We start from the raw sequence: 72,089 nt of genomic DNA, 5'->3' as shown, positions 1-72,089 counted from the left end.
AGTTTTAGACCTCCCAACAATAGGTGGCAGCCCGAGGTACTTTTCATATTGTTGAATTTCAGAGGGGGACCACAAGGCCTTTATAGCAGTCCGCATGCTAACATCAACATTACCACTGAAAACAATAGTAGTTTTTTCCTTATTAATTTTCTGCCCCGAGACAGCTTCAAATCTGCCCAACAACTCCTGAATTCGTCTATTTTCAATTATATCAGCCTTGCAAAATACGAGACTATCATCCGCAAAGAGAAGATGATTAATAGTAGGGGCTCCCTGACAAATTTTCAAACCCCCTACAGATCTGTCCAGCCGAGCCATATTCAACAGAGAAATGAAACCCTCAGTGCACAGAAGAAAGAGGTAAGGGGATAGGGGATCCCCTTGTCGCAATCCGCGAGACGAAACAATCGGCCCTTTCGGTTCCCCGTTAAGTAAAACCGAGTAGGAAACCGACCAAACACAGCACATAATGAGGTGCACAAAGCGAGGATGAAACTCCATAATATCCATAAGAGATTGCAAAAAAGTCCATTCCACCCGATCGTAAGCCTTGCTCATATCTAGTTTAAGAGACATATACCCTGTTTTCCCATATCTTTTCTGCCTAAGATAGTGAATTAACTCATATGCAATTAAAATATTATCCGAGATAAGGCGGCCGGGGACAAAAGCACTTTGTCTTTCACTGATGATACTAGGTAATATGGATTTCAGGCGGTTAGCAAGAACCTTGGCGATTAGTTTGTAAAGCACATTGCACAAACTAATAGGGCGATAATCACCCATCTGAGAAGGGGACTTCTTTTTTGGTATAAGGGAGATATGAGTGCAATTAATAGAGGAAGGAAAAGAACTTGCATTCAAAGCATGAAGAACTGCCGAGGTGACTGAGGGCCCCACTACATGCCAGTATTTTTGGAAAAAAATAGGTGACATGCCGTCGGGTCCAGGGGTTGATATGGGGTCCATCTGAAAGAGAGCACACTTGACCTCTTCAGCCTGAAAATCTCGAAGTAAATCAGAGTTCAAAGCGGAAGTCACTTTTCCTAACAAAGGCTGAAGAAAGTCCACCGAGCCCACATTTAAACACAGATCAGAGCTGGTATAGAGGGACTGAAAATAGGCAAGGACTACCCTATCCCGTCGACTGCCATCCTGCCACTGCCCCCTATCATATTGAATACGAAAGATACCATTCTTGTGGCGTCGCTGGGATGCTTTCATATGAAAATACCGGGTATTGTTATCCCCTTCCTTAAGCCATACGGCTCTCGAACGCTGACGCCACATAATTTCCTGCCTTTCTAACCAACGTTGGACATCATTACGTGCCAAGTTGATAGCATCTGCATCCACTTCGCCCCTGTCAGAGTCAATCAATCCTTGCAAATTCCGTTGAGCTTGTGCAAGCTGCCTATTGACGTTACCAAAAGAATGCCTGTTCCAGAGTCTGAGCTGAGTCCCACTCGCATGAATCAACCCAGCAACAGCCAACAAATCAGAGCGACGAGGAGCCCCACCCCAAACATGCTGAATAAGCTCCTCACAAGCCGGTTCACCCACCACATGGCTTCAAACCGAAAGGGTTTGTTGGATGTAGGCGAAGGCAACTCACCCTCCGTCGTGACCCAAATGGGTAAATGATCAGAGTAAGAGACGACACCATGTGTAACCTGAGCACGAGGACAACAATCCCACCACGAAGAATTAACCAAAACATGGTCAAGGCATTCACTAATACGGGACGGAAAAGCCCTCCGATTACACCAAGTGAATTTAGGTCCCGAGAAGCCTAAATCCCTCAAGCTGCACTCCTCCAGAACGTCCCGAAATTCTAGCAATTGCCTCGCAGGACGAGGCTTACCCCCCTTCTTCTCATGCTGGTATAATATTTCGTTAAAATCACCCATGATCAACCAAGCCTCCCCGGGAGGACAACACAACGAGCGGAGCAACGCCCAAGAGCGAAACCGTAGGTGAGTTTCAGGACAACCGTAAAAAGTAGTGAAAAACCATCGACCCAAACGAAAAGAGACATCAGTAATTACTGCATGAAAATGATGAGGAGAGAACGAGAGGATAGACAAATCAACCTCCCGTCCCCACAAAAGAGCCAAACTACCCTTTCTACCACTAGATCCAACAGCTAAACAATTAGGAAAATTTAAGAGGAACTTACAAGAATCAAACACCCGAGAAGAGAGTCTGGTTTCCTGCAAGAATAGAACATCAGGAGCTTCCATCCACACTAAATGGCGGAGGGTACCAATGCCCCATGGGTTCCCAAGCCCACAGGCATTCCAACTCAACAGCTTCCTGGCTGCCGGCGAGGCTACGCCGCAGCCCTCGCCGATACAGAAGAGGTACTAGCCTCCAGCGTCTCATCCGTGACAGATGAGACATGCGGCCGTTTGATCTTGCGCTGGGAAGACACAGAACCAGTCGAGATCCCCTTTCATTTCTTCACACGCCTATCTGGGTCCTTAGACGACGAAGGAATTGGAGAAACACTCGGGTCAGGGGAATGGATGGACGACAAGGGTTTCCACTTTCTACTAGAGAGTCCATTGGGCTTCAATGAAGGAGAGGTCGCAGAAACCATCCCAAGTGGGCTGGGCGGCCCAGCAGGCCCAAAGACGGGAGGAGCAGGCAGAACGAGACCCGTCTCACCAGTTACGTCCTCGACCCCACAAGGTAACTGCTGCAATAACGGTCTCGTCAGCTGCATAACCATTGGGACCGAGACGCTAAGGGAATCCAGAGGAGGCAGCACCCCGGGATCAGGGACCACAGCCGTGCCAACAGCACCAGAAGGCTGAGTCGTATAATCATTGTCACCGTTTGCAGCAGGTTTGGCTTGCGTCTGAGACGGTGGGAATTTGGAACCATAACCACTAGCATGAAGCCATGCACCATAAGGTAAGTCCGAACTGACAGACATCGCCGCCGCCGCCGAGACAAAGGAACACTCCTTGTCACTATGACCAAGACAACCACATTGATAACAGAAATTTGGGAGGCGCTCATAGGAAAAGGGGACCTAGACAACGTCACCCCCTCCAATTGCGAACTTCGAGCCCCGTAACAGAGGCTGCGACACTCTCAGAGAAACACGGACTTGCAGATATTCGCCCCAGGCCATGTCTTCATCATCCACATCAACTTCTTCGACCACACCAATCTTCGCCCCCAGAAGATGACCCACCACACCAGTACATGCCAGCAGAGGCAGATCATGAAGCCGAACCCAAAACTGAGCATCAATGAAAGAAATATCGTGGGCTTGTTGCCAACCATTAACCTCCTTCAACATAACCAAATGTTTGTCAAAAGACCAGGGACCTTCTCGGATAACTTTTGCCTTATCGAAACGATCTTCAAACTCCGCTAGCATGAGCGACGAGTTTAAGTCCCGAAAATTAACACCCCGGATAAGCCTCCAGGCTTTCCGCATAGTATTCTTGAACACCAACTTATTATAGTGACGCGTAGTAAGTAACTGCAAAAGCAGACATTTCTCACCACAAATGGTAGTAGATCGGAGATTCTCAGGCGAGACCACAACCTCCTCCGTTTCCTTTTCAGTCAAGGAGGGGCATTGGTACAAATCATGGAGAGACGACTCCATGAAGCGAAGCAAAAGAGTCAACGTAAGAGACGGGAAACTGCACTAAGGCAAACGGAAAACCTCTACGTAGGAAAACCTAGAGAGGAGACTACAACTGTGCACTATCATTATTGATAAAGATTTTTTAATATATAATCCCTTACATGACTTCGATGGAAAAAAACCCTTTAGCTCGATTCATTTTCGTCCATGTAATTTGGCACCCTTCAGCTTCCTTATTAATGTTGCATCTGCCGGTTGGATATAAGAAATATTTTATTATTATAAATTTTTTAAATTTTTACACAAAATATAATAAATAATTCAATTTTTACAAATTTCAAAATAATAAGGGTTAGTTTGGTTACACAAAACTAAACTATCTCATTCATCTCATATAATCATTACAACTTTATCAAATTTTTATAAAAAATATAATAAACAATTCAACATTTTTAAATTCCAAAACAAAACTAATATTAAAAAATTATATTATAACAACATTTTATTCAATTTTTAATAAAAAAATCTCATCTCATCTCATCTGAACTGTATAACCAAACCAGGATAGTATTAAAAAAATAATATTCTAACAATATTTTATTCAGATTTCAACTTTAATCTCAACTTACTATCCAAATGACACCTAAAATCAAGTTTATTGTTTCATCTGCTAAATAGATGGATAATGTGACGCCCTCAAATTCCGTTTGGGATCAGACGGACATTTGAAGCGTCGAGACATGCAACACAAGGTTACCTGCCCCCATTCATGACATATAAGATGCAATATTCCTAATATGCATCTAACAATATGCAATATTCGCAGCGGATAAATTTTTTTCTTTAGCAATACTATGCACCAAATTGAAAATATCTCAAATGCTTAAAACATATTTCATACATAAAAACCCATTGAACAACTAAGATCACAACACTAGTCCAAAATGGTTATGATCCAAAAAGTACTAGAGATGCAAGTCAATCGTACAAGTAGTAATTTACGTTAATTACTATATTAACATTGATGTCGCACCGTCGCTTAGTCAACTGTGTCTAGTTAATCAGCTCCTGATTGTCCTTCAGGTCCTGTAACAAGATCTACCATTCGGGGGAAATAGTAGTTGGGACTACCAAAGTGAGATTTGATTACAAATCTCAGTAAGTTAACAAAAAAACTTCCACATAAGCTAATGATGCATTGATGACAGTAAAAGCATAAATGCATAATCAAATTCATAAGTAATTAAAGCATAACTTAGCGTACAACATAGCATAATTGACATAACTTAAATTGAAACATGAACTGAACTTGACTTGACATGAACTTGATCTGAAACTTGACTTAGTATGAACTTACTCTGCAACTTGAATTAACATGAAAAATACATACTTCACAGTTGTTGTGGCCCCATGTATTCTACGTGTCACAATTGCTGTGTCTCACATAGTGTATGCATCACAATTGCTGTGACCCCATACATAAGTAATCAAGATGAAACGTGACTGGAATATGAAAGGACTAAAGCCCTGACGTAACATAACGTGACTTGAACATAACTTGAAATACATGATCAACTTGAGATAGAAATATTTCGTAACATGGCATAACATATAATAGACAACATATTGAACATGACATACTTGCAACAGTGAATATTACATGACTTGACATACATGTAATAGATGGCATACTTAGCATGATGTACTTGTAATGTAGAGCAATACATGACAGAATATATTATGTAACAGATAAAAACTGATAACAGAATAAATTCTATATAACAAATAATTACGTGATGAATTGGCATGGCATGACATATATTATAACACACATACATACACTGTAGTTCCTTTACTTAGCACACATACACAGTAGATTGTTAGTAAGTTAAAAGATAACTTACCTCGATCTCCGTGTTTCTTATAAAACCTTAAGCGCGATCACGAGGAATTGTAATTAGTGATTCTAAAAGTTAGCACTAAATCACTAATAAATTGAAATATGAAAAATACTAACTTAAAGAGTAAAATTTCTATTTTACTCTCTGCATGTAGGAAAATGACCGTTTTACCCATAACTTAAGGATTTTGCATACTAACTCCAAAAGTCACCAAAATTTACATGCCTCATGTAAATTTTATCCTCAATTCATATATCAATTTAGAAAAATTTAAAACTAATCACAACTATGGAAGATACACTATGGCCGAAACATCCATAGGCCATTTCTCTTGATTTTTGTTGCAATTTCTTTCAATTTCAAAACTCATGTTTAAACCAAAGTTTTGCAACAAATATCTTCCAATCCTAAGTTCAAAACCATACTTAAAACATCCATTTAGAAAAAGCTAATAATCAACACCAAACTTTTTTTTTGTAAAAAAATCCAAGCACTTGAATCACAAGTTTTGACCTTAAATCAAAATATCTCCAAGAATTTCAAAAATTAAATCTTACTTCTAACATATTCACAATATCATCCTAATATCAACCATACTTTAAATCATCAAACTAAAGTCACCAAAATCACAAAATAGCATTTGAAGTTTTTGGTTTTACACTTAGTCTAAAAATAGAAACGTTTTCCTCAACTAGTTTTGATAAATCTCTTGATCAATGGCTTAAGAAGGTGAGATCTTCGAAATAAAGCATCACATGGTTTAGTGATGTGTCTTAAATAGGATCCAACCATCAAACTTAAAATCACATAGCTAGAAAAAAAAATAAACATGGATCTAATCCAAAAACATCATATCTTAGGCCTAACCGAAATCCTCTTGCATAGAAAAATCATATATTTGAAACTAATACTAAATATCTCCAAAATAACATTCTAACATGAAAATAAGAGACTTAGGATCATCATATAAAAATATCAAAGCCTTTAGAGTAAGATCAAACCTCGAAATATTCAAACTTTCTCCAAATAAAAACTGTTTTGCCACTTCCAGTTTTTAAGTTTCTAGATCTAAGAAAATCTATCATCAAAAGCTTTAGTCATGTAACAAAACCTCAATGAAAACTCTTAAACACATGCTAAGAACACTCCATAAAATTTTCGGACCAAGATATATCCATTAGATTGGTCAAAAACTCCAAAACATAACATACTCTCCAGATTCAAGCCCAGAATGACCTTTCCATGGTTAAAAATACTTTTGACTGACCAACTGACCATGGAATGATAGAAAAATACATCTACGGAAACTAGATTCAAAGAGGAACAACTTTTATGAAGGAGTCATCGTGCAAAACTACTTACAAATGGTTGAAAATATCCACGCAAAAAGACCCATAAATCTGTCTAAGAGCTCTTTTGCGTTTCTCTCTAAGAACGGGTGAAGAAATTATTAAAGTGAAGTAAAAGTGTCTTGCACGACTTAAGACTTCTGTAGGGGGATTATTTGGACCTTGATCATTGAGTGGAGGTATACGTGTGACATGAAGTGAAGGATAGTGGGGGGCAAGGACAAAAGCTTTGGGGCATGGTGCTTGATGGGGTGGGTTCCTCCATACTATTGAGTGCAGCTTGTGGCAATGAATGATCTGCCAAGTGGGGGAAGAAACTTCTCCAAGAAGCCTTACCAAGGTGGCCAAATTCGTGGGCCTTATTGGGCCTCAATTTGGTTAATCAGATGAAAAAGATTTTGCTTAGGTGTTATGATCTCACACCTTGATTTCCTTCACAATTCCATCTAATAGTTTATTTTTGTGCCAAGTATCTAATACTATTAATTATGTGTGGTTAAGATCTTGCCAAGTGTCCAAATAAAATTTTGCTAACCTAATTTGGACATTACATACTGTGATTTTGAAAACACTGCGCTTAGTACGTTTACCGAAGTTACTATTCACTCCAAAAATAAATGTAATAAACTTAGTACTGAAAAATCCTAAATATTCAATTAAGCCTAGAGGTGTAGACTATAATGTATTCTGACACTTCTAACTATCTCAAATAATTAAAAATCGCATTTCTGTCACCAAAGTGAGTGATAACACTAACTATGTTGACAGACTAAAACCTATGCAATTAGTCGATTCGTGAAAACTTATGAGGTCTTCACGAGGTTCCTAAAGCTAATAGAAATTTCATAATTAAATTTCTAGCCGACTGTTACAGATACAATCCTTAAGATTTATATAAAAAGCTCAAACATTTTCATTTTATTTTATTTTATTTTTCAGGTTTTGATGGTCGTTGTTAAGGCCTGTTTTGTAAGGACAGGTTCATGAGCACTCGAGAATGAGTTATTCCCGACTCACGGTGATGAGTCGAGACTCAATCGATTTGGGTTTGGGTTCCCAATGGTGGTCTAGAGTGACATTACAGTGCCTGTACGGATGTCGGCTGCAGCGAATAGGAAGATAAGCAAAGCAATCATAAATGGAGAATAAGATACGTAGATTTACATAGTTTAGCATTAGGCCTACATCAATGAGTCATTTAGGGTACAGATCTATTGTAAATAAGAATATTTTAAAGTCTCTCATGTCATTTCTTAGCATGGAATTTCATAGAATTCAAAGATTAAATATACTTAGTAATATTATTTTTTGGCGGACGTGGTTGTTTGGTAGATTTCTTAAAATGCGCTCTTATAATAATAAATTGAGAAATGGAATTAAGACGAAAATTGTTTTGGTCTTTTTTATGAATATTGGATAAATGAAGTAGAGATAAAGTCTTATTTATTTATTTATTTTGTGTGTGTGTGTGAAAAACTCAATCCTACTTTCAAAACCTGTCTAAATAATAAATTTTAATTAAAAAAAATTAAGTTGAGGCCTTTTAAAATTTTTAAGTTAACATATGTTTTATAGAAAAAAAGTAAAATAGATTGAGACGAAGAATTTTGTATATTTGGGAAGAAATTAGGATGAAGTATCTACTATAGATAAATAATAATAATAATAATAATAATAATAAATAAATAAATAAATAAATAAATAAAAACTCTGCCATAGATGAATATAATCTGTATCTAAACATGGGCTAAAGCAAGCCTTTGTTTTTTAAAAAAACTCCAGAAATACAAAGCCCAACACAAGCTTAGTGTTTAATTTTCTAATCATTTTTGTATGTCACTTGCTAATTCCCCAACACGATCATCGAGCAACACATACACAGAGGAAAAATGTCAGATAATGACCATGCGGAGTCGAGCACTCATGAATTGGATCTTTAGGCAAAACCACCATGGAATCCATGAGCCATGAGGTACTGACAAACAGAATGGAAAAGTACTACACATGTAAGTATATGTTCCGACCACATGAGGATATGAAATTTGACAGGCCAAGAAATTTTTAAATTCGGAAACAAAAAGTTGCTGCTAGCGGTGCGTGGGGAGACCGCTTCCTGCACCCGGGATCCTGCCCCCACACACGGGAGAAGGGCCCGGTACAGGCGATGGGGGCTGATTTGGACCCCTTATCTGTCCACTCTTGGTTTGGTCTAAATGGGCATAGATTCTACTAGGTCTGAAAACTGTTTCTCTGGCAATTTTGGGTCCAAATTTAAAATTTAAAAAAAAAAAGTCTGAAATAAACAAAAACTATATTTTATAATTTACATATAACATAAAACTAAACAAATGTTGTTATAGCATAAAATATAAAAATCTAGGTGTTCTAAGCTATTACAATAATATAAATTAATCTAAAAATATTACAAATTGTCAAATAATGTTACATTACAAATGAATAATTCTACTTATCATACTCACTCACCATACACCAACACCTATTTTAATTTTTTTTTATTTTCTTATAACAAATATATGGTGTATAGACAATAAGTAGAACAACTTAATTAGTTTAACAAGAATAAAATAAAATAAAATAATTTTAAAATATATAAAATGTGTAGTGTGGGATGATGAATAGTATCCCTCATTACAAATTGTTTATAGCAAACTAGCAAGATGACTTTGAGTCTTGAGATTGGAATTCAAGGTGGTGGGCAAGTGAGACTATGAAAAAGTTTATAAGAAAACAAATTCGAGTTAAAAACAATATAATGATATATACGTTTGTAAAAAAGTTAGAACTACAAGTAGAACCAAGTGGGACTATCAATAATTGCATATTAGATCATTGATAATTTGGAATTTGGGTTGAAACTTGGGTAAGTGAGGGTGTGAGACAATAAAACCTGAAAAATAAAATAAGGGGAAAAAAATCATAAATCCAAACATTGTATGGATACATGAAAAAGTTCAAAAATTAAAATTACACACCCAGATGAGATCATTAAGATTGGACATGCAATAATGAGACTTAAAACCTGGAAAAAAATATATAAGAAAACCAATTAGAATTATAAATAATAAACATTATTACGAATAAATAAGAGAATCGTTATATAAACTGTTACCCAGATGACTAACACAAGAGGGGGGTGAATTGACTTGTATTAAAAAAATAACAATTATAAATCAAATATACAATATAAAATATAACCAAAACATGAAATAACAATAAATATAAAGAATAAGGGTAAGAGAGAAGCAAACTCGGTATGTTAACGAGATTCGGCCCCATTGCCTATGTCCTCGCCTCAAGCTACCCCTTGAAGATTCTCAAATTCACTATTCAACCTACTTCAGGTAGAGATAGAAGCTTATTACACCTTTGAACAATACTGCTACAAAGGATCCGTGTAGAACAACCTCTACACTTGCAATCACCTTACACGTGGTAATTCAACTATTTCCTGTATAGAACACTTTCTACACACACAAGGGTTATATACACCATTTTACTGATACAAGAGCTGATAGTGGGTAAGTTGTCAGAAAATACTCCTCAATGAGTGAAATAAGAACAGTACAACGCAAATTATATCTTTCAAAATGAATAAGGATTAAGGCTCAATATTTAGAGAAGAAAGAATGAAAGCTTTGAAGGAATGTTGTATGCTCTTGGTGTTGTAAATGTGAAGCTCTCAAATGATCTATTTATAGGCATATGAGACTTCATATTCAAATTTAAAAAGATTCACATGTCAAAAATAACATCATTCACTTTTTTCAAAAAATTCAAATAAAATGTTCTTCTTTTTCAATTGTCAAAAACAACATCATTCATTTTTCAACAACTTCAAACCTAATCTTTTACTTTTGGCATATGACAAAAGGAGCACACTTTACTTTTCAAATTTTTTAAACAAAATCATCTACCTTTTATATAAGTCAAAAAAAGTATCAATCACTTTTGAAAATATTCAAATAAAACATGTACATGTGAAAGATGACAATCAATCATCTTTAATATTTTCAAAGTTCAAACCTTTAATCATGTAATGCACATGTGAAAGATGACAATCAATCATCTTTCAAAATTTTCAAATTTAATTTTCAAAATATTCATGCACATATGGAAAATGTATTTTAATGATTTATGATAAAATATTAATTTTGAACCTTAATCCTAATTTCGAATTTTTAAGATATTGACAACATTACTCTATGACTTTAATGTGAACTTGTTCCCTTCTTACTCATGCTTGTTTCCTTGATGTGCTTGACTCTATTGTGTAGACAACTTGAGTTTGAGACTCATTTATTCTTTGATTCATTTATTATCATCAAAATCCATGTATAGATATATAATTACACAAAGTTTGAAACCTTAGGTTCAACACAAACTAATAGTAATAATTGACTGAACTACGAAGTGATATTGCGGCTGATGTAGACATAGGGGCATTTGACAAAGTTGTCCCTATAATAATTAAATTTGAATATAAATAAGAACACAATATATTATAAGCAAAAACAATATTATAGCAATATTAAAGGTAAGAGCGATTGTCGGATACAAGCTGATCACCACTCGCCTCCTCCTCGGTCTCCACATAGTCTGTTGCCTAGATGACTAACACAAGAGAGGGGGTGAATTGAGTTGTATTAAAAAAATAACAATTATAAATCAAATATATAATATAAAATATAAATAAAATATGAAATAATAATAAATATAAAGAGTAAGGGTAAGAGAGAAGCAAACTCAGTATGTTAACGAGGTTCGGCTCCACTGCCTACGTCCTCGCCTCAAGCTACCCCTTGAGAATTCTCAAATTCACTATTCAACCTCCTTCAGGTGGAGATAGAAACCTATTACACCTTTGAACAACACCGCTACAAAGGATCCGTGTAGAACACCCTCTACACTTGCAGTCACCTTACAAGTGGTGATTCAACTATTCCCCGTATAGAATACTTTCTACACGCACAAGGGTTATACACACCCTTTTTCTGATACAAAAGCTGATAGTGGGTAGGTTATCAGAAAACACTCCTCAATAAGTGAAATAAGAACAATACAGTGCAAACTATATCTCTCAAAATGAATAAGGATTAAGGCTCAATGCTTAGAGAAGAGAGAATGAAAGCTTTGAATGAATGTTGTATGCTCTAGATGTTGTAAATGTGAAGCTCTCAAATGATCTATTTATAGGCATATGAGACTTCATATTCAAATTTAAAAAAATTCACATGTCAAAGACAACATCATTCACTTTTTCAAAAAATTCAAATAAAAGGTTCTTCTTTTACAATTGTCAAATACAACATCATTCACTTTTTCAAAAAAAAAACTTAATCTTTTACTTTTGGCATATGACAAAATGAGCACACTTTCCTTTTCAAAAAAATTCAAACCTAATCTTTTACTTTTTGTATATGACAAAATGGGCACACTTTACTTTTCAAAATTTTCAAACAAAATCATCTACTTTTTGTATAAGTCTAAAAAAGCATCAATCACTTTTAAAAATATTCAAATAAAACATGCACATGTGAAAGATGACAATCAATCATCTTTAATATTTTCAAAGTTTAACCCTTTAATCAAGGTATGCACATGCAAAAGATGACAATCAATCATTTTTCAAAATTTTCAAATTTAATTTTCAAAAATATTCATGCACATGTGGAAAATGTATTTTAATGCTTTATGATAAAATATTAATTTTGAACATTAATCCTAATTTCGAATTTTAAGAGATTTACAACATTACTCTATGACTTTAATGTGAACTTGTTTCCTTCTTGCTCATGCTTGGTTCTTTGATGTGCTTGATTCCATTGTGTGAACGACTTGAGTTTGAAACTCCTTTATTCTTTGAATTCATTTGTTATCATCAAAATCCATGTGTAGATTTATAATCACATGAAACTTGAAACCTTGGGTTCAACAATCTCCCCCTTTTTGATGATGACAAATATTTGATAGAACTTGAAACCTATATTAATACTTAAGCTCCCCCTGAAAATATGCGTTAGTTTTTCAAGAAAAAGTATAAATATAATTCCAAGCATATATAACAAGTTTAGTAATTTAAACAATATTAATGTTCTAGTCTAAAACTTCTCCCCCTTTTGGCATCATTAAAAAGGATCAGCAGCAAGTAAATAGACTGAAAAAATAATGTGTTTAATAGTCAATGTAGATAGTTGAAAAAGGAGTCTTCCGTGACCCGACAAATGCTGCAAAGTCTCGAGGCCTAACTCTATGAATTTAGTGCGGCTGAAGATTTAAACAATCACCTGATGTTGTTGATAAACGTGATTGAAGGCTCTGAGTTTCTATAAAAAAAATGATCATTTTCATCTATCGGATACCAAAAAAAATACATCGCTTATTGACCTGAATTCTGTTTTTCCACAACGATAGAATGGCTGAGCAATTCTCTTCCACTAATGTTCCAGACTTGAATGAGGAACCCTTGACGCATCAATCATCAATCTTCAATCCTGAGGCCGTCAATACCATGATAGGAGCAAAGAACCGTTTTTCTAGTAAGGCTGATTCTGATATTATTGCAGAATCAAGAATGCTCAGTAGTCAATATGCTGCCTTTGTTATGATCATGTCTCGGAGGTTAATGGCGAGGGTGAGTGAGATTGATCATCTTAACATGCAAATATCTGAGTTACGACAGAAGCTTGCTAATAAGGATAATGAGAATAAAAGGCTAAAACAAGAAAACCAAGAGTTGAAAAAATTTGCAGATTGGTATGCTCATGATCTGCAACTACGAATAGAGGAGTTGGAACGAGAAAGGGTTCAGATACAAGGTCAACATCGGCAGATAACAGCAGAGGTTCATCGTTTACTAGAAAAATAGGGACAATCTACTGTTAATCTCGCTGGCTTAGTAAGAAAACTTTTGACAATGTGTGTCCAGCATATCTTGTATTTCTTTTGACTAAATAAGATTTAAAGAGACAATAGTTTGTCTTATTCTTTATGCTATCTCTATAAAATCAATCCTGAAGTTCATCCAATCCGCATCAAGTTTTCATCTCATCTCTATAACTCATCTGCATTCCTTCAACATTTTCGTTTTAAGCCTTCTATTTTTTTTTTCTCAATGGCTCATTCTTCTAACATTTCTCTAGATCCATCCATGAGGCATTCTGCATCTCAACCTTCTGTCCTTTCTACAGCTGCCATTAGTGCCATGTTGCAGCAAGAAAATAATAATCTGACTAATAAGTCAGATTCTGATGCTATTTATGACTTGGTGAGTCTTGGGACTCGCTACTCTTCCTTTATTGTTGATTTTTCTCAGCGGCTACAAGTCAAAAATCACGAAGTTGAAAAGCTCAAAGAACAAATTGTTGTACTTCAACGAATTGTTCAAGAGTTTCACACAAGGGAAGGAATCATTCGGCAGAAGAATAAACAGTTGAAATCTTTATTAGATTCTTCATTCCGCTTGCCGGTTCCCATGGATAAGAATGACATGATATTGTATGAAGAGAATGAGCGTCTCAAACATGAGGCTAAGAATCTCAAGTTTACGTAAAAGTATTTAAAAAATCTATCTCTATTTTTATTGACTCTGGTCTATCTTTTAAGAGATATTCATAGCATGCATCATACCTATTTCTCTTCTGATCATACATAATCTATCTTCTGGTAAAGGTTTTGTGAAAATATCTGCTAACTGATCGTGTGTGTTTGTGAACTCTAATATTATATCGCCTTTCTGCTTATGATCTCGAAGAAAATGATACCTTATTTCAATATGCTTAGTTCTAGAATATTGTATTGGGTTCTTTGAAAGATTTATAGCACTTGTATTATCACATTTGATTGGAATGTAATTATACATGAGTTGAAAATCTTCAAGTTATTGCTTCATGTAGAGAACTTAAGCACAACAACTACCCGCAGCAACATATTCTGCCTCAGCAGCAGATAGTGCAACAGAATTTTGTTTTTTACTAAACCAGGAAACTAGTGCATGACCTAAGAAATGGCATGCTCCACTAGTGCTTTTTCGATCTATTTTACAGCCAGCATAATCTGCATCTGTGTAGCTGATTAGATCGAAAGATGTGTGCTTAGGGTACCATAACCCTAGGTTAATTGTACCACTAAGATATCTAAGAATGCGTTTAACTGCAATTAAATGTGATTCTTTTGGAGATGATTGAAAGCGTGCACATAAGCATACACTAAACATAATATCTGGTCTACTGGCTGTTAAATATAATAAGCTACCAATCATACCTCGATATATCTTCGAGTCAACTGGCTTACCGGATTCATCTTTATCAAGTTTAGTTATGAGCTCATTGGTGTTCCAATTTCCTTAGCATTTTCCATGCCAAACTTTTTCAGTAATTCCTTAATATATTTTGATTGATTGATGAATGTCCCACTTTTTGCTTGCTTAATTTGCAATCCGAGAAAGAATGTAAGTTCTCCCATCATGCTCATCTCAAATTCTTCCTGCATAGTCTTAGCAAAACTTGACACATTTTTTTATTAGTAGCACCGAATATTATATCATCAACATAAATCTGAATCAAAAGAATATCATCATTTTCATATTTAATGAAAAGAGTTGTGTCGATTTTTCCTCTTGAAAAACTTTTTCAATCAAGAAACCATTGAGTCTCTCGTACCAAGCTCTAGGAGCTTGTTTAAGTCCATATAGTGCTTTTGTGAGTTTGAAAACATGATTTGGGGAAATATGATTTTCAAAATCTGGAGGTTGCTCAACATATACCTCTTCATTTATAAAACCATTTAAAAAAGCATTTTTAACATCCATTTGAAAAAGTTTGAAATTTTTATAACAAGCATATGCAAGTAGCATTCGAATAGCTTCTAATCTTGCGACAGGTTCATATGTCTCATCATAATCGATTCCTTCTTCTTGATTAAAACCTTGGGCTACAAGTCGACCTTATTTCTGGTAATGACTCCGGACTCATCTTTCTTGTTTCTAAAAATCCATTTTGTTCCAATAATAGTATGATTTTTGGGTCTAGGAACAAGTGTCCAAACATCATTTCTTTCAAATTGATTCAACTCTTCTTGCATAGCTAGAATCCAAGATTCATCAAGAAGTGCGTCATCAATATTTTTGGGTTCAATTTGAGATAGAAAAGCAGTATGATTGCAAATATTTCTAAGAGATGATCGAGTACTTACACCTTGTGAAGGTTCTCTTAAAATTTGTTCCACTGGATGATCTTTCACAAATTTTCACTGTTTGGTTGCATCTTGTATTAAATTTTGATGATCTTTCCTGATGGCTCCATGTTGAACTTCCTCTATTGTTCTCTCTTTGTTGAGATTGAGACTTTCCATATTATTTATACCTCCTGTTTCTTTATCAATAGATTTCTTAGAGAGTGAAGAATTAGATTCATCAAATACTACATGCATAGATTCCTGTACAGTCAAAGTCTTTTTATTGAATACTCTATAAGCTTTACTATTAGTAGAATACCCGAGAAAGATACCTTCATCAGATTTTGCATCAAATTTGCCTAAATTATCCATGTCAATTAAAATAAAATATTTGCATCCAAATACATGAAAGTAACCAATGTTGGGCTTTTTCTCATTCCAAAGCTCATAGGGGGTTTTATCTAACTTAGACCTTAGCATAACTCTATTTATAACATAACATGCAGTACTTACCGCTTCGGCCCAAAAATAACTAGGCAAGTTGTTCTCATTGAGCATTGTTCTTGCCATCTCTTGAAGAGATCTATTTTTCCTCTCTACTACCCCATTTTGTTGAGGAGTTCGAGGAGCAGAATAATTATGCACAAAATCATTTTCATCACAAAATGTTTCAATATTTTTATTAACAAACTCTTTTCCCCTATCACTTCGGATACTTGAAATAGTATAACCCTTTCCATTTTGAATTCTCTTGCATAACTTGGTAAAGGCATTATGTGCCTCATCTTTATGAGCAAGAAAGATGACCCAAGTATATCTAGAGAAATCATCAACAATAACAAATGCATAATATTTTCCTCCTAGACTTGCAACTCTATTTGGTCCAAAAAGATCCATGTGTATCAGTTGCAATGGTCTAGTAGTAGAAATATGTTTCTTAGTTTTAAAAGAAGTTTTTGTTTGTTTACCAAATTGACATGCATCACAAATTTTGTCTTTAAAAAAATATGTTTTTGGTAAACCTCTCACAAGATCATTTTTTGAAAGTTTGGAAATAAGTTCCATGTTGGCATGACCTAGTCTTCTATGCCATAACCAACTAGTTTCATTTTGAGCTGAAAAACAAATTGCATCTTGTGGGGTAATTTCTTCAAAATTGATTGTATAAACATTATTACTTCTAAAAGCAATAAAACAAATATTACAATCATGATCATTCAAAATAATGCATTTATCCATTTTGAAAGTAACTGTAAATCTTTTATCACATAATTGACTTATGCTCAAAAGATTATATTTTAGACCTTCAACAAGTAGAACATCTTCAATTATAAGAGAATATTCATTACCAATTTTACCTATTCTCACGATCTTCCCTTTCGAGTTGTCTCCAAATGTCACGTGTCCTTCTTCTTTAGATCTAAGATCAAAGAACTTAGTCTTGTCTCCCGTCATGTGTCTTGAACATTCACTATCTAAAAACCATTTATTTTTGCTTGTGGAAGACTTCATGCATACCTATAAAAACAATTAAAATGATTTTTCTTGGTACCCAAGTTCTTTGGGTCCTTTGTTTATTAGTATTAGAAGAAACAAGATTTTTAGGTATCCATATGGCCCTAATAGTCATTGTATGATTTCTTCTAATAGGACAAGTATGATAATTATGACCATTTCTATTACAAAAATTGCAAATAGCATGTGACATATATGAAAAAGTTGAATGATTATAATAATATCCTTTTCTGACAAAATTATTTTTATTAAAAGAATTTTGAATATTAGTCTTTGATGTAAAATGATTATCAAAGAAATTTTTATAAGGTTTGTATTTTTGTTTTGGCATATATCTCAAACCTGCCTTGTCAAAAACACATCTTTGACTACCAAGAAGTTTTTCAAAATTTCTTTTTCCATTCGTAAAGTTTTCAACAATATTTTCTAAATTGGTTTTCTTCTTATTCAATTCAAGATTTTTATCTTTCAAAATGATACTTTCTTTTCTTAAAATTTCAATTTCGTTTGTTAAAGAAGAATTTTTCTTTTTCAAAGCAGTATACTTGATACCCAATTTTTCAAATTCCTCATATACCTCTTCTAAAACATTTTGCAATTTTTCATATAAAGGATCTTCAATATTGTTGAAGCTTGTGAGAGAAATGCGCATACCAACCGTATGAGGAAAGTCACAAAGGAAAAACAGAGACTAGTGGAAATGAAAATATTCTTCTTCCTTCCATAAAATGTTTACACATGTGAATTCCTTTTTATAGACACAATTCTGTCAATAGGAAATGTAGCATCAAATGAAGTAATGACAACTGTACAAGAAACGGTTACAACAAATATTCTAGAATTCTCAAACTTATTTGTGCGTGCTGGAGGAATTGTTTTCGACTTGTTGTGCAGGCTCTATAGCCTTAATACCCGCCCGTGAGTCAAGCGGCACAGCTGTGATGTTGAGGCTTGACCGTAGTGCTTGAAATCTGGCTGTAGAGAGTGGTTTAGTGAAAATATCTGCGAGTTGATCCTTGGTGGAGATAAAGGATACTTGGAGGGTTTTGGCAGCAACCCTTTCCCTTACAAAATGATAGTCTAGCTCCACGTGTTTGGTTCTAGAGTGCATCACAGGATTTGCTGCAAGATATGTGGCACCTAAGTTGTCACACCATAGGAGAGGTGGATTTTTGAGAAAAATCCCAAGTTCCTGGAGCAAGGACTGCAGCCATAGAATCTCACAGGTTGTGTTAGCAACAGACTTGTATTCGGTTTCAGTAGAGGACCGAGCTAGAGTTGGCTGCTTTTTGGACCCCCATGACACAAGATGGTTTCCAAAATAAACACAAAATCCACTAGTGGATCGGCGGTCATCAGGGCAACCAGCCCAGTCAGCATCACAGAAGGCAGAGATGTTGGGAGTGGAGGAAGATTGAAAATAAAGACCATGCGACTTAGTGTGATTGAGGTAACGTAAAATACGTTTTACTGCTTGCCAGTGGGGTTGGTGTGGACAGTGCATGTATTGGCACACTCGATTGACAGCAAATGAAATATCAGGGCGTGTAAAGGCAAGGTACTGTAGGCTGCCTACAATACTCCTATACAAAGAAGGGTCCTTAAAAGTGTTGCCATCCAAGGCATTAAGTTTGACAGAGGACGACATCGGGGTACAGATGGACTTGGAATTGTGCATGTTTGTCTTGACAAGGAGATCCTGAGTGTATTTGGACTGAGACAGAGTGAGACCAGAAGAAACTCGACTCACTTCTATACCCAAAAAATAGTGTAATTCGCCCAAGTGTTTGACAGGAAAGTGTGAACCAAGAGACGTAATGAACTCAAAAATCAAGGCATTACTAGAACCAGTTACTATGATATCGTCAACATAAATCAACAAATATAAGCAATCAGTGGAATTTTTGAAAATAAACAGAGAAGAGTCAGACTGAGAAGCACGAAAACCAAATGAAAGCAATTTATCACTTAATTTGGCAAACCAAGCCCTAGGAGCCTGTTTTAAACCATAAAGAGATTTTCGAAGCTTACAAACATGATAAGGATGATCTGGATGAACGAAGCCAGGCGGTTGTTGCATGAACACAGCTTCTTCGAGGTCCCCATGGAGAAAAGCGTTTTGAACGTCCAACTGATGAAATGCCCAGTGAGAGGTGACGGCAAGAGAGAGGAGAAGACGTATGGTGACTAGTTTGATAACGGGACTGAACGTTTCGGAATAGTCTAAACCGAGTTGTTGATGGAAACCCTTGGCCACAAGACGAGCCTTACGGCGCTCAAGTGAACCATCAGACCTTCGCTTGGTTTTGAGAACCCACTTCGAGCCTAGAACATTGTAGTGGGGGGAGAAGGGGACGAGGTCCCAGGTACCGTTTTGCAATAGAGCCTGAAATTCCTGATACATGGCAGATCGCCAGTCAGGGTATTTTGAGGCTTCGGTAAAGGAGCTAGGTTCTTCTGGGATGGAAGGAGGCTGTGTGGAGGAAGAAACCGAAGACATAGTGAGGGAAAGAGTGGGTTGTGGCGGCCATGGGATGGTACCGTCAGAGCGGGTTCGAGGACATTGAATATTGGATTTGGATCTTGTGACCATGGGATGAGTAGGTTGAGGAAGAAGAGGTTCGGATGAGGCCAGAGAAGGAATAGACGGAGGGAATGACTCAGGTGATAGGTTGAGTTGAGAAGTAGCGGCGGGAGGAGAAGCTGAAGACGATGCCCTAGATTGAGAAGAAGGGGAAGAAGGGATCGGGATTGTGGGAGCGCTGAGCTGAGCCATTGGGCTTATGGGTTCAGAAATGGGTGTGGAAGGAATGGACTGTAGGTGGGCCGAAAGTGATGGGGGCCTCGGTGATGACTGTGAAGACAGTGGGTCAGGAGAAGGTGTTGAGTTAGGGGGCTTAGCAAATGGAAATTGCTCCTTAAAGAATTGAACGTCCCGAGAGATATATCTACGACCGGATTCCACATGAAGGCAAATGTAGCCTTTGTGATCTGGGCTGTAGCCCAGAAAAACACAAGGCTTTGAGCGATAATCTAGTTTATGTCTATTATAAGGCCGTAGATTGGGCTAGCATAAAGAGCCAAAAACCCGAAGGAATGAATAGTCTGGAATCCGGCCCATGAGAAGTTCAAAAGGAGAGCGGTTGGCAAGAATGGGTGTAGGCATACGATTAATGAGAAAGGTGGCGGTGAGAAAGGCTTCGGCCCAATACAATTGAGGCATGGACGCATGGGATAACAAAGAGAGACCCGTCTCAACGATGTGTCGATGACGACGTTCTACTGTGCCGTTTTGAGGATGGGAATAGGGGCAAGTGACCCGATGTGTAATGCCTAAGTTTTGGAAAATGGTCTTGAGAGGACGAAATTCACCACCCCAATCGGTTTGGATGGAAAGGATTTTGCTAGAAAAAATATTTTTTATGTAATTAACAAAAGCAATCACAATAGAAGACACATTGGATTTAGATTGTAGGGTAAACAGCCAGATATATTTTGTATGATCATCAACAATCGAAAGATAATATTGACAACCAGTGGAAGATAAAACAGGGGACGGGCCCCATACATCAAGAAAAAGTAAATGAAAAGGCCGTGATGATTGGGTTGGAGATGATGGATGCGGAAGAGCGTGGGCCTTGGCCTGGACACATGCCGAGCAGTCAGGAACTCGATTATTGGAATTGGGAAGATTGAAACGGGAGATAGTTAAGGCAGTGATCCGTGGAGAAGTATGACCGAAACGAAGGTGCCATAGGTGAGATGTGTTGCATGAGGTGACGAGGGCTTGAGGAGGTGATGAGGAAGTAGGAGAAATGGATGCAGTGGAGGATGGCAGGACGTACAAGTTGTTCTCAACGGGACCCCGAAGTAGCACTGCCTGAGTACGAGCATCCTTCACAACAAAAAAATCAGAATGAAATTCGAAGTAAGTATGGTTGTCTTGACAAAATTGTCGGACCGAAAGCAAATTTTTACACAAAGAGGAAACATGAAGGAGATGAGTTAAGAGATAGTTGCCAGTGGGAGAGCTGAGTTGGGCCGAGCCAATATTTTGTATGGGCAAGGAGGAGCCATCGTCGATGCTGATCTGATCAGAGCCCTAATAAGTAGACGATCCAAGGTTCATATTCATGTACTCAGGCATGAAATGGTTTGTGGCCGCTGTGTCCGGGAACCACGAGTTCGTGGAGGGAGCAGGTGGGAACACTGTAACGTTGGCGGCCAAGGAAGGGGGTGCTGGTGCCTGAAATGAGTGATCAAAGCGATGATAACAATTTATCGCTAAATGACCAGGTTTATTGCACATCTGACAGGTGGGACGAGGAGAGAAATTCTGGTTTGGTGGAGCTGAGTTACGAGAGCCATGCTGACTCCCACGATGGGAGCCACCACCACGACGTCCCCCTCGATTAGATGAGAAGCCACCACGGAAAGAAGAGTGGCAGGTATTTGGTGAGCGAAAACCTGTAAAGTTGGCAGAGAGGGAGGTTCCGAAGAGAAGAGTGTGGGTTTGGTGAGAGAGACGGGATTCATGATTGAGAAGATAACTGTAGAGTTGTGGGAGAGGTATAGATTCGGGTCTGGTAGTGAGGGAGGTGACTAGTGATTCGTAATCACTTCCTAAACCAGCAAGAAGGTAGATGGTGAGTTCAAGATCTGAAATGGGATGACCTGCTGCGCCAAGAGAGGAGGCAAGATTTTTGGCCTTGTTAAAGTACTCAGGCATGGATTCAGACCCTTTCTTTAATGTGGCCAGTTGATATTTAGTATGCATAATGTAAGCAGAAGATTGGGAAGAAAAAAGATTTTGAAGAGTGGTCCATACTTCACAGGAGGTAGAAGAGTCAAGAACTTGGGTAAGGAGGGATTCAGAGATGGAGGAAGTGAGAGCCAAAATAACGAGTTGGTCCTAAATGAGCCATTGGGCGTGAGCCGGATTGGGTTTCTTGTTGATAGTAGCTGGAGGAGGAGAAATACTGCCATCGACATAGCCGTAAATTTGGTGACCTTTGAGAAATGGGACTATCTGAAGTTTCCAGAGTAGGTAGTTTTTGAGGGTAAGTTTAAGTGTAACAGAGTGGGAGACAGCGGTGGTGATGGATGGGGAAATGGTGGGGAGGGAGGAGGAATCGGTATTTGTCATGGTTGAGCAGACGTGGGTCTTTAGGCTCTTGATAACATGTTGAAGCTTGTGAGAGAAATGCGCATACCAACCGTATGAGGAAAGTCACAAAGGAAAAATAGAGACTAGTGGAAATGAAAATATTCTTCTTCCTTCCATAAAATGTTTACACAGTGTGAATTCCTTTTTATAGACACAATTCTGTCAATAGGAAATGTAGCATCAAATGAAGTAATGACAACTGTACAAGAAACGGTTACAACATATATTCTAGAATTCTCATACTTATTTGTGCGTGCTAGAGGAATTGTTTTCGTCTTGTTGTGCAGGCTCTATAGCCTTAATAAATATTATCAAGATTTGTTACCTCAATGTCATCTTTAGCCATAAGACAAAGATTTGCTGATTCTCCATTGCTTGCTTCACTATCTGAACTACTTGAATCATCATCCCATGTAGCTTTCATTGCTTTCTTGCCCTTGTTTCGATCTTTCTTTAGCAGAGGACAATCTGGCTTGATATGACCAGGTTTATTGCATTTATAACAAATTAAAGTGTCATTTTTACCTGAATCTTTCTTGGAAAACTTTTTGAAGGATTTCCTCGGAGGAGTTCTATTTTTCTTCAAGAACCTCTGAATTCTTCTTGTTATCATCGCAACTTCTTCATCTTTATCGTCATTTTCCTCATCTTCATCACTTTCACTTTCATGAGGAACAGCTTTAAGTGCTAAGCTCTTCTTTGGCTTTCCTTCTTCTTCTCCTCTTTTCAATGTGTACTCATGGGTGATAAGTGACCCGATGAGTTCATTGACTTCGAGCTTCTTGAGGTCTCTAGCTTCAAGAATCGCTGTAACTTTTGATTCCCAACGTTTTGGTAAAGAGTTGAGAATTTTTCTTACTATCTCCACCTTGGAATAAACTTTGCCAAGAGCTGTCAAGTTATTTATGATGTTAGTAAAATGAGTGTGCATGCTAGAAATAGATTCATCATCATTCATCTTAAACATTTCATATTCATGAGTAAGAATATAAATTTTTGATTCCTTGACTTGCGAAGTTCCTTCATAAGTTACTTCCAAGTTATCCCAAATTTCCTTTGCAGTTAAATTTAAAGTATAAAGTCTATCGTCTTCACGATCAAACTCTTCTTCTTCCTTTTTGACCTTTACTCCATCAACCACTTTTGTTGGAATATAAGGTCCATTTACAATACATTTCCAGATTTCTCTACCTTGAGCTGGAAGAAATATTCTCATTCTAACTTTCCAGAATGAGTAATTATCTCCACAAAAGAGTGGAGGCCGACTGCTAGATTGACCTTCACCAAATGAAGCTACAATGTTAGCCATAAGATCTTAACTCAAAAGATAGTTAATCTTATAATAGAGCTCTTAGCTCTAATACCAATTGTTGCCCAGATGACTAACACAAGAGGGGGGGTGAATTGAGTTGTATTAAAAAAATAACAATTATAAATCAAATATATAATATAAAATATAAATAAAATATGAAATAACAATAAATATAAAGAGTAAGGGTAAGAGAGAAGCAAACTCAGTATGTTAACGAGATTCGGTCCCACTGCCTACGTCCTCGCCTCAAGCTACCCCTTGAGGATTCCCAAATTCACTATTCAACCTCCTTCAGGTAGAGATAGAAACCTATTATACCTTTGAACAACACCGCTACAAAGGATCCGTGTAGAACATCCTCTATACTTGCAATCACCTTACAAGTGGTGATTCAACTATTCCTTGTATAGAATACTTTCTACACGCACAAGGGTTATACACACCCTTTTTCTGATACAAAAACTGATAGTGGGTAGGTTATCAGGAAACACTCCTCAATGAGTGAAATAAGAATAATACAGCGCAAACTATATCTCTCAAAATGAATAAGGATTAAGGCTCAATGCTTAGAGAAGAGAGAATGGAAGCTTTGAATGAATGTTGTATGCTCTGAATGTTGTAAATGTGAACCTGTCAAATGATCTATTTATAGGCATATGAGACTTCATATTCAAATTTAAAAAGATTCACATGTCAAAGACAACATCATTCACTTTTTCAAAAAATTCAAATAAAAGGTTCTTCTTTTTCAATTGTCAAAGAAAACATCATTCACTTTTTCAAAAAAAAAAACCTAATCTTTTACTTTTGGCATATTACAAAATGAGCACACTTTCCTTTTCAAAAAATTCAAACCTAATCTTTTACTTTTTGTATATGACAAAATGAGCACACTTTACTTTTCAAAATTTTCAAACAAAATCATCTACTTTTTGTATAAGTCTAAAAAAGCATCAATCACTTTTGAAAATATTTAAATAAAACATGCACATGTGAAAGATGGCAATCAATCATCTTTAATATTTTCAAAGTTCAACCCTTTAATCAAGGCATGCACATGCAAAAGATGACAATCAATCATCTTTCAAAATTTTTAAATTTAATTTTCAAAAATATTCATGCACATGTGGAAAATGTATTTTAATGCTTTATGATAAAATATTAATTTTGATCATTAATCCTAATTTCGAATTTTAAGAGATTTACAACATTACTCTATGACTTTAGTGTGAACTTGTTTCCTTCTTGCTCATACTTGGTTCTTTGATGTGCTTGATTCCATTATGTGAACAATTTAGCTTGAAACTCCTTTATTCTTTGAATTCATTTGTTATCATCAAAATCCATGTGTAGATTTATAATCACATGAAACTTGAAACTTAATATTCCCCAGATCTATCGGGCCAGAATGATAGCTTAGCCCAATAGTCCAATCAATCGAGAGCACAATCCATCTCAAATACTGAAAGAATAACCGCCTAAAACTTTGGGTAGGAGTAGCCGTCGTTTTATTTGGAAAAGGCTAAGCTCCTAGTATCCCGGGACTCGAATTTCAAATAATAGATGAGATGGTTATCCATTAGTAACAGAAACATTGTGAGCTCTATTTATTCCATCCAGGTATGATTATGGAACCCATATGATTCATTGGTTAGAGATAGATTCTTCGTCGTTATTACTAAGTTAGGCAGGTGTTCCTCTCGAACCCACAAGCCACATACCTCTTTGGTTACAGGTGATCGTGTGTGAAAAATTGTGAAACACGTCTATAACAAGACCTTATAAAAGAAGTATGATTCATAACTAAAGGAAACAGTCCTGATTTCAAACATTATGATAAAAGCTGCTTCCAAAAGCAAGCTCTATCAGATATCAAGACAAATAACCGGTTGCCTACCTTGTTCAAGAAAACTAATTTAGCATAAACAAGTTGATTATTTTCCACCAGTCATCCCCTATGCATTTATATTGTGAGGATACCAGCACAATGACTGCAAAATGAGGAGGACTAGTGTGTTATAACAGTCCAGTACCCACTTTGGCCAGCTTCAATACCGTAACTTCTCTCAAACATTCCTCAAATCAGTTGGATTTTGCAGATTCTGTAGATATTAAGCACTCACGTTTCTCTTTGAGTGCCTCAATATCTCTGTCGAGTTCCTGACGAGTTTGATCCACTAGATTCCTGGAATAACGACCAAAGTGAGCATGTGCGACCCTCTTCAAACGATCAAAGGCAAATTCAACTCTAAATCCTGCAAACTACACTATTTTCAAGTTTGTCCACCGGTTCAATAGAGAATCATTGGTCACATCCACAACATTTGTGATGCTCATGCTGTATATACACTCACAAAGTATGTGAAAGAAGCACATTTTCAGTTTTGGACTTAAGGTGGACTCAACACTAATAATATCCCCATGCTTAGAAAGCAAGCTCCTCATTATAGATGTAGACTTCCGAGAAACCATATAATCTCCAACATATACAACCTCTTCCTCAAGATCCCACTGGGGGGAGAACTAGAAGCTAATATCCTGAATGGCGAAGGTGGGTTTGTTGAAGTTCTGGCCCAAAATTTTGTATGTGTCCAAACTATCGAAACTTCGCAATCCACTTTGACATTCTTCAAGAAACTTCATGCCATGATCAAGAAATTTCATGAATTGTGAGTAAGCCTCGTCAGAAAATTGTAAAACTTTCTCCTGATCAATAGCTTTGCTCCCTTCTTTTCGAATAAAAAAGATGCTGATTAAACCATTGCAAAGCTCATTTTCTTCATCTTCACTTAGTGAATTTAGAATTTCACCCAAAGTTAAAGCAGCCGCCTCGAGTTGGTCTTCCTTTTTTGGCACCATATGTTTTGCAATATCTTTGGTAATCAACCGACCTAACTGTCCAAGAGGACTCCTCAGTTCCGTAGGTCCATACTTTTCCTCTAACGTTGATATTACCTATAAAATCAACCAATATTGAGTGAAGATCAATATTAACAAACTATAAAATGTTCATAATTTGCTGAATATCCTAATGTGCTTTTAGCACATGCAGGTGTCTGCTTCTAGCTTAGGAATATCCTAATGTACATCGTAAAATATATACTCAAAATATAAGTTCATGAAGATGATCATCAGGCAGATCAGGAGTGTTTTTCCCCTTTCTCTATTTTAACATATGTTTCATAGAAAAATGAAAAATTATTTACACAAGATCGAGACTTCCTTTATTTTTTAATCTGGCCTAGTCGAAATGAGTAAAGCAATAATACAACTTTGGATCAACAGAGAACGATTAAATTCATAAATTTTTCATGGATCGGTCGATCCTTGTAACTTATAAGAGCTCTAATCTTCAAATTCTCAAATAGATCAAGACGACTTCTTCATATCAACTTGCCTTAGACATGACACATTTTACTTCAGCAACAAAATAACAATCTTCGCACTGGTAAGTGGGCAATCGTGGATCTCTTGTTTCCTGACAAGCATCACAAGAGAATTCATCGTCCGTCTCATCTTCATGTTTAGCAAGAGCGTTGGTGAGAATGAGAGAATCTATATGACAATTATGTTTAATGCTATATGGTAATGGATCACACGTAAGATGAAGATTAAAATCACGACAATCGAAACGGCTGAAGACGTGCGATTTGCAAATGGAGTTGCAAGCACTGCAGTACTTAAGATCAGTATCACCTATATTCATCCTGAATTGTAGAGGGTGGGTGTGGCCCTCGTATTCCATGGCAGGCTTTAGCACAACATTGCATTCCCTGTGTAACTGGAATGATCTACACTTTATTGAGTAGTCCCATATGGCTTAGAGACAAACTCATCCTAGGCTTATAAGGAGTTATCCTACTCCTCTTATTAGGCCTTTTAGGAGGAGAAATGGGTGTTTCTACATGGTATCAGAGCCAGGTTAACCTATGATCAATGATGGGCTCCTGCGACCTACCCACGATGATGGTAACGGAAATACCGGCCCACACGTGAGGGGGCGTATTGAGTAGTCCCATATGGCTTAGAGACAAACTCATCCTGGGCTTATAAGGAGTTACCATACTCCTCTTATTAGGCCTTTTAGGGGGAGAAATTGGTGTTTCTACACACTTGAGGCACTTATAAATGTAAGAGAAAGCACGAATAACCTTTCCATAGGAATTACAATATAAAGTACCATTAATAGGCTGGATCAGGTAGAGAGGGTGGCGAGGATGGCGGGGATGGTTGATGATCTCCTGCGGCAACTCATCGAGGCACGATTCGTGAAAGTAAATATCCTCACAACTGCTAGTTCTGCTACAGCCATAGCTAGTACCATTGCAGTGTTTCCCACATATGCAAAAATTAACTTGGTGACCTTTTTCGATGCTACAGATCACTAACAGTGGATGTCCGTGAATGAAATGACAAATCTCATGTTCTCGATTACTTGCATATTCAGTAGGGGGAAAGAAAGTGCGATCAATATCCATCACGTATTTGCACTTGCTACATCCATACAGAAAGTTCCCTCGAGTTAAGGATTTTCTACAAGCTCTGCAGGGAGTATTCCAAGCCCTCCCATATCATCCCATGTGCGTACGCGTAAAGGGTTAGAGGACAGGGATGAGAGAAATGTCGTATCTCCATTGGCAAGGTCCGTTGAAAACACGACCTATGGAGAAAGAAAGGACATGGGAGGCAACTGTAGGTCAGATCCAAGCAGTATTCTCTGTCGCGCCTCTGGCCTGTCCAAAAACCACACAAAATGATAGAGAGACAATATTGAAGTGGTTTGGCAACTTGCCTACGTCCACTGAATCGGAAACTCAATATTTTCAATATGTTTGTATACAATTACAAACACTTATAAACAATCTATTTATTTCTTAAAATAGCCCTCTGTTCTGGGTTTCCCCAGAACTTAAATTTCGCTCAACCCTCTGCCTTGATCTCTTATCATAGTGAGGATGAATTTAATTTTCAGCAAATGATCTCCTTTTTAAGAGAAGTCATGAGGGACAAAACACCCACACTTCTTGACCAAGAGGAGGATTCTTTCGGTGCAGAAATATTGGTCAATATTTGCTGCTAGAAACTTTTGGTGGGTGGGTGGCTAGCTGCAAGTTCAAATAGCATTTCACACTTAGGGGGTTTCCAACATTCTCTACATAGGAGGCATACAACTCGATCATTAGGCATGTTCTCGAGAAGCAGCAATGGATGCTGGTGGCCAAAATGAGTCCTAAATTGCTCCTCCATTTGTTCTGTTGCTGGCTTTATAAAAGCACATTTAGCATCGAAAGGGAAGTTGCACTCGTCGCAACGGAAGAAGCAGCGCGAGGGATGAACGGCACAAGCATGACATCGCTGTTTGTGGCCCACCTGCAGGGTAAGTCTAAGAGGATTTTGGTGAAAGAGGGTGTGCAACTCTTGCTGTAGCTTTGAACACGATTCGTGCAGATGGAACAAACTGCATTCACGGCAACTGTACGTAGGGCCAATGCAGATACTTGAGCATGCGTCGCACTCAGCAGTATCATCTCTCTTTTTCTGATCCAGCCATAACGCATGCTCGTGATTGAAAACTTTAATCGCCATCTCTGTTTGTAACTGATTTACGGGGCTTGGGTTCATTCTGGGTGGGAAGCTAGTGATCGGTCATGTGAATCTTTGAATCTATATTCCAGAAAGAGATCAAAACTTTTGCTTGAGCAATACCTTTAATTATGGACTTTTTGATCGGAAAGAAAGATGAAAATTTCAGTACTGGTACTGGTTTGGACGTTACTTGATATTTACATGACTTCTGCATAAATCGATCCATATATCTCAGTACTTCTTCCTAATCAGAACTTTTATAGGCCAGCCGGATAAATCTCCTGACTTCTTCATCATCTCCACTCATTTGGCCATTTCTTGTTTCATTTTTTTCTTGGTTGTTTTCCAATCACCCCCTCTCCGGCATCTTGAGTCTTGACCTTATCACCACTTGCGAGACATTTCTTAATTATTCGCCACTCACCCCCTCCCTCTCGACCTTAATTTTTCTTTAATTTTGCAGCACAGTACTGTTAAATTATGAGAAATTTATTGGTTATTCGCCAACCACCCCCTTTCCCTCTAGACCTAATCTTTTTGGAGCATAGTGTTAATTAGTCACTTCTTAAAAGGCGAATATTTAACCTTATCATTTTGGAGTACACTACTGTTACATGATCAGTACTTCTTAAAGAATTATAACACAGCTCCTTTCACGAATTAACAGTACTTAACAATGGATATATGTTACCTTTCCTTATTTCAAATTATAAAATAAATCTATTAAATCATATAAAATTATATCAATTTATATAATTTTTTTTTATAATTTTTTTTTATGGCTATAACACTCGTCGAAAAATGGGTATTTCTTTTTAGTTGTGGTTTATTGCGGATAACTTTAATTAATTGGTGGGGAATACCTGCTTCTTGTAAGGACGTTGGACTTGGGAGAATCTATGACACTTAAATAACCATGTGAGCCGGCCCTACCATATCAATTTTGTTGTAAAAAAAAAAAAAAAAGGAATTGATGTTTCATAATGTTTGTTTCATTTCTTTCCATACCACAGGGGAACCCTTGAGAGTGAATGATTTATTACAAATAAGAAAAAAAAAATACTGGCCAGTTTGATGCAATGCTTCCCTAGTCGACGTTCGGCTTATCTACTGCCATCACGTTATGGACCCATTAACCACTCGCTGTTTATGTTACGCAATATATTCTAGTTCAAGTATCACATGATATTTTTCTCCATACAGTACGTACGTGGGGATTGCTAATCTGACGGCAAAAGGGGACAGTCTCTAGTTTCACGTCATATCAATGTGGAAGGGAGCTGAGTTTTACCCATTCACAAACTCATATTTATTGGTTTTTTTCTTATCCTATTTACTGAATCGTTGACCCACGGGACCAAATTGTTCTCCACACGTCTGTGTATAATATGTATGTCCCGCTACCGACGCTACAAAAGATGTGCGACTGCTGTTGCTACTGTATTTAATGACACAGTTTAGTGGAAAATAAAATAAGCTTGTAATAACAATACAATTTAGTGGACATAGAAAGAAACTTTTTTAATTATAATTTTGCTAAAAAAACAAACTGGAAACAAGACAGGAATACAACTAACTCAAGTTGTTGCGTTGTTTGATGGTTTCCTATCATTTACCTGCTTTTCCAACTAACTCAAAAGTTAAAAAACGTTAACTCCTCCAGGGAAGAGAGACAAAGCACCTGAACCATTTTCTCAAAACGTATTTGTTGTGTTTTGGGGGGGGGGGGGGGGGGGGGGGGGGGGGGAGTTGTGGAATCATCCCCTAGCTAGTTCCTACTAGATGGAGTCAGTAGCATACGTCCCTCACCTGTATGCTTGTCAAAAGTGCACTCTTGTGGCACACAATATAATAATATATTGCTTTACTTTTCATTCCATGAAAGTTGACAATTACAGACGGATTACAATGTATGCAAATGAGCAAACTTGACATGGAGATTCATCACAGCTGAGAATGCATCAAATGTTAAGTACTATTAAGGCACCTCATTCTATTGCAGCACTAAGCACTACGCTTCACTCTGCTGTAGACCATCACAGCAGTGCATGCACTTAACGCAATCAAGGTGGCAGAGGAATATTGTGTAAAATGGTTGTACTCTGTATAGGGGCATATGTCATTGTATAGGTGGTACAGGAATCAAATCCGTTACATGTAATCTGCTATAAATAGCCTACTGTTATTACAATTGTGAATCAATGAAAAAGGTAGAATTCGAAGGCATGCTTGAGTCCAATTCAAACCTTTTCTCAAACACATTGTCTCCTTCCTTAGTGTTCTGAATATTCAATATGGAATCTAGAGCCGACGACTAGCGTCTCCTTTTCTATGGCTACATCAGAACTCTTCCCCCACCTTCTATTATCTCCTCCTCCCCATAGTTTGTCAATATTAAACTTACCAATGACAACTTCTTACTTTGGAAAGTATAGATAGTTCCATTCTTGAAAACCCATCAGCTGTATGGATATGTTGATGGCACCATTCCCTCCCCTACAACCTTCATTGATGGTAACCCAAATCCCGAGCACAATAAATGGGTCTTACAACACTAGATGCTCATTTCCATTCTTAACTCTTCCCTCTCCGACTCAGTCCTTGCCCAGGTCCTCGACTATACCACATCTCATGAAATCTGGACCAACGTTCAAAACCCCTTTATCTGCCAAATCAACTGCCCATGTCTTCCATACCAATATCAACTTGCAACCCTTAAGAAAGGTCCTGAATCAATCACAGAATACTATAACAAAGCCAAATCTATTTTCTCCTCTTTGAGTGATGCGGGCCATACTCTAATAGACTATGAATTCTCTATTTATGTACTTGCCGACCTTGGGACAGAGTATGAGTCCCTGGTTACCTCCATCTCCACTTGCCCAGATCCCCTCTCACCTTACCAAATCTACAATTTCTTGCTTAACCACGAGTACTGCCTCGCCCATCAAACTTAGGCTTTACCTCTTTTAATCTTTTATATTTGCCTTTTCTTTTATCTCAATGGCTAAGAATCCTCAACCAAAATCACCCAAATATAACTCTCCTTCAGAAGATCCTAATAGCCATTTCTTTATACATCATAGTGACAATGCTCACATGGTGATAGTCACTCCACCTTTAATAGGTTCAAATTATCTTACATGGAACAGGTCTTTCACATTGGCTATTTCAATAAAAAATAAGCTAGGATTTCTAGATGGCTCTGTTCCCATACTAGACATTTCTGATCCTCTCTATGTTCCCTGGTTAAGATGCAACAATTTACTCATTGAGATTTTCAATTCCATTTCAAAGGAGATTGATTCAAATGTGATGTTCGTGAGTTCAGCCAAGGATGTGTGGGAGAAACTCAAAGATCGTTTTTCACAACCTGATAATGTATGGATTTATAATCTCCAACAGCAACTAAATTCCATTGTGCAAGGAAACTTGTCTGTAAGTGAATATTTTACTCAACTCAATGCTATATGGGAAGAACTAAATAGCTACAGACCTTTGCCTCATTGTTTGTGTGGAAAATGTAATCGTAATGCTTTGAATGACATTGGCAAAACACAACAGTTAGATAATATTTTTAAGTTTTTAATGGGGTTGACTGACAAATATGATAATATAAGGGAACAGATCATACTCACAAGCCTCATGCCTTTCCTTGACAAGACCTTCTCTTTAGTTTTGCAAAAGGAAAGGCAAAGGAAAATACGCACTGTATCACTGTCTTCACCTGAGTCACCAGCTCTTGCTGTTTTACAAAACAATAAGAGTAAAGAAAAATCTGATATGACATGTTATCATTGTGGCAAGGTTGGACATACTAAGGAGAAATGTTTCAGATTGGTTGGTTTTCCACCAAATTTTAAATTCACTAAATCAAAATCTGGGTATTCTAGTGGTTTTTTTTTTTGGTGCTAGTCACTCTACACATTAGGTATAATCCCTAAACCAAGAGCAAGACTTGGGGAGTCCATCAAAATTGCCTCTTAATTAAGCTCAGATTCAACTACTGGCTGCTTTGATTAATGCTCAGATATCTCAATTGAACATACATGAACCAAAGACCTACCAATCCTCTAGCCAAACCTCATCCATTCAACCTAACCCCACACAGTCAGCTGCTATTGTGACCGAACTTCCATCAAGTTCTAACATGGCAAGTAAGAGTATCTATCTCTCTACTGCATTTTTTGCTCCTGATTCACTGATGCATCATAATCCCACCTCCACACAAGAAACACAAAAGACACCTTGGATTCTGGACACTAGTGTTACAGATCACATGGTCCGTTCCACCTCCTTTTTTCTTCTGTAATATGTTCCACTCAAGCCTTTGTGCAGCTTCCTAATAAAACACAAGCTCGAGTCACTCATATTGGAACTTTCTAACTTTCAGAATCATTAACTCTCACTAATGTTCTATGTGTGCCATCATTTAGCTTTAATTTGATTTATGTGACTAAACTCACCAATAACCCTCTTTTGTGTCTCTTTTTCTTGAATAAACACTATGTTATACAGGGCCTATATTCATGGACGGCGATTGGTCTAGCTAAGGTCCACAATGGACTCTACTACCTTCTTTCCAGCTCCCTTCATAACACTACAGTCAAAAGATACATTTTTTCCAGTCACCATCTCAAGCCTCCAATCAAAAGCCAAGCTTTCAATGCAAATGGACAGCACGAGTTTGATCTATGGAATTTTAGATTAGGACATTTATCCAATCAGAGAATGAGTTTAATTCACTCTCAAGTTTCCAAAGTAAAATGTAGAGAGCAAACTCAGTGTACTATTTGTCATTTGGCTAAACAAAAGAGAAATTCATTTTAGTTGAGTACTTCCATTTCTCATTCCCACTTTCAACTAATTCATTGTGACATTTTGGGGCCCTATTCTCAAGTATCCAATTAAGGGCACCAATACTTTTTGACAATTGTGGATGACTATAGTCGAGTGACTTGGACTTTTCTTATGAAGTTTAAAACTAAAGTCAAAGCTCTAATACAGTCTTTTCTCCACATGGTAAAAGTTCAATTTGATGCTAAAATTAAAAAAATTCGATCAGACAATGGCCTTGAGTTCAATATGACTGATTTCTATAATCTTCATGAAATCTTACATCAAAAGTCTTGTATATATACTCCACAACAGAATGGAGTTGTTGGAAGAAAAAGTCAACACCTCCTTTCTGTTGCAAGTGCCATTCTTTTCCAGGCCTCACTTCCTTTAAAATTTTTGGGTGATGCAATCATCACTGTTGCATACTTAACTAACAGGATTCCTTTGCCTATCTTAGATGGAAAATCACCTTACGAGAAAATTTTCTCTTCCACACCATCCTATGATCACTTAAGAGTATTTGGCTGTCTATGTTTTGTCTACACTGACAAACACAACCGATCCAAATTGGACCCTCATGCTAGAAAATGTGTTTTCATAGGATATCCAGCAGGTATCAAGGATACAAGGTTTATGACATCGAGAATCAATCATGTTCTGTCTCTAGAGATGTGATTTTTTAGTAATCCACATTCCCCTTTCAAAATTCTGATCTTAACACATCTTCCTCTCATGATCAATCCTTTCATGATCAACACATACCTCCAGTTTTACCTGTCACAGAACATTTCCTTTCTTTCCCATCTGATCCTTTCACAAACCAACTTGATTCTCCTTCAACACCTCAATCTGATTGCTCCTCTCACATTCCCACTTCAGACTCACCAATTAGTTCCTCTCTCCCTCACACTAACCTTGAACCAATTCCCACTCCAATTGCTCCTCTCTTAACTCCTTCACAAAACACCACTCAGTCCACCACCTCACATACGAGATCTGATCGTGTTAGGAAACCTCCTTCATATTTACATGACTATCATTGTCAAGCAGTCACTAGCAAACCCACTCAAATATCACTCTCCACTTCCACTGATCATCCACTGATCATCCACTTCACAAACATTTATCCTACTCTCATCTTTCTTCATCACAAAGAATTTTTTCCCTTTCACTCTCCCTTTTGCATGAACCAAAAACCTTCAAAGAGGCTATGATGTCTCAGCATTGGCAAGCAGCAGTACAGTCTGAGTTGAATGTTTTAGAGGAAATGGAACTTGGACAGTCACTAATTTACCCTTGGAAAGACCTCAGTTGGCTGCAAGTATGTTTTCAAGGTCAAGCTCAATTCAGATGGGTATGTGGAGAGATATAAGGCCAGGTTAATGGCCAAGGGTTACACTCAAGTTGAGGGATTTGATTATCAAGAAACATTTAGTCTTGTAGCTAAGCTCACCATTGTCAGAATTTTCCTAGCCTTAGTTGACATCCATAATTGGCATTGAAGTCAAATGGATGTGCATAATGCATTCCTCAATGGGGATCTTGATGAGGAAAATATATATGGACCTACCTCCAGGTTATCAAATCAAGGGGGAGACTCATGGTGGAAATGGGAAGTTAGTTTGTAGGCTGCACAAGTCATTGTATGGTATCAAGTAGGCCCCTCGGCAATGGAATGCAAGATTCTCTTCCTTTGTGCCTTCTATTGGGTTTCAACAATCTATATCAGATTACTCTTTGTTTACAAGGTCAGATAAAAATGGTTTTGTTGCTCTATTGGTGTATGTAGATGACATACTCATTGGAAGCTCGAGTCTATCAACAATTAATGCTGTAAAGGCATATTTGCATTCATAGTTTAGAATTAAAGATTTGGGGCAAGTGGAATATTTCTTAGGGTTGAAAATTGCAAGATCAAGGTTTGGGATACATATATGTTAGAGGAAGTACACTCTTGAAATACTTGAGGATTCAGGTCTCTTGGGATGCAAACCTATCCACACCCCCATTGAGACTAATCACAAGCTCAGTCACACTTCTACAGATTTGTTGAAGGATGCTACAATCTATAGAAGATTAATTGGATGCCTAATCTACTTAACTATGTCAAGACCAGACATTACCTATGTTGTCCATATACTCAATCAATTTATGGACAAACCAACAAAGATACATTTGAAAGCTGCTCATAGCGTTTTGAAGTATTTGAAAGGATCTATAGGGCAACGTATATTATTCTCAGCTTTGTCAACTTTGCATTTAAAGGCTTTTAGTGACTCAGATTGGGCAGCTTGTCTAGAGACAAGAAGATCAATCACAGGGTATTGCATATTTCTTGGGGACTCTAGGATTAATTGAAGGTCTAAAAAACAAGCTACAATTTTTAGAAGTTCTGCTGAAGCAGAATACAGGGCCTTAGCCCACATGAGTTGTGAAATCACTTGGATCATTTCCCTTTTGAAAGATTTCCAGATTGATCACACTAAGGCTGCAACATTATACTGTGATAGTCAATCTGCTCTACACCTCACAACGAACCCAGTTTTTCATGAGAGGACCAAATGCATAGAGCTTAATTGTCATTTCATTCGGGAGAAGGTTTTAGCAAGAATGATCATACCAGTTCACCTTCCTTCCAAATTTCAATTAGCTGACTTTTCACCAAGGTCTTGCCTACTGCTACACTGCATTTCTTACTGTCCAAGATGGGCATTCTTAACATCTATGCTCATCTTGTGGGGGAGTATAAAACTTCATCAAAAGGATTAGAGGGATGCATTGGTTCTACCTACAGTCCCACTTAGAGAATTACCTAGCATCAAAAAGTTTTGTCTCTTAGTGTCAGAGGACTCTGTTGCCACTACCATAGCAAAAGCTTGTTAGCAGCAATTTATGGTCACTATCTTCTTTATCTTCTTTTGTTTTTTTGTTCCTTTGATTCTTTTGATTTTTGTGTATATATATATATATATGTGGTTATTATTTTAACTAGAGACACATATAAAGAAATCAATACAGAAGGAACAAGAACATTTTTCTCTTCATGCTTGTTGTTTCTCTCTAATTCAATATTTTCATGTTCAAGTCCTCAGATTTCAACAATTTGAACTTACCTTTAAATATAAATTCATTTCTTCTCATTACAATGGCTATCTCTTCCATTTCTAACTAACTCAACTTTTCCATGAGCTTCTCCCACAAAGCTAACAAATCAGCTTCTTCAGTTTTCAATTTTTGCACCACCCTCAGAGATTCTAACCAAACATCACTTGCTGCAAGGCATTGCCACAACATATGCATAGTTGTTTTCTCTCCCATTTTACAGATGGGGCAGCAAGGATTGTCTGCAATTTTCTTAAAAAAAGGATTCCTCCTTGAGGCTAAGAGCTCATTGCCTGCTCTCCATAAAAATAGTATTACTTTCCCTGAGACACTCAAATTTCACATGCTTTTCCATCTTTTATCAGTGTCTTGCCCCCTTGAAAATTCACCTTGGCCGGCCTTTTTTCTGCCAAGATCCACATGGTATGCACTTTTAACAGAAAAGGGTAATGATACCCTTACTATCCCATTACTACTTGTTTACTACTCTTTGTGTATTTGAATTTTTGTTTCTTTTAAATATTTTTTTAACATCCTTAATCATTAAGAAAAAATTTAAAAAATATACAACTTCACTAATAATCACTTCCTTAACCATTAAGTAAAACAAAAATTTTAATTTTTTTTTTTTAAAAGAAGAGTAATAAAGGGGCTGTAGAAGGGTGGTAAGGCTATCATTATTCTACTGCAAATTTGGTCTGCTTCTTTTTTGTTAAAAATTCTTCTAATCAAATGCTCATTCCATTCCCCTTTGCACTACATCAGTTCACTCACCTTTGCTTCTCTATCCAAAATTGATACTAGGGATTGTATGCTAAATGTTGAGGGAGTAGATAGCCATTTTTGTCCCCATATCTTGATACTTTTTCCATTACCAACCCTCCATCTCAATCCCTTGCTCAATAAGCTCATTGCATTCCACACACTCCTCTATATAAGGGATGGCCTATGGCCCAATTTTGCCTCTAGCAAATAATTAACTTTGAAATACTTCTCTTTATAGATCTTAGCTACCATATACTTGAGTTCTACAAGAGTCTCCACCCCGACTTAGCCAACAAAGCCATATTAAAGCATTCTAAGTCCCTAAACCCAACTCCTAACCTTTTTGTTGGTTTCCTCATCAAAATTTTGCAAGCATTATATTGAGCTATTTGCACAAGTTTTTTGGGAGTTGGAACATACTCATAGTGTAGGTTGGGATTGCTGGAGAATAGCCTTGATAAGAATTTTTTCCCCTGCAACTGACAGGAAAGTATTCCTCCAATTGTTTACTTTTTCCATACTCTTTCTTTAATGCATCTAAAAGTATTGTATTTAAATTTCTAACAACAATAGGTAACCCTAGGTATCTCTCATAACTACCTCTCATGACTGCTCCCCCTCTCTTCATAATCATCCATTTTTCTTCATCCCTTGTATTGGAACTGAAGAACACAACAAACTTTTCCTTGTTCAAGTAGTGACTTAAGGCTCTTTCATATTTCAGTAGCAAGCCTTGTATTTTAACCCATTCCTCCACCATGGCTCTACCAAATAGTATGCAATCGTCAGCAAATAACAAATTATTAATACGAGTTCCACCCCTTGCAGCTATCACTCCCCTTGTGTCACCCCTCAGGTCTAAATTATTAAGCAAAGAACTAAGTCCTTAAGCACAAAGGATAAATAAATAAGGAGACAATAGATCTTCCTGTCACAAGCCTCTCAAGGGCTGTATCTTTGTTCCTAGTCTACCATTTATAAGCACATAATAGGTTACTGCTGACACACATTTCATTATCAGCTTAGTCCACTTATTGCAAAAATCTAGCTTTTTCATAACTGCTTCCAGATATGGCCATTCAATTCTATCATAAGCTTTTGACATGTCAAACTTGGTAGCCCTATTCCCCAACTTTCCTTTCTTTCTTACTTTCATTGCGTGCAAATTCTCATACGCCACCATTACTTTGATTGGGAGATATAATCTCATTTAAAACTTTTTTCAACCTGTTAGCCAAAACTTTTGACATGATCTTATAAGCTACATTACATAGGCTAATAGGCCTATATGCACTAGCCAGCCTTGGTTCCTTTACTTTTGGGATCAGTGCAATATAAGTAAAGTTAGCATAAGGGTTTAATGAATTACCATTTAACCATGACAGCACTGCATTACTGACTTCATCTCCAATTATGTGCCAGTGTCTTTGATAGAAGCAAGCTTCAAAGCCATCTGGTCTAGGTGATTTCAAAGGAGGCCATCTGATTTATTACTTCTTCAACTTCCACTCTGGTGAAAGTCTTAGTCAAATTTTCATTCATCTCACTTGACACACAAGGCTCCATGTTCTTTAAGCATTCATCGATGTCAACAATGCTTGGCTAAGAGGAGGTGAACAATTTTTCAAAAAAGCCTCTGAAAGCTCCTTCCAACTCTTCTGGACTCGTGAGCCTTCTGTTGTGTTTATCAATAAGCAGCTTTATATTGTTCTTCCTTCTCCTTTTATTAGCACAGCTATGGAAATTTTTTTTATTTCTATCCCCTAGCCGATACCAATTCACTTTTGTTCTTTGCTTCCATTTCAAATCTCCCTTCTCAAGAACATCCCAATCTCTCTTTGTATTCTCTTAATCTCCTCTATATTATGACTCCCTTCATTGACTTGTAGTTTTTTTTAACACTTCTATCTTTTCTCTTATTAGTTTCCTCTTATTATAGTCAACTTGTTTACTCGACCTAAGTAAAACACCCTTGATGTCTTCTAGTAGACTCATCATCCTCTTTGATACTCCATCTACTATTGATTCCTACTGCCATACCCTTTTTGTAACGCCCCAATGGAAGGCTCAAACCACATGGCCTATACTCCAAAAAAACTAGTCAATGATACAATTAAAGCCCTATTGGAATATTATAAAAAGCAAGAACTTCTCCTTTCTAAGCAATGTGAGATCCCATATACCACTTACCCTTTTTATGTCATATGGGGTGTCACAATCTACCTCCTTAAATTCCCGACATCCTCTTCGGGTCGATCTGTTGTAAGTGGCACGGCTCAAGTCCCACATTTTTAGTTGAGATAGGCTTTGATACCATTTTTAACGCCTCAATCGAAGGCTCAAACCACATGGCCTATACTCTAAAAAGACTAGTCAATAATACAATTGGAACCCTATTAGAACATTATAAAGAGCATGAACTTCTCGTTTCCAAGCAATATGAGATCACATACACTACCTCCCATTTCCATATCATATGGGGTATCAAACTTCTAATCACTTCTTCACATTCATATTTTAGTGACTAATTTGTTTCATATCTAAATATCCTCATTGGCCTCCATTCTTTTTCTAATCTCTAGCTCATACAAATTAAAAGGGGCCTGTGATCTGAGCTTCTTGAAACTAGCACTTCCTCCCACCCTTCATTGAAAATTCCTTCCATTTCAAGTTGGCTAGTGCCCTGTCCAATCTTTCTTTAGTAAAAGACTTGGCCTCATGCTTATTGTTCAAGTAAACTTGTCACCTCTCCATCCCAAATCAAATCGTCCCACATCTACAATGCAAAAATGAAATTTTGATATAATTCGTATTTCACTCATAAAAGTAAAATGTGAAAAGAAATTGACCTCTTCAACGGCCTTCCCAATGATCTCTGACGGTAATCTTGGTGCTGTAGATACTGTAGTGCTAACACTTGTAGTTGTCCTATGGTACAGACTTAAGGTGCTGGATGCTGCTATGTCCATAAAGAAAGGCCACTGAAGGTGGCCACCGAAAAGGTATAATTTTTTTTCTTTTTTTAATACATTTTTTATATATTTAAATATTTAATTTTTTATTTCATAACATCATTTAAAAATATTTCATTAATTATTAAGTAAAAAAAATACATAAAAAATAAAATAAAAAAGTATAATCAGTAGCCACAATGTGTGGATAAAGCATTACCCTTGCTTATATTACTGGGACTGTGACAATCATCAATATATCTTGTCTCATGATAGCTCTTTAGTTCATCAATTTTTTTCTAAGGGGCCATCCAGCTTTTTTCGCTTTACGTCAATCTAGAGATGAAGCCATCTAGACTTACCTAGGTCTCCCCCCATACCTTCTTATGTAGAGATTTAAACGATTTTTATCCTGTGAATCTAAATCTAATTACATGCTAGGAGATATATCTTATTGTTGTTACTGCACTTTTTCTCTCTCTTCTTATACATGGCTCTTGTGCATTCATCACCATAGTACGACAGGACCAATGATGGCAGTTTGGTTTTTCAGAAAGATTAAATATCAAGGCTATCCATTTGAAATACACATGTTCACTTGATTATATTTGCCATTTTATACATTCCTGGCATTTATGTTGGTCCAAAGTTCCTTATCATTTTGAGATGTAACCATTTCTTAGATATTTTAGTTGCTTTCTCATGCCTTTAATTTTATTTGTTCATGATATTTGAGAAATGTAGACCTGCCTATTAATGAAGGTAACAAAAAGCAAGAATAAAATTCAAAATCACAAGAAATCTGGAAGTGATCTGCAGCAACAACCAAGCCAAGAATCATGCTTTGTAATTGTTGTAAATAAATTATGTAACCGATGTACATGTCAGTTTTTGATAACTGTATATTTCCTTAGATAGATTTGTAAGGTCTATATAAAAAACATCCGAAGGATCAATACAATGTGTGTTGAAATTTCTATTGTGAGCTCTTGTAATATTTACTTTTCTATATGGTATCAGGAGACCCTTTCTCCAACGAGAATTTGATCCCCATTTCACAACTGTCTTCCACTAATCAGCCTATCTATTCCTCAGAAATTCCTCTTATCATTTTTAACATCACAGCTCACATCAATGAGAAACTCACACCCTCATCTTTTCCCCAATGGTGAGCTCAATTTGAGGCACTCCTAATTGGCTATGATTTAATGGATTATGTCAATGGAGAATCGCAATGCCCCCTTTTGATGGAACCCCACCGTCTGTAGCTAAGAAAAACCAATGGGTTAGGCAAGATAAGCTAATTCTTAGTGCTATTCTTGCATCTACTTCACCAACAATCATGCCCCTCATTACCACAGCCAAAACCTCATATGAGGCATGGAAAAAATTATCAACTATGTATACAAGCAAATCACGTACAAGGGCAATGCAACTCAAGGAAGAACTGACCTTAATTCAGCATGGAACTCGACCAATCCTAGAGTACCTTCATGCGGTTAAAGGATTGGCTGATGAGATAGCTCTCATCGATCACCCAATCTCCGATGATGACTTAACCCTATATGTCCTCAACGGGGTGGGTCCTGAATTTTGTGAGATTGTTGCACCTATTCGGGCAAGAGACAAATCACTAGCCTTTGAAGAACTCCATGATCTACTTGTTGAACATGAGAGCTACTTGAGGAGGATGGAGGCTGCTACATAGCAGCTTGTGGCTGCTGCAAACTTCACAAGCAGACGTTTTGGTTTCTTTGCAACCCAACAATAGAAAGGAAGTAACAAGAACAATGGGCCTTCACGTCAACAAGGCCAAAACCGCTCCTCAAATGGTCCACCTTGAGACCAACGGCGCAACAATAATTCAGGCCGCCCCAACTCAAGCCAAAGAGGCTTCCAGCCCAAGTGTCAATATTGTGACCAAGTGGGCCACACAGCTACGGCCTGCCCGCAATTACAACCTTCTAAAATGACTATTAATTGTGCAGGAACATCTGATGGTCAAGAAAACAAATGGTTAATTGACTCCGCAGCTTCCCACAATATTACAGGTGATATACAAAATTTATCCATTCACTCTGAGTATGATGGCACTGACGAAGTCATTCTTGGAGATGGTACAGGTTTGGCAGTTACACATATTGGTTCTTTAGACTTACCCACGCCTAAAAAATTTTTTTATTTACATGATACATTATGTGTTCCAAATATTTACAAGAATCTCATTTCAGTCCATCACTTCACCAAACAAAACGATGTTTTTCTTGAATTTCACCCCCTTTATTTTCTTATGAAGGAACGATCCACGGGGGCAATACTTCTAAGAGGTGTGTGTGAGAATGGCGTCTACATGTTTCCAAACTCAATGGTGGCTTCTTCCATTCCAGAAATGGTTTCTTATGTACATGAATGGACTTCAATAGATGGGTGGCACAAGTGTCTTGGACAATTTATTTCTAGCATTTTTCCACAATTTAAAATGCTTGTTGAAACAAGGTTTAAATCCAAAATCAAAAGTTTGTACTCGGACAATGGTGGCGAATTTCTAAATTTAAAAAATTATTTGTCCAATCATGGTATAAGCCACTACACCACCACCCCCTATACCCCACAACAAAATGTTGTTTCCGAAAGGCGTCATCGTCATCCTATAGAGACAGGTCTTACCTTGCTTCATAATGCTTCCTTACCACTCTCTTATTGGCCTCATGCAACTGTCGAGGTGGAAATATCAGAGGATATGCAATTGGTGCATTTTGACTTCAACAGGTAAATGAGCTCATTGAGTGTGCTATATTTGTTGCAATTTTAGCTCCCATTGATTGATAGGTGCTACGCGAATCCTTCTTCCAAAGCACTTGCTTTGTGCCTGGCTCCCCAACAAATTATTGGATTTATTGGTTATTAACTATTTTATCATGTTTGGTTCTCTCTGCAGTACCCCATTTGAGCTCCATGATGACAACTACGTTCTAAAGGCAATGAAATTTTGTGAAAAACCACAGATTGATGATATGGCGCACAATCTCTCTGCAGATGGAGGTGAAGGTTCTAGCATGTCAGGCATGTATCAACCACAGATCCCCTTTCCTTCAATGTCAAACACAGCGGTTAGGCCTCCCACCTCACCGCCTCTTCCTGGAATACTAAAAGCACGTGTCAAGCATGAGCATTAATCAGCAGGATTGACTCAAACATCCCAACATGAGCAATACTTTGCATATCTGTATATTTTGCAATGTAATATGCCGGAAGTGCATGGCCCCTAATGATTATGCTCAACTCATTAGATTGCCCTCGTTCTGTAAATAGTTAAATCAGATCGTGCACTTCTTCAGAGAAACTTTAGGAGGTTTTGTTTCTGGCAAATTCGTTGCTTTACGTAATCTGCCAATGTAATTTTTGTTATCATGTTCTTTTCCTGCTTTTATAGCCTTTAATGTAGTAGAAATGGGAGTGTTAGAATGTAGATTTTCCAGCTCCGTAGAAAATTATAGAATCAATTCAGCAATTGGAGTTCCCTGTATTGCGTATTGCATTTATGTATACTCTTGTTCGACGATTCTATTGCCATAACATGTCAACAAGGGAAAAGCTGAAAAGAGAGGATATCCTGTAGGAATCCACCATTTCAGCTGTAGCTAAATATCAGATAGAAGTTAGAACGTCTTTAAAATACATGTACATTTTATAAGGCTCGATTCTCGTAACTACTCTGTTTTGGATAAGCTAAAGCCTGCAGCTTGACACCTACACGCACTCGTCAAGCAGCATTGCTAATTCTTGAAACCAAGTGCTTCTGAACATTTTGCTAGGTAAATATAACATTAACATTTTCTCACTCGGTGCTTCTAAAAGTTGGAAAAGATGTGTAACGTTTCTCACGCTGATTCTCCCCATTTTCTCTGCTAATTTGGAATGGCTATAATTCTTAGCAAAATGTCAAAGAAATAGAAAAATGGTTAGCTCATCTTCACACATCGGAGGTATGTATTTGTTTCTTATATATACTTGGTTTATACAAGCTGTGAAATTAGTGCATGTGTGATTGTTATGTATAATTTCTAACACAATTTATCTGATTATAATGTTACTCACTGATACCGTATAGAAGGTAATGCATAGCAAAGAAGGATCATTTAGTCGTTGATGGCAACATCATGCCTTGCATGCCCATTTTGATAAAGAAATAAATAGTACTACTAGAACATATGGTTCTTACACAAGATTCGAATTATTGTTGAAGACAAGTAGCAGCTCTGGAAGGACTTCAATCTGAATCATGCCTTTAACAACTGAATTTACTTCTGACAGTTATGGTCACAAATTGAGTGAACAGATCAAACAAAATGATTTCTTCTCCACGAGCCATCCTCTTCCTATTTATATATGTTGTGACCATATACACCAGCATGCCAATAGACAATTAGCACCCTAATTTGAAGTTTATAACAGTCTACTACCCGCTTTGCTCTGCTTCAATACTTCAGCTTCTCTCAAGCATTCCACTACTAAGCTGGATTTTGCAGATTCTGCAACTATTATGCGCTTGCGTTTCTCGGTGAGTGCCTCAATATCTCGGTCGAGTTCCTGACGAGTTTTGTCGACTAGCTTTCTGACATAAGCACCAAAGTGAGCATGTGCGACTCTCTTCAAACGATCAAAGGCAAATTCAATTCTAAATCCTGCAGACTGCAAGATTATCAAGCTTCTCCACCACTTAACAAGCTTATCATCGGTAATTTCCACAACACTTGTGTTGCTCATGCTATATATACACTCACATAGTACGTGAAAGAAACACATTTTGAGTTCTGGACTTGAGGTACTGGACCCAACACTAACATCTCCATGCTTAGAAAGCAAGCTCCTGATGATAGAGGCATACTTCCGAGTAACCATATGATCTCCAACATATACAACCTTGTCGTCCAAATCCAACTTGAAGGAATAGTACTTGTGAATATTCCCATCGAGTTGAAATTCTTCATAAAAGCTTTCGCCATGATGAAGAAATTTCATAAAATGTGAGTATGACTCGTCAGAAAATTGTAAAATTTTCTCGTCGTCAAAAGGATTACCAGTAACTATTTCACTTCCTCTGATCTGTAAACCACTAGACAATAATTCCTTTTTCTCAGCTTCACTCAGCGAATCTAAAATATCACTTAAACTTCTTGAAGCTGGCAATGGCTGGAGTAGTTGGTCTTCTTTATTTTGAATCATATGTTTTGCATCTTTGGGATTAATCAGTAGTACCCTACCTAATTGTCCAAGAGGACTTCTCAGCTCTGCATCTCCATACTCTCCCGCTAAAGTTGATATTACCTACAAATCATCAATATTAATTTAAGGGTACAAACCAACTATAAAAATAATGCTCATTTGCTGGTCTATTCATCTATTACGTACTTGAACCCTACCATTCCCAAATGAACTGATCAATGTTCCATATGCGTACGGAAACCAACCTTAAATTGCCATTCCCAAACTCCGCCAAAAAACAGAAAAGAAAGATGAACTAAACTAAAGAAATGTCACCTTTAATCAATGACTAAATTCATAGCTCACTTCAAGTAATTTTATGAAGCTTTAAACAAATAATAAGAGATCAATAACACTGCCATTTTCGAAACATTTTAATCACATTATTAACTAGCTAACTCAATACAATTTTTGAAGCGATATTTCCAAATACATCCATTTAATTAGCCTAAACCTTAATTTATTCAAGAAACCATTGTCAGTTTGAGAAATATTTGAGAATTTAAAACTAGGTATTAAAAAAAATTCATGTGTTTTGAGCTGCTAATTTGATATATTTTTTTAATTAAAGTAAAAAATATATATAATTTTTCGATATGAAGTTGTAATTTGAGTTGTAAAATAGTTGTTTAACCTTGACACTTGAATATGATTTAATATTAGTTTTTACAAGCAAATTTTTCCAAAATCAACTCCTACACATGATGTGCTATAAAAAAAATTAAAATAATAATAATACGTAAAATAAAACAAATTCTTTACACAAGATCATGACGTCCGACTCATTTTAGTCCTAGTCGAAACAGAGTAAAGCAATACAAATCGGATCAAAGTCTTACCTCAGATATGACGCATTTTAACTCAGCCACATATTGACATTCTTGGCACTGGTAAGTGGGCAATCGTGGATCTCTTTTGTTCTCACAAGCATCACAGTAGAATTCATCGTCTGTCTCATCTTCATGTTCACCAAGAGAGTTCGTGAGAGTGAGAGAATCTATGTGACATTTATCTTTAATTCTATATGGTAATGGACCGCATTCAAGATGAAGATTGAAATCTTTACAAGAGAGACATCTGATGACATGTGATTTGCATTCAATGGTGGAACTGCAAGCCCTGCACAGAACACTATAGTTACCTATATTGGTCCCGAATTGTAGACGGTGATTGTGACCCTCGTATTCTATGGCAGCCTTTACATTGCATTTCCAGTGCAAGTTGAAGTCGCACTTGTCGCACCCATAGACATGAGTGAAGTCTTTAATAAACTCGCGACAGGAATTGCATCGTGACGATATTATATGATGGTCAAGCAAGGTGAGAGGGTGTTGAGGGTGATGGATATTGTAGATCTTTTGCCGCGTTTCATCAAGGCATGATTCGTGAAAGTAAACATCCTTACAGCTACTTCTGCCACAACCATAGGTAGTACCATTGCAGGGTTTTTTACATAAGTAGCAATCAATTTGGTTACTTTCCTCGATCTTGGAGAGTGATAATGGATGTCCATGGACGAAATGACCAATCTGTTCTTGATTACCTGCATATTCGGTAGAGGCCAAAAAAGTGCAACCAACATCCATAAAAAATTTGCACGGTTTGCAGCCATAGATGGCGGCCCCTAGAGGCAAGTGTCGTCTACAAGCTCCGCAACGAATCGTCGGCATACAATCTTTATAAAGGGTGAGAAGACAGGGATGATAGAAATGTTGTATCTCCTTCGGCCAGCTCCGTTCAAAACACGATCCATGGATAAAAAAATGACATTGGAGACAACCGTAGGTTGGATCCGAGGGGTACTTTCCACATACGCAGCAGAAAATAGGATCGGTAGGCAGGATGTCGAGAAGCACCAATGGATAATAGTGGCCAAAATGAGTCCTAAATTGCTCCTCCGTCTCTTTTATTGTAGTCGTAATTTGAAATTTATCACATTTAAGACCATAGTAATTATCTATATTCTCCCATAATATTAGAGGGTGATTGTGACCCTCGTATTCTGTGGCAGCCTTTACATTACATTTCCAGTGCAAGTTGAAGTTGCATATGGCGCACTGATAGAAGTGAGTGAACCGTTCAATAAACCCGTGACAGGAATTGCATCGTGACGGTGTTAAATGATGATCAAGCAAGGTGAGAGGGTGTTGAGTGTGACGGATACTTAAGATCTCTTGCTGCGTTTCATCAACGCATGATTTGTGAAAGTAAACATCCTCACAGCCACTTTTGCCACAACCATAGGCAGTACCATTGCAGGGTTTCTCACATAAGTAGCAATCAATTTGGTTACTTTCCTCGATCTTGGAGAGTGACAATGGATGTCCATGGAGGAAATGACCAACCTGTTCTTGATTACCTGCATATTCAGTAGAGGCCAAAAAAGTGCAACCAACATCCATCACAAAATTGCACCGTTTGCAGCCATAGAAGGCGGTCCCTTGAGGCAAGAGTAGTCTACAAGCTCTGCAAAATGTGTTCGGTATACAATTTTCAGAAAGGGTGAGAAGACAGGGATGATAGAAATGTTGTATCTCCTCCGGCCAGCTCCGTTCAAAACACGATCGATGGACAAAAAAATGACATTCGAGACAACCGTAGGTTGGATCCGAGGGGTATTTTCCACATACGCAGCAGAAAATAGGATCGGTAGGCAGGTTGTCGAGAAGCTCCAATGGATGCTGGTGGCCAAAATGAGTCCTAAATTGCTCCTCCGTCTTTTCTATCGCAGACTCTAGAAAATTAGCACATTTAACATCAAGCCAGAAGTCCATCGCTCGGTCGAACCAGTACTTGCGGCAAGCGTACTTCAAGCTATTGGAATAATGGCTACAAGCAGCACATGTGAGAAATTTCTTAATTATTTGCCAATTAATCAACCCCTGATCTTCCTCTCGACCTTAATTATTATTTTGGAGCATTGTGTTAAATCATGAGAAATTTACTAGTTATTCGCCAACCACTCCTTTTCCCTCTTGACCTTATCTTTTTGGAGTACAGTGTTATGTTACTTCTTAAAAAGCGAATTATTACTTAAAAAGTTTGTTATAAACTAAAAAGAAGTAGCAAATAAATGAAATATTAGAAAAGAGAACTATGAAGATTGAGAGATTGCAATATACTTAACTCTTCAAAAGTTTAATATCGTTCACTACTCTTCTATTCTTGGGTATTATAAATTATCCTCAAGGCTTCCTTTTATAGGAAACTTCCATAGTGGTTTATTGTGCCAACCAATTCACATGCACAACAATTAAGTCACAAGCACAATAAACTCTCACATGCACAACAACCAATTTACATGTACAATAATATTTACAACATAATTACCTACCAAATGTATGTATTTACAACAAAGTTATCATTTTGGAGTATAGTTTTACAAGATTAGTACTTCTTACAGAATTATAACACTTCTTTCACAAATTAATACTTAACAATAGATATTATCTCTTTCTTTCAAACAGTTAGTGTTTGATAATGGGAAAAACTCTAACAACAAATCGATTATATAAAAGTAATTTAACAAACTAACATAATTTTATGAGGCTTGTCAGATTATAAATTTACTTTTATTGTAAAAGTAAATATGACGGATCAGGTGAAATCACATTAATTTTTTAGATTACTTTTGTGTAATCTATATATTGTTGTAGCACTCCTTGTTAAGAATATATATTATCTCTCCCTTTCAAACAAATTGAAATTGTTGAAGGTTTGCTATATATATTATGAATTGTCATATGGGGGCTAAAAAAAAAATGTGGGGGCTAACATATAAATATTTATGGGGTTTTTAGACAATGAGCAAAAAAAAAAGTTGAATAAAAAATATTATAAAGTAAAAATATTATTGTTTTACTATTATTTTTGTTTTGAAATTTGAGAAAATGAATTGTTTTTTATTTTTTATTCGAAAATTTAAAAATGTTGTGATGATTAGTTTAAAAAAATTATAATGATTAGTTTGAAATTATTTGTATTTATATAATATTTTAAAAAATAAAAAATAAAAATTATTTCCAAACATGTACTAAAATTGTTTATGGCCCTCAACCCACTGCTACAATTACTTTTAGTTGTTAAAGCATTCTCAATGGATTAGCCAAATGCTAAATCCATCCCTTATTTAGCTATTAGACATCAAAATACTATCACAATGGATTAATCAAAATCCAAATATTTGGACTTTAGCTTCAGTAAACACCAAAACTATTTTCAAATTTGCTTGCTACTGTAGCTTCATAAAATGTTTATTTTATCCATTATTTCTATCTTTTCATCCTTCCCTTTATCATTCCACTCAACTCCAACCATGGTTTCCATAGAAAATTCACTGCATTCAACTCAAATAAAATAAATTATAAAATGATAAAAAGTGATAAAATAAAATAAAATAATATATAGTTAAAAATATTAAATATTTTTTTAATTATTAATTATTTATTACTATATAATAAATAAATAGATAATTCAATATGAAGATTTGATGTAAATAGTCAAAATGAAATTTATCTTATATTATTTTATTATTATAAAATAAAAAATAATTATTTTAATATGTGATTTATGTGAATGGAATAGTTAAAAATTAAAATTTATCTTATATTGGTTAAAAATGTAATATGACTTTGGTTAATTTACTAGGATGCTATGTCATCGCTTTTTTTTTATTATTTTTTTTATGGAGCATGGAAAGGTTATGTCATTGCCGTAGACCGTAGTTGTTATTTAATTGCTTTCTGCTGGTGCAGTCCTTTTTATTTTTAAAAAGTCGTACACACTTTGTTAGTCTCAGAGAATAATTTTACTTTTGAAAAGTCGTACGCACTTTGTTAAAGAATTATTCCAATGGGGCTGAGACTTTAACAAAGCGTGTAATTAAAGAACAACTAAAGCAATGACATAACCTTTCCATGCTCCATAAAAAAATTATATATGTATATATATATATAAAAAAAAAAAAGGCGATGGCAGAACAACTAAAATATAACTGCAGCAGTGGCCCACAACCCGGCCTGGTAAAGCCGGTTTTGTAACCGACCCGACCCGTATGACCACAATTTTAGATGCTAATCCAAACTAACTTGATTCGAACAAAATCAAACCGGGTCGAACCCGTATGACCCAACTTCAAAAACAACGTCGTTTTCCATGCGGTCAGAAACGAAAACTCACAAATAGATGGCAGCAACAAAAACATATTCATAGAGAGAGGAAGGGAGAGAAGTGGTCTTGGCGAAATAGAAGATCCCGAGCTGAGAAGGTGAGGCAGCGCCTAGCCTCGACCTGCCGAGCATCAACTGTTCAATAAGAAGACGACACACTACAAAACCCAGCAGCAGCGGCGGTGGCAGCAGCCGAGTCTCCCCAAAACACTCTTTAAAACAGCGACGTCTAGATCTGTAAGCCTCTCGGCTGGAAAACCAGAGCATGCTAGAGAGAGAGAGAGCAAGGAGACCAGAATATCTTTCTTCTGATAAAAAACGAAGTCCCTTTTTGGCTATCTTCAAACCCCTTTGTTTAATGGGCTTTGATCGATCCAAATTTTTCTTGAATTTTTTCATGTTTTTGTTCATGGGGGTTGGTTTCTCTGGTTTTGCAGCATATCAGAATTATGGATTTTGACCGTCGAAGCTCGGTCTGTTAGTGGCTCTTCTTGGGCTGAGATCGTTGTATTTTGGCTGGAGTACTCGCCGTTCATTGTATTTTGGTTTGGTTTTTGTTCACCTTTTTTGGTTTTGAAACAAACCCGTTTCCTGATTCGGTTGAGTCTTAGGTAAAGGAAATCGCATCCTGGTTGAGCTCCACATACTTGGAGGCTCCGGTTTGAGAAAATTGAAGGTTGCCGGTCGGTTGAACGATAAAATCTAACCCGTCTGTTTTGTCGGATCGGTGAGCCGATGATTTATAACCCATCATCTATCGGGTCGATTTGATTCGGGTCACTCGGTTTGCCGGGTCATATGCACAGGCCTAGCGGGCCATATACAATTTTAGTACATGTTTGGAAATAATTTTTATTTTTTAAAATATTATTTAAATATGAACAATTTCAAACTAATCATTATAATTTTTTTAAATTAATCATTACATTTTTTTTAAAATTTTTAAATAAAAAATAAAAAACAATTCATTTTCTCAAATTTTAAAATAAAAATAATATTAAAATAATAATATTTTAACTTTATAATATTTTTTTATAAATCATATATTGTAAATCATGTGATAAGTTATGTCATTATATGTAAATAGATAATAGTAATGAAGAAATATTAGTTCCATAAAATATTTTTCCTAAATTTTAATTATTGGTTGCTAATTTTTATTTTTTCACGTAGTACATATTCATACTTATAAAGAGTTTCATAGGGACCTTCAATTCTTTTTGTCTCTCTTTCTCCCTCAATTTCTCTTCTTCTCGACATGAGTGGTACTCGAGCGAATACAAGAGTTAGTGATTCGCTTGAACAGTGTGTCGAGTGTCTATCAAAAGAACTCACGGATTGATTTTTGCCCGAACGTCAACTCAAACAGAAGTCGAGGAAACTAACGAGGTGCTATGGACATTTAGAGTGAGTAAGATCTAAACAGAACTTATAATAAAAAAAATCGGGAGTGGTGATGAAATATAAAATATTATAGTGATGAACGAGGAAAGATATATTCCAATTAAATTGGTTCGTGAGAACCTTCACAGTTAAGATGGCCGGAATGATTTGTAGGATATGACAATTAAGGTAGACAACATTAATTGTGGGATAAATCTACTATGTCGCTTGCAAATGACCGCTTCTTAAAAAGAAAAAAAAAATTAATTTTGTTTTACTTAATAATTAAAGAAGTAGATTTTAATATATTAATATAATTTTTTATTTTTTAAAAATATTTAAAAATATTAAAAAATATGAAAAGAAAAAAAATAAAAATAAAATATAAAACTACAAATTGCGTTAGACGGCACATCCGTCATTGTTGGCCGGTAGGTAGCCTAGCATGACTCTTATTTGTGAGACTTGACAGAATTAAAGTGGAAAGCCTGATTTGCCAGATATTAGTTCTGCTTTTAATTGTATGTTGACATGTCGTGAGGCCGTCACTTTCTATACTTGGAATCCAAGATTGATATATCCTGTCTGTATACCAAGAATATCCCAGATATTTTTTTAATATTTTATTATTATTTATTAATTTATTATTTTTTAATTATTTTTTATTACTTTTTACTATTATTTAATATTCTATTATTACTTTTCTACTATTATTTACTATACTTCTCAACAATTTTCACCGCCCACCCTCACGTCCCAATACCCAGTTTCACTTCATTTTCTTACTAAAATTAATATAATTCCCAGTGGCCAACTATGCTTGCATAAGCATTGCCTTTAAGAGAAATACTTTTTGCAATCGGGAGATGCAGTTGGCGTGTAGTCAGCTGTAAAAAAAAAATTAATATGAAAATTATATGAAAAAAATAATTATTTTTATAATTTTTTATAATTCATGTAGGTTCTCTTGAATATAAAAAAATTTTTTTATAATTTTTTTTTATTCATTTCGTACAGTCGACTGCACACTGACTATATATGATGACTATATGTAGCAAAGCTGTGCCTTCAATCCTGAAAGATAAATGGATTGGGGAAAGATAAAGATATGGTTGGATCATGCGTATGATTTCTGGCACAAATCCATGGTGGAAACTAGTTGCCGCCCGTGTGTTGCAATCAGAAATTCCCTCCCTGACTTTTAACATTTTTCAAGCACCAAAACCAAGGCAACATGCACCTCAGCGTACTGAAGAATCAGGAGGTCGCTGATCGCATTGACCTAAGAAATACCGAGCATTGAAACCAGTTTTGTTCAAGAAATGAGACCATATATATTACCAATAAATTTAAGCAAAATAGTAATAATTTTTTTGTAGTGGCATGCAGGAATCAACCCTTGATCAACCTTAATTCATCAGAAGGATCCTTTATTGCAAGAGACGACTTTAATATATTTTTCTCTATAATGTGAAACCTCACCAAAGAAGGATCATTCTGACCGTTTTCTGCAGAGTAAATCCTAAATCCCGAATATACGACACTTCCCCAGCCAGAACCGTATTTTAATACATACATACATACATACTTACATATTCTAGTATTTTAATTCATTGCAAAGATGCACCCCATACTCATTGCATATTTAGGTTCAAATTAAGGTAATGACAAGGCTGCGTGTTTCTCATTCAATTTGCATGCCTCGAGCAAATTGATACATGACAATGGCAGATACAGTTAAGGGTGAGATGATTCCAATGACTTTCCCTCCATCACCTCTACCATGGTCTGCTTTCCTTCCAACATCAAGCTTTAATTTCTAGCTTTGGAACTGGCTGTGGAATCACTAGAGCATCTTTAGCAGATCTAACAAAGAATACAAACGTAAAAATAAACGAATCATAATTCATTTACATTTATGTTAGGCATGTACATCCATTACATGGTGGCTTATAGACACCCAAAAAACCATCCTGTCAGAATGATGGGTTCATGTTAGCATAGTTGTGCATCTTTTACCCACGGATTCGAAGAATAAAATCTTTCAAAAATTGGCAGTAGTTAGTTAATATCCATCACCATTTTACTACAGAATCTTAAAGCTAATAATTCCAAAAAAGAAAAATGTCATTGTAGAGACTGAATATCTAATTTATGAAACAATTAAGGATGAAACCTTTTCCTTTGCATGGTAGATGCTAGTTTTTGAAACATTCAAGATAGTTCATAATGATCAAATATCATGTTTTCCAGAACTTTGGATCCATCAATTTACGATCTGCGGCAAAACCTTGGCTGGCAAGTTTCTGAATACGTGAAGAAATTCTTCAGCCTGACAACAATTGATCCATCAGTGCTCTCATAAAGAATCTAAGTAGCACTCATATTCAATAGACTCTATAGCCTAACAAAACGGAACCAGACAAGCATATTGGTTTTTATTTTTTAATTTTTGATTGGCACCATGACTAGAAACAGTGTCCCGACTAATCTCGGGGTTGCAAAGGCCCCCGATAATGAGTTTCCTACAAGTGCACACAGGATAATTCGAAGCAAAAGTCCCACAGTCTGGTGGCCCGTATAGATTATTTGCACCAAGAGATTTGAACCTTAGGCATAGGAGGAGCATAACCCCAAGCCCAAGGCCTTTACCACTCGAGCCAACTCCTAGGGTTATGACTAGCATGTTAGTTAAAAACTCTCACGAAATGAGATGTGATGGGAAGCATCACAAACAAAAGGAAAACAAAGTAACTAAGCAACTATACTGCAGCACACAAGAAATACATGCAGCATAAAAGGTGGATGAAAAGCATGCTGCAGTACACATGAACTGAAAAGGTAGCAAGAAAGTAAAAAGGCACTGGCATAGAAAAGCAAGTCTGAATTATGCATTACATGGCTACAGCAGAATACAATTACTAGGAGGCTCGATGTAAAAAGCATTACCTTTGCTGTTGTCCATGCTGTTGCAGTTGATTACTTTTAAACAGACATGAGATCAAAAGTTGATTTTAGGACTCTTTCTCTCTAGTTTTTGTAATGTATATATATATATCTACTGTTTTTGTATCATTAAGATAATCAATGAGAAAGGAACTTCAGTGTTCACCATCTCTTTATTTCGAATTTCCCTTCTATTTTTAACATGGTATCAAAGCAGGATATTTCTCCTGCTATGGTTCCTTAGACTCACAAACAGATTCACTTCAAAAGTCATGACATCCCCCTCTTCCTCTTCTCCTTCTTCTCTCATATCATTGTATCACCTCCATTAACTGGTTCAAACTACATCTCATGGAGCAGATCCTTTTTGCTTTCCATCCATCAAGAACAAGTCGGGTTTCTTGGATGGCTCAATCACCACCCTTAACCTATTAGACCCTTCCTACGTTTCATGGCTAAGATGCAATAACATCCTCCTTGTGTGGATTCTGAATTCTGTCTCCAAAGACATTGCATCTAATGTGTTTTTCATGACTTCAGCTAAACAGGTTTGGGACAAGCTCAAGAAATGTTTTGCACAACCTGATGAAGCTCAAATCTATCACTTTCAACAAGCTCAGTGGCATTGTGCAAGGACACCTCTCTGTAAGTGATTATTTCACACAGCTTAATGTCATTTGGGAGAAACAACATAGCTATAGACTTCTTCCATGCTGTTCTTGTGGTAAATGTACCTGTGATGCTTTGAAAAATGTTGGTGAAGTCCAACAAGGAGACTATGTGTTTAAGTTTCTAATGGGTTTGAATGACAACTATGATGCAGTAAGGGGACAAATCATTCTCCTAAGTCCTTTGCCTTCATTAGATAAAACTTTTTCACCGATTTTGCAAGAGGAAAGGCAATGGCAAGCAAGAAACCCAGCCTTGCCTACCTCAGAACCCTCTGCCTTACTTGCCTACCAGAATTTTCCAAAGAAAAAGGATAAGTCAGTACTAGTTTGTCACCACTGTGCCAAGGTTGAGCACACAAAAGATAAATGCTATAGATTGGTGGGACTTCCACCAAACTTCAAGTTTACCAAAACCAAAGGAACCTCTGCTGCGCCTTATTTTGCAAATCAAGTCACTGCTCAGATTACTTGTTCTCCTCAAGAACCATCCACTCCAAGTATTTCTTAGTTGAACCTCTCTCAGGCACAAGCACAACATCTTATGGACCTTGTCAATGCTCAATATCCTCAACTAAACTTGGGACAAAACAAGCCTACATTGCCTACTCCAGCCTCTATCAAGCCATCAACTTCATAAACAGATTCCGCAATTACTCCTTACTCAAATCTAGCAGGTAATCATCACTGTCTATCCACGCTCACTAATCATTTTCAATTTAACTTTTCGCACCCTCACAAAAACAAGCACTCTGATGTTTACAGCACACCATGGATCATGGACACAGGAGCCACTGATCACATGGTGTGCTCCACCTCTTTCCTTTACAAGCCATCTTCTTGCATACAAACCTTTGTGCAACTTCCAAATGGTACAAAAGCTCAAGTTACACACAAAGGCACTGTCAAATTATCAAACTCCTTACTGCTCACTGATGTCCTATGTGTGCCCTCATTCACCTTCAATCTCATCTCTGTTAGTAAGCTCACTCAAAGACCAGATTTGTGTCTATTTTTCTCAAAAAATCTGTGCTTCATTCAGGTCCTATCTTCATGGATGACGATTGGACTTGCTAAGGTTCATGCATGCCTCTACTACCTCCTACCTTCCTCTCATGACAGCAACACCACCACCTTCTCAACTCTCTCCAATAAAACTTGAGCCAACCAAGCAGCTGTGCAGCAAGACTTTGATCTCTGGCACTTTAGATTAGGACACCTGTCTTCACAAAGAATGAATTTAATTCATTCTTTTGATGTAAAGTCCAAAGATCAATCTCATTGTAAAGTCTATCATTTGGACAAGCAAAAACATCTTTCCTTTCCTTCAAGTGTAACCACCAGTTTACTTCCTTTTGATTTAATACACTGTGATATATGGGTCCCATATTCTCAAGCATCAATTCAAGGCTTTCATTACTTCTTGACTATTGTGGATGATTGTTCAAGAGCCACTTGGGTTTTTTTAATGAAACTAAAATCAGATACAAGACCTATCTTGCAGTCTTTTTTTCAACTCATAAACACTCAATTCAATAACAAAGTCAAGAAGATCAAAACTGAAAATGGCCTCGAATTCGACATGGTTGATTTTTATAAAAACCATGGCATTATTCACCAAAAATCCTGTGTGTATACCCCTCAACAAAATGGTGTTGTTGAAAGGAAACACCAACACCTTTTGAATATTGCTCGAGCCCTTCTTTTTCAAGCTGCATTGCCTAACCCTTTTTGGGGGGATGCCATTCTAACTGTAGCCTACCTCGTCAATAGAATGCCCACACCCCTCCTTTCTAATAAAACTCCCTATGAAATACTCTTTTCCTCACCACCTTCCTAGGCCCACATTCGTGTCTTTGGCTGCCTAGCTTATGTTAGCACTACAAAGCATTAAAGCACAAAATTTGAACCTCAGGCCAGATCTTGTGTTTTCATAGGATATCCTGCAAATATCAAAGGATACAAACTCTATGATATAGAGACTCATTCTGTCTTTATTTCTAGAAATGTCATCTTCCATGAATCTATCTTCCCATTCAACTCTCATCCTTCCCTTGATATTCACTCCTCTTTTTCCCATGATTTAGTTCTACCTCCTACACCACCAAATGACTCCTTCACACCCTCTTCCATTTCACCACCTGACACATCCAATATTCCCCAATCTGAACCACTTGCTCCTAAGTCAACTTTGCCTATCAACCCTCCTGATTCACTCCCTCTCTCAAACCACCCTAACTCCTTCACACCTTTTCCTGCTGAACTGCCTATTACCCCCCCTCTTCGAAGTTCTACCAGAGATAGACATCAACCTGCCTACCTCCATCAATATCACTGCCAACTAGCAGAATCCTTGCCTCTTGATGCCTCCTCCCCAACCTCAACACTTCATCCACTCAACCATCATCTCACCTACAAAAACCTCTCCCCTTGTCACCAATAATTTTCTGTTTCCCTCTCCTTACTCTCTGAACCTACCTCCTATAGTGAAGCTGTGAATTTTAAGCATTGGCAAGATGCCATGAAGGTTGAACTTGATGCTTTAGAGGACAATCACACCTAGACTATTATTTCTCTTCCTCCCAATAAAACTGCTATTGGATGTAAATATGTCTACAAGGTGAAACTCAATTCTGATAGTTCTCTTGAAAGACCCAAAGTTCACCTTGTGGCCAAGGGATATACCCAAAGAGAAGGTTTTGATTTCCAAGAAACATTCACCCCAGTTGCCAAACTCACCACAATTCGTGTCTTTCTTGCCTTAGCTTCTATTCACAACTGGTTTTTGTCTCGAATGAATGTTCATAATGCATTCTTACATGGGGACCTTGATGAAGATATCTATATGGAATTGCCACCAGGCTACCAAATCCACAAAGAGCATATTAAGGGGAAGAAATTAGTATGCAAACTGAACAAGTCTCTCTATGGACTTAAACAAGCATCAAGGTAGTGGTTCTCAAAGTTCTCTAATTCACTCACTTCCATTCGTTTTCATCAATCAAAATCTGATTATTCTCTATTCACTAAAGTCAGTCAAAAAGGATTTACAGCTCTGTTAGTGTATATGGATGACATCATAATGGGAAGTGATTCTCAAGAAGAAGTTGATTCACTCAAGGCTCATCTTCATAGCAAATTTAAAATCAAAGATCTAGGATCACTCAAATATTTCATAGGATTAGAGGTTGCAAGATCATCCTTTGGAATCAACATTTGCCAAAGGAAATATACTCTTGAGATCTTGGAAGATGTAGGCTTGCTTGGTACCAAAACTGTCTCTACACCCATTGAATTGAACGACAAGTTGAGGCACACCACACATGAAATTCTACAACATCCTATATCCTATAGAAGACTTGTTGGCAGGCTCATCTACTTAACAATCACTAGGCCTGATATCACTTATATTGTTAATGTCCTAAGTCAATTCATGGACAAACCTTAACAAACTCACCTGCATTCAGCTTATAGAATTCTCAGATATCTCAAGGATTCCATTGGCCAAGGAATTTTCCTATCATCAAGATCATGTCTACACTTAAAAGCATATAGTGATTTTGATTGGGTTGCTTGCCCCAAGACTAGGAGATCTATTACAGGTTTTTGCATATTCATTAGGGATCATTGGTAAGCTGGAAATCAAAGAAACAAGTGACTGTTTCTAGGTCCTCAGCTGAGGCAGAGTATAGAGCATTGGCTTCAACAAGTTGTGAAATCATGTGGCTTCTTGGTTTGCTAAAAGAATTCAACATCAACCATAAACAATCTGCTCTCTTGTTCTATGACAACTAGGCAGCCATCCACATCACAAAGAATCCCATTTTCCATGAAAGAACCAAGCACATAGAATTGGACTACCATTTTGTTCGAGAAAAGTTCCTAGCTGGAGTCATTAGCCCTGTCCACATAGCCTCAAAATTCCAGTTGGCAGACATCTTCACTAAGGCTCTCTCTTTTTTCAGTTTCTATTGTCCAAGATGAGAATCCAAAACATCTATGCCCAGCTTGAGGGGGAGTCTCATGAAATGAAATGTGATGGGAAGGATCACAAACAAAAGGAAAACAAAGTAACTGAGCAACCATACTGCAGCACACAAGAAATACATGCAACAGAAAAGGTGGATGAAAAGCATGCTGCAATACACATGAACTGAAAAGGTAGCAAGAAAGTAAAAAGGCACTGGCACAGAAAAGCAAGTCTAAATTATGAATTACATGGCTACAGTTGATTTTAGGACTCTCTCTCTAGTTTTTGTAATGTATATATATCTACTATTTTTGCGTCATTAAGATAATCAATAAGAAAGGAACTTTAGTGTTACCATCTCTTTATTTTGAATTTCCCTTCTATTTTTAACAAAAACTGCAATTGATCTCATGATCAACACCTCTACATGGCAGCAAAGACCTGGGGAGCTCCTTGGGATAACATTTTGGAACAATAATAAACTCATGTGAACTAGATGCATCCATTAATTCCATTTACTTTTGATTTCCACATATTTTTTTTCCTTTCCATTTTTCCTATGGGCACTAAGGGTGAGGGGATGAGAATGGCCTTGACCATCAATATATTGGGGGTTATAAAATGTTCACGATGTACCTACTTTATGTAGACCTTTATGATTAGAGTAGAACAATAGTCCCTCCTACTTTATGGAAGTGGCACGTTCAGTTAAGGAAATTATTTTGAACTAGAGAAAATATGCTCTTGATATCTTGGAAGAATCTGGTTTCCTTGGCTCTAAGCCTTTAAGTTTCCCAATGCAGCAAAATATCATATTCAGCAAGGATGATGGCCTTCTTTTGGCATATGCTTCTCTCTATCGAAGTCTTATAGGTTGTTTGATTTATTTGACTATCACTCGACTTGATTTAGCCTATTCAGTGCAAGTGCTTAGTCAATTTATGGATAAATCGAGACAACCTCATTTAGATGTTGTCCACTGAGTTCTCAGATACATTAAATCATCCCCTGGCGAGATGTCCTGATTCTTATAGATCAGTAACTGGATACTATGTTTTCTTGGGATATACTCTTATTTATTAGAAATCAAAGAAGCAGCTGACTATCTCACGCTCTTCTAAAGAAGTTGAATACAGGGCGATGGCATTAGCTACATGTGAATTGACTTGGCTACTTTCTTTACTTACTGCTTTATGTATTTCTCATTCATAGCCCGCCCTTTTGTTTTGTGATAACCAGACAGCCCTCCACATTGCTTTCAATCTGGTCTTTCATGAAATGACCAAGCACATAGAGATCGATTGCCACCTGGTTCATGAGAAAAATCAGGCTGGCATCATTAAAACTCTACATGTTTCAAGTTCTTATCAGCTTAGTGATCTTCTTACTAAGCCTCTTGGATCGGTGCTGTTTCATTTTTTACTTTCCAATATGGGTGCTATTGATTTATACACTCCATCTTGAGGGGGAGTATTAGTTGTATAAAATACGTGTCACATAGTGACTTACTAAGAGAGTATAAATACATGTAACTGTACATGAAGACAAAATAATAATAGAAAGTGAACAGAAAAGTATTTTTCTTTTCTGTCATGTTCACTCTCATCCTTCCTCTTTCGCTTTCTTTGAACTTTCCTTTCTTCCCTTGATCTTGAGTATAAAGATTCATATTTTGTCACAATATGAAGGGAGAACAAATACATCTTTTGGAGAAAGGTAATGTTGTTTTTATTCTTTGCAACTTTAGTTAAGCCTAAAGCCTCATCCACAATGATGGAATTGTTTACTGAGTGTTTTTAGATTTATGTATGTGATGATTACTTGTGGAACTAAAAGATATAGAAGAGCTCTAGCCTTTTCTCTTTTAATTTTTTGAGAAGAGCTTTGGCTCAATGACATTTCCTTCCCTTACAAGAACAAGGTGGAGGGTGAAATCAAAAGTTAAAAACATTTGGCTGTGTGTTTATGTTGGAAACAAGAAAGTGCACATTGCTACATATAAAGAAATGATGAAAAGTGATCTGAAATAAGTTACTAACCTTTTCATCAACCCACATTAAAGAACTGAGTTAATTGTTTAAAATTTGGAGTACAACATCTAGTGGGGTCATCCCATCAACCGCATCAAGTTCTCCTCCCTAAAGGAAACGATTTATTATATCTCAACTGTTGGAAAAACCCTTATTAAGGAGTGTAGAACTGTTCATTCGGGTTCTGGGCCGGGTTTTGACCTGGGTACACCCGGTATGACTCGGTGAGAAACCTGGGTGAATTTGGGTTTATCTGAGTTTTGGGTTGTACACAGTTTTGTTTTTTTAAAAAAATGAAAACAAAAACCTATATTATTAAATTTCTTTCAAGTAGCATATTTTTCATGTAGAAGCCTATATTCCATTACAAAATTTTCAATACAAAATGTTGCAAAGCATATTCTTTTATACTAGAAAACTAATTACCTTTACATTGTTAACTAAATGCATCTAAAAAAAAGAAATTCAATATTTATCACATAAATGCATGCAAAACATAATGCAATCACTACTTATTATATTATTTTATATTTATACATTACATCACAAAATACAAAATTACAATATATGAAATAAAATTACATATTAAAAGTGGATTACATAGAGCCACCAATACATAATGTCTGCTTCATGCAATCAATGCATTCCTCCACAGCTGATAATGTGTAATGAGAACCTTCATTTGTGTCTCCATTCTCAAATCTCTCACCAGGCAAAGCTGCAGTAGTTTAACTTATCATAAACAAATAAAAAAATTATGCAGGTTAAATTTTCAAAAACACAAGCATAAGCAATCATAGCCATCACCTGACTCAAATAACTCTAATTCGAAATAAATGGGACATCCAAAGCTTATACAAAATGTAGGGAACACTGAAAATAAAGTTGTGAAAATTTGATCCAAACTTACCAAATTGTTGCTTAAGCTTAGGATTGTTAGCAAACACACTACCTAGAGAAGTGCAGCCTAGTGGGAAAAAAAGGGACAACTTAATAAGAAATCAACAAATACTCCCAGAAAGTTGTATGGATCAATGCTTACAACTTGCTTTTCCAAAACAGGGGACTTACAACTAAAATAAAATGAAACATATGATCGTGTATTGATAAATTTACAGCCAAATAAAATGAAAATTCTCAGCTTAAAGGAGACTTACAACTTATTAGGGTTGTTCAATATCTCATAAGGGACTGTCATTTGGACCAATTATGGTTGCTTGCCAATGGAACATATCCTCAGCCATAGGCCCTGAAAAAGCACCATCAACAATCATGTAATTTTTTTTTATTCATGAATAAAACTAGTCCTTATTAAATCTCATTTCCATTTTCTCTATTTCCTCTAACCTGCACTGCATGAAGTTGGTGGATCTCTCTGCAAATCCTTGAGCTCCTTCAATATTCCATTATAAAGTTGCAAGGAAAGAACTATGAGAGATACTCTATGTTGATTTTTCTTTTCCTATCATACAATACATTTCGGGGAACATATACTTTTTAGGTGTGGTGGAGATGAGTAATAATAGCATGTATTGGTTTGCCTGTTTGAAGTAACAAAGGATATTATACCAGAAATTCTGTAAGAAATGGAATAACACCTGTAAAGGTCAAGCCAAGATTACTTTATTTGTTACCATAGTCTTTTATTTATTTTTATTTTTTTTCTGTACAGCGCATAGATCGAACAAAGGAATTCTTCAAACAAATAATGAAATTCATATTAACAACAGTGTTGAGCTTGATATGATGTTCCCTAAATACACGAGCGTACAACAATGCTAGATAATACACACACAAGTAATGCACTTACTCTAGTTTTTTTTCAGCATGATTGGGAAGGCTGACTCATAGCATCATCGGTTGAAGATAAAGCTAGATAATCATCTAAAAAAATATTAAAAAAATAAAGTTAGATATATAATAAACTAAGTTAGATAGATATTAAAAAAATATTTCAAGTTTCAAACTTACCTTCAAACTCCATCAACTCTATGTATTCTTCCAACTCAAGGATGTTGACAAGTTTGGTCCTTAACCAATTTTGGGTGCAAATGAGAGTTTCGACAGTCTTTGAAGACAATGAACTCCTAAAAGGATCCAAGATACGTCCTTTAGTACTGAATGCAGACTTCGAGGCAATAGTGAAAAGGGGTGGCTAACACATCACGTGCTACCTCAGCAAGAACAAGATAATTGGCAGCATTAACTCTCCACCAATCCAAAATATCAAAACTAGGTGATTTTGGTGCACATCCCTCTGACAAATACCTATTAGTTCTAATCTAAACTCCATAAACCCTTGCTCCTCAAGGTATTTGTCTAATTTAATATCAAATTTAGTCGAGCTACTAGAAGAAATAGAAGTAGTGCTTGGCCTCCCTTGAGCCACATTAAAACTCCCTCCACTAGCCACACAAAATTTGTTATACTGCTCAATCAAGCAGCTTAACAAGAGTTTAACCTTGGCCTCAATCTTATCCCCCAACTCATTCCCATTGCATCGTCACAACCAAAACATCATGGACAATAGTTTGTATCGTGGATCAAGCATAAAAGTAACATATATCATCAAGTTAAACTTATATGTGCTACACTAATACTTTTCAAACTTATTTTTCATATTCGTACCCATGGTCTTAGTGATGCTATCATTACTCATGCACATATCATTCATGTATCTTCGATTGTGCACAGTTCCTAGAAATATACATTAATTGTCACATACAAAAAACTAGAAATGTTTAATGTAACATTATAAAATATTTTCAGTAACTCTACAAAAATCTATGCTTTTTTTCCAATCATCACTAGCTCACTGGGGTTCATGAATTCATTATCCACATACATATAATAGCATTCAAAGGCTAGATTGTGTTTTATAGCGGTGCTCAACATCAAATATGTGGAGTTCCATCTAGTTGAAACATCCAAGCAAAGCATCATCACCCTAATATTTTCCTTTATTGCACAAGCCTTGAACTTGGAAAACCTTGACGGTGAAGACTTCATATATTTGACGGCTTCTCTAATCGTTGATATTAACTGATAAACCTCTCTCAAACCGTCATTAACAATCACATTTAATATATGGGTAGCACACCACATGTGAAGGAACTCACCACCCAATATGGTACAATTATTATCCTTTACCGTCCTCCTCACGTAATGAACAGTAGCATCCTTAGAGGAGGTGTTAATTTAGGGGTGTAACCAGTCCGGTTCGGTCCGGTTTTGCATTTTTCAAAACCAATTACGCACCGATTTTCCTCGTAAACCGGTATTCCGGTTCGGTTTGGTCCGGTTTTCCGGTTTTAATAATATAAAAATTTGTCATAAAAATTCTGTTTAAAAAAAATGATTTAAAAAATTCTGTTTTATTAAAAATCTATTACCATTTACAAAAATCTGCTTTACAAAAAAAATCTGTTATGTAAAAAAATTCTGTTATCAAAAATCTGCTTTATAAAAAAAATCTGCTATGTAAAAAAATTCTGATATAAAAAATCTGTTTTATAAAAAAAAACTGTTATATAAACAAAATTCTGCTATATAAAAAACTGCTATAAAACAAAAACTAAAATAAGAAATCTAGTGTAAAAAAAAATCTGCTATAATCCTATATTAGACGATTAGTATTAGTATATATATATTAGTATTAGTTATAGCTATATAATATATTAGACAATATAATAGTATTAATATTAGACTATTAGTATAGCTATATATTAGTATTAGTTTTGATGATTTAGTATAACTATATTAATATGAGTATAACCATAGTCTATATTAGAATATTAGTATTAGTATATATGTGATTATTTTTTATGTGATTAAAAATTATATATAATATAAAACATATTATATATAACATTAATATATAAATAGTACCGGTCCGGTTCGGTCCGATCTAAAACTAATTGGAACCAAAACCGGACCGGTTCCGGCCGGTTTTTCATTTATGAAAACCGGTTCCGGACCGAACCGGTCTAAAACCGGCACAATCGGTCCGGTCCGGGCCGGTTTTCCGATTTGCCGGGTTTTTTTTACACCCCTAGGTGTTATCAACTATAATGGTCAAAATCTTATTAATCTCCCAATCATGCAACCCCAAGTCTAACACCCTCTCAATAGTTTCGCCCCTATGATTCGGAATTTGGCAAAACTTTATTATTTTCTTATGCAATCTCCAATTGCAATCAATAAAATGTGCAGTAATGCACATATAGTTCATGTTTTGCACTGATGTCCAGGTATCGGTGATTAGACAAATTCTTTGACCATCTAATAATTTCTTTAGTTGTATATTCTCTTCATTATACAGCTTAATACAATCCCTTCTAAAGTGACCTGGGATGACAAAGTAAATCGAGGCTCTAAATCAGCCACATACTCAATAAGCCCTAAGTGCTCCATTAGCCTAAAAGGCAATTCACACCTAATAAAAAAATTAGCAGTTGACACCCTAAGTTTTTCAGCGTCATACTTTACTAGACCTTGTGGGCTACATACTCTTCCATCCGCATCCCTCTTACCACTAGATGATTTACTTTTTCCAGCTCCTTTAATCTTAAAAGGGGAATTTTCACATACATTATAAAGGTGGTGATTCATAGAAAAAGTGTCATTCTTGTAATGGCAACTATATTACTTACCACAATGATTGCACTGAGCTTTTGGATTATCGGGATCAAAAGGTAGCACTTTCGTAAAGTGTTCCCAAACTACTGATTGGTTATTAGGTGTTTTCTTAAATTTTTTGGGTAAATGTGGAATGGAACGGGTAGACTATTGTATATATGTGGATGAATGAGTTGGAAGACTCCCATGCTCCTCCACATCCACTGGAAGAGAAAAGGAGTCAACACCAACCCCTTGCGTTGCACCAATATTACAACTCACAGAATCTTATTCCATCTGTTATTGAGTAACAAAACACAGTAGAATAAAAAATCAAACATAGCAAACAAATAACCTAACATATATATAAACAAAGCTAATCATTCAATCAAATGAAAAGAATAATAACAACGACAAAAATTATCATTGTGTAATATTTTTATTTTATTGTAATATTTTTATTTTATCATAGTGTATTTCACCAATATATATATATATATATATATATATATATATCACATTAACTTGGACAATAATAACAACAACAACAAAATTATAAAAACAAGTAAAAGAATATAACATGACAAGACAATAGTAGGAAAGACGAAAATTGACCATTAAATATGTTTCACCTAATCTCATTTTATTTTTCTCTTTTCTTGAGGATTTTGTTTTTAATTCCTAATCTCTTATTTGCTTCATGTGGGTAGACGTGTAATGCTGTATTAACCTATGAAAATATGCGATGGATTTGATATATGCCCGGGTTTAGGAATGCGGGTTTATCCGGGCCGAAGACCATAACTGAGAACCTGGTTATCCCAGTTTTGGTCCGGGTAAAACCCGGCCTGGTTAAACAGTCCTAGAGCAGTGGAAACATTAAACTTCAAGCCTTTACCTAATAGGCATTTAGGATCTGAATAATTGATTTGATCTGCTCTGTCATCTTTTCTAGTTCCCTCTATAAATTCAGACTGCTCATACCTGTTTTCGCACCCAAACAAAAAAAGCATGACATCAACAAAAGAGAGGGGGGAGAGACACATCAATATGTATGCGCACACACATACACGAGTGAAATACAAACATTTTTCCTGGAAAAGTTAGCTTCTCAATAAATGTATAAATTGGGCATTCAGCTCAGTGTGGGACAGTCTACTACCGTACTTGGTTCATCAGATTAAACCAAAACTAAAACTAAAACAAAGAACTAGGAGTACTGACATTGCATCTCTTGTGGAAGCTGCTTCATTGTCAAGTAGCAATGCACGGTTATCCTTGTAAATTCGCTCAGCTTCTTCTTCCATACTTTGCAAAGCCTTGTCAACCTGATAAAAGAACAAAAAAATATATTCACTTACAGAATGTCAAAAATATTATGTAGACATACAAGATATAATTTGGGGCAGTAAAACACCATAGGGATAAGTGCACAAGGACATGGACCACTCAAACAAGAAAAGAATCTTCCCATGTGATTGCAAATGCACTCTTCATATGCTACCAAATACTCCTCCAATTAAGACATGATTATCAAAATTATTATGTCTAATCTAATTCTAAGAATGATTTGAAATGAATATGGTGATTAGACCAACATCGACAATAGATCTTACTAAAATACCTCTTGTTGATGAGTCTCAACTAACTCCAGTTGCCGATCCAAGTTATCTTGGGTCTCAAGCACTTTTGCCACTTCAATCTAAATTAAAAATTATTCACCAAACAAAACACGTACCTTTCAGTGATGTGAATTGAAATAACCATATTTTATTTTCTTTTTTTTAGTTGAGAGAGAGAGAGAGAGAGAGAGAGAGAGAGAGAGAGAGAGAGAGAGAGAGAGAGAGAATAATGGGTTTTTCTTTTTTTTTAGTTTTTTTCTTGCTGATTTACGTAGGAAAATAGAGGAACAGTCCTTGGATTGTGGTTTTGTCCTGAATTTCACATACTTTGATTTACTGATATTAATCATGAGTGCTTATGGCCCCGTAAATCAGCAACTAAAAAACTGATTGCATGATAGAATAAATGGCCTCCATAAGCTCATGTGTTTCACATTAATTTACTCTACACTATTTTTTTATATTGAAAAATTGATTAGCTCAAGCCTAAGGAGGATATCATGATTGTGCAAAATTCTCCTGTCCGACTCACCTATCCCAGTAGCTTGCTTTTGGAACTTTCCAGAACGCTCTTTCAGTTCAGCATTCCACTCTTTGATGATCTTCAATTTTAAAAAAAAATGCAAATACAACTTTACTAGGAATAGAAACTAAAGAACAGGCAAATTTTTTGTTTCGGTAAACATTCAATTGATCAATAAATATAGGCAAGAGCCTCCAAGTATACCGAACATATACAAAAGCAACACTTAAGCGTGCTAGTTTAGTGATACAAGGAACTCATGAAAATCAATTACAATAAACCAATAGAGTAAAAGCATTGAAAAAGAAATTTCTAAACTCATCCATTACGGGAGAATAGGCAAAATGAGAAACAAGCCAAAAGAAAACAGTGACCCAAGTTGTATGAAAGAGATCTCCCACCTCTTTTCTTATATAACATAATATGATTTTAAGAAAGGATAGGACGCTTTTTTTTTTTTTTTTTTGCATAAGTAGAAAAGATGAATTTTGAACTTGGTTAAGTATTTCATCCCTTCTGAAAGATATACACTACAAGAAATTAGACCTTTTGCAGCGTTTTTTATTTTGTTGAAATTAAAATTGCTGCAATAGATAACCTTTTGCAGCGAAATATTTATCCTTGCAAAGATTTCGCTACGATACACGATTTAATGAAGTGGTGCGCTACACTTTATTTTTTGCAGCAAAATTTTCTTTTATAGCGACGAACGTACGCCTTGCAATAATAAAAAACTTGTTACAACGGGGTAATACCGTTGCTATTGGCTCTGGGAGCCAAATCTCACAGAACAATTTATTTTTCCCCCCGAAAACACTCTGTTACTGAGTACCCTTGTTCACTTCGAAGTTCTTGCCCATTTCTTCCACCTTCGGTGCCCAGGTGACCAACGATATACACACGGCTGTAAATCTACCTTCATCGTCGACGACGTCCCGAACCCTAGATTCTCCACCACTTCATTTCCCTTCCGCAGAAGCTATAGTCATCGTTTCCTCCCCATCCCGCTCTCTGTGTGTGTGATTAGTGTCGGAGTGATTTGCCCCTCCGATTTCTACTGTTGTATCAGACGTAGATATTGTGGAACCTACTGCTACAGGGTATACCTTCCGTCACCACAGGTATCAGTACTGCAACTCATTTTTCTCTCTCTCCCCCTTCATCATCTGCGCTCCTTACTTTACAAAAATGGGAGCTTTTTGTTTGTCTCTGACATTATGATAGAAGTTTGAGTCTGATAGCAGGAATCTTCTTTCACCATTTCTATTTCTTTAATTTTTTTTGTAGCATCGCTTTTTGGCTACGTGTGAGATGTTGGTTTAGTATGTTCATTAATGGTTGGGTGATAGTTTTAATTTCCATCCAGTATCCTCTCATTGCATGTTATTTCTTGAAATCCCTAATTGTTTGCTTTTCTATCCAATGTATTTCCATCCAGCAACAACTATAGTGCGCTGCAAATACCTTTAAAAGCAACGAAAGATAAATTTGTTGTGTTTGAATCACTCTAATTGCAGCGCTTATAAATCAATTGCAGCGATTTTATGCTATTGCAAAAAAACCCTAAAGCAACAAAACTTGAAATTGTTGCTTACAACATAATGCTTTTGCAGCGCTCAGAGGCTTATTGCAGCGTTAAGGTGTTGCTGCAAAAGATATCAATAGCAGCGCTATACGTAATTGTTGCTATTGACGAAAACATATTGCAGTGATTTTAGATCAATTGCAGCAATTTAAAGTGTTGCAATAAAATATAAAAGCAATGAAAACATACACACGTTGCTTGTATGAGTAATCTTTTGCAACAAAATGTATACAAATTGCAATGATAATTATCGTTGTAATTAGTCTTTTGCAACGCTAACACACGAATTTGTAGACGTCTTTTTCAGCATGAAACTCCTTGATATGCAGCGACATAAAATTGCGACAATACAGATCTTTTGCAGCATTTTTATTTTTTTGTTGTAATTGATCAAAAATGAAAGGTTTATACCGTCAAACGTGCAAGGAAGGTAATAACACTGCAATTGATTAATTGCAGCATTTTTAGGTAGTATTTGCAAGGATTTTAGGCACTGCAAAAAGCCTAAATCCTTGTAGTGATATAGGAGAATGTTATGACCAGAAGGGATAAAATACTCGACCAAATTCAAAATTCATTTACATATTATTCAAGATTAATCTTCCTCTTTCTAACAGGTGCTTCTTCTAACCAAACTAATTCAGATTGTAAGTGTAAAGCTTCCTTAGCTAACAAGTGTGCTACCTCATTGGAGTTTCAGTAAACAAACTGGACATTCCACTCCTTCCTTGTGTTCAATAGCTGCTTAATGTCTTTTATAAGGCTCCCATATAAGGAGAGATCTTCATTTCATTATTCACTACATTAACTACAACTTGGGCATCTCTTTCAAATATTACCTTGTTGAAACTGAGGTCCCTACAAACTTCTATTACTTTCCACATAGCATGGCTTTCTGCAATAGTAGGCTAGTCAACATTACTTCTCTGTCCACCCATTGCAACCAAAACATCCCCTTCTGCATATCTGATAACAACTACTATCCCCAACTTCCTGCCTTTCTGATCCATAGCTGCATCCCAA

General features: G+C 36.5%; 6 protein-coding genes across 6 annotated transcripts in view; 3 read left to right on the top strand and 3 right to left on the bottom strand.

Annotated features, from left to right (window-relative positions):
* Window positions 1-2,243, bottom strand: part of LOC122312584 — a 3,530-nt gene extending 1,287 nt beyond the window's left edge. Inside the window, exons 1-2 of the mRNA XM_043127229.1 lie at window positions 1,699-2,243; window positions 1-1,570 (exon numbers count right to left, since the gene is read on the bottom strand). The exon at window positions 1-1,570 is cut by the window's left edge and continues 84 nt beyond it. Of these exons, the coding sequence (XP_042983163.1) occupies window positions 1-1,570; window positions 1,699-2,243 (2,115 nt within the window). The remainder of the gene's footprint in view (window positions 1,571-1,698) is intronic.
* A 24,326-nt stretch (window positions 2,244-26,569) lies between these two features.
* LOC122312583 lies at window positions 26,570-29,632 on the bottom strand. The gene is made up of 4 exons (XM_043127228.1): window positions 29,216-29,632; window positions 27,974-28,197; window positions 27,444-27,837; window positions 26,570-27,001 (listed from the first exon to the last, which is right to left on the bottom strand). Exons 1-4 carry the CDS (start codon window positions 29,630-29,632, stop codon window positions 26,570-26,572), a joined length of 1,467 nt encoding a protein of 488 aa, XP_042983162.1.
* A 3,003-nt stretch (window positions 29,633-32,635) lies between these two features.
* LOC122312582 lies at window positions 32,636-41,323 on the top strand. Its single transcript, XM_043127227.1, has 3 exons — window positions 32,636-33,472; window positions 33,663-33,789; window positions 41,238-41,323. The coding sequence occupies exons 1-3, from the start codon at window positions 32,636-32,638 to the stop codon at window positions 41,321-41,323; spliced, it is 1,050 nt and encodes a 349-aa protein (XP_042983161.1).
* A 1,200-nt stretch (window positions 41,324-42,523) lies between these two features.
* On the top strand, window positions 42,524-42,997 carry LOC122312581. Its single transcript, XM_043127226.1, has one exon. It carries the CDS (start codon window positions 42,524-42,526, stop codon window positions 42,995-42,997), a length of 474 nt encoding a protein of 157 aa, XP_042983160.1.
* Window positions 42,998-43,079: 82 nt separating this feature from the next.
* Window positions 43,080-44,465, top strand: LOC122312580 (transcription factor-like protein DPB). Its single transcript, XM_043127225.1, has 4 exons — window positions 43,080-43,194; window positions 43,278-43,412; window positions 43,944-44,058; window positions 44,228-44,465. The coding sequence occupies exons 1-4, from the start codon at window positions 43,080-43,082 to the stop codon at window positions 44,463-44,465; spliced, it is 603 nt and encodes a 200-aa protein (XP_042983159.1).
* A 962-nt stretch (window positions 44,466-45,427) lies between these two features.
* On the bottom strand, window positions 45,428-49,483 carry LOC122312970. The gene is made up of 2 exons (XM_043127656.1): window positions 47,394-49,483; window positions 45,428-46,617 (listed from the first exon to the last, which is right to left on the bottom strand). Exons 1-2 carry the CDS (start codon window positions 49,326-49,328, stop codon window positions 45,736-45,738), a joined length of 2,817 nt encoding a protein of 938 aa, XP_042983590.1. The 5' UTR covers window positions 49,329-49,483; the 3' UTR covers window positions 45,428-45,735.
* Between the last annotated feature and the right edge of the window lie 22,606 nt (window positions 49,484-72,089).

This window comes from Carya illinoinensis, chromosome 6, assembly GCF_018687715.1.
Source record: "Carya illinoinensis cultivar Pawnee chromosome 6, C.illinoinensisPawnee_v1, whole genome shotgun sequence".
NCBI lineage: Eukaryota > Viridiplantae > Streptophyta > Magnoliopsida > Fagales > Juglandaceae > Carya > Carya illinoinensis.
The sequence above is the reverse complement of the archived record's forward strand: the minus strand, read 5'-3'. Positions and strand labels throughout refer to the sequence as shown.

What these genes read in the sequence shown, in the direction of transcription:
- LOC122312583 (XM_043127228.1), bottom strand. Translation starts at nt 29,632, where the DNA reads ATGGCGATTAAAGTTTTCAATCACGAGCATGCGTTATGGCTGGATCAG. An exon ending in GAGCCCATCATTGATCATAG is followed by an intron (nt 27,838 to 27,973) that starts GTTAACCTGGCT and finishes AATAAAGTGTAG; the next exon opens with ATCATTCCAGTTACACAGGG. An exon ending in TAAAATGTGTCATGTCTAAG is followed by an intron (nt 27,002 to 27,443) that starts GCAAGTTGATAT and finishes TTGATTTTATAG; the next exon opens with GTAATATCAACGTTAGAGGA.
- LOC122312582 (XM_043127227.1), top strand. Translation starts at nt 32,636, where the DNA reads ATGGCTAAGAATCCTCAACCAAAATCACCCAAATATAACTCTCCTTCA. An exon ending in AGGAGAAATGTTTCAGATTG is followed by an intron (nt 33,473 to 33,662) that starts GTTGGTTTTCCA and finishes ATTAATGCTCAG; the next exon opens with ATATCTCAATTGAACATACA. An exon ending in ATCAAGTTCTAACATGGCAA is followed by an intron (nt 33,790 to 41,237) that starts GTAAGAGTATCT and finishes TTGGTGCTGTAG; the next exon opens with ATACTGTAGTGCTAACACTT.
- LOC122312581 (XM_043127226.1), top strand. Translation starts at nt 42,524, where the DNA reads ATGCCCCCTTTTGATGGAACCCCACCGTCTGTAGCTAAGAAAAACCAA.
- LOC122312580 (XM_043127225.1), top strand. Translation starts at nt 43,080, where the DNA reads ATGGGCCTTCACGTCAACAAGGCCAAAACCGCTCCTCAAATGGTCCAC. An exon ending in CATTCTTGGAGATGGTACAG is followed by an intron (nt 43,413 to 43,943) that starts GTTTGGCAGTTA and finishes GTCATCCTATAG; the next exon opens with AGACAGGTCTTACCTTGCTT. An exon ending in GTGCATTTTGACTTCAACAG is followed by an intron (nt 44,059 to 44,227) that starts GTAAATGAGCTC and finishes TTCTCTCTGCAG; the next exon opens with TACCCCATTTGAGCTCCATG.
- LOC122312970 (XM_043127656.1), bottom strand. Translation starts at nt 49,328, where the DNA reads ATGGACTTCTGGCTTGATGTTAAATGTGCTAATTTTCTAGAGTCTGCG. An exon ending in TAAAATGCGTCATATCTGAG is followed by an intron (nt 46,618 to 47,393) that starts GTAAGACTTTGA and finishes GATGATTTGTAG; the next exon opens with GTAATATCAACTTTAGCGGG.